This window comes from Salvia splendens, chromosome 9 (assembly GCF_004379255.2).
Source record: "Salvia splendens isolate huo1 chromosome 9, SspV2, whole genome shotgun sequence".
In the NCBI taxonomy this organism is placed as follows: Eukaryota; Viridiplantae; Streptophyta; class Magnoliopsida; order Lamiales; family Lamiaceae; genus Salvia; species Salvia splendens.
In genome coordinates, this window is record NC_056040.1 from 26,095,077 (window position 1) to 26,165,974 (window position 70,898).

The 70,898-nt window shown below is 41.9% G+C and overlaps 6 protein-coding genes and 2 long non-coding RNA genes across 8 annotated transcripts; 6 read left to right on the top strand and 2 right to left on the bottom strand.

Annotated features, from left to right (window-relative positions):
• Window positions 1–17,776: 17,776 nt before the first annotated feature.
• Window positions 17,777–21,152, top strand: LOC121749753 (alpha-1,3/1,6-mannosyltransferase ALG2-like). The gene is made up of 8 exons (XM_042144375.1): window positions 17,777–17,915; window positions 18,648–18,764; window positions 18,856–19,049; window positions 19,151–19,256; window positions 19,389–19,536; window positions 19,667–19,794; window positions 20,477–20,643; window positions 20,726–21,152. The coding sequence occupies exons 1-8, from the start codon at window positions 17,855–17,857 to the stop codon at window positions 21,020–21,022; spliced, it is 1,218 nt and encodes a 405-aa protein (XP_042000309.1). The 5' UTR covers window positions 17,777–17,854; the 3' UTR covers window positions 21,023–21,152.
• A 3,424-nt stretch (window positions 21,153–24,576) lies between these two features.
• LOC121746932 (putative F-box protein At1g46840) lies at window positions 24,577–26,493 on the top strand. Its single transcript, XM_042140890.1, has 2 exons — window positions 24,577–24,693; window positions 25,143–26,493. Exon 2 carries the CDS (start codon window positions 25,174–25,176, stop codon window positions 26,116–26,118), a length of 945 nt encoding a protein of 314 aa, XP_041996824.1. The 5' UTR covers window positions 24,577–24,693; window positions 25,143–25,173; the 3' UTR covers window positions 26,119–26,493.
• Window positions 26,494–29,769: 3,276 nt separating this feature from the next.
• LOC121748650 (transcription factor KUA1-like) lies at window positions 29,770–32,742 on the top strand. The gene is made up of 3 exons (XM_042143124.1): window positions 29,770–30,233; window positions 31,564–31,772; window positions 32,010–32,742. Exons 1-3 carry the CDS (start codon window positions 29,957–29,959, stop codon window positions 32,502–32,504), a joined length of 981 nt encoding a protein of 326 aa, XP_041999058.1. The 5' UTR covers window positions 29,770–29,956; the 3' UTR covers window positions 32,505–32,742.
• A 3,118-nt stretch (window positions 32,743–35,860) lies between these two features.
• On the bottom strand, window positions 35,861–40,004 carry LOC121748178 (ATPase 11, plasma membrane-type-like). The gene is made up of 15 exons (XM_042142404.1): window positions 39,872–40,004; window positions 39,669–39,803; window positions 39,390–39,569; window positions 38,879–39,322; window positions 38,673–38,795; window positions 38,499–38,603; window positions 38,283–38,427; window positions 38,037–38,201; window positions 37,709–37,947; window positions 37,584–37,616; window positions 37,423–37,504; window positions 37,163–37,323; window positions 36,664–37,056; window positions 36,246–36,424; window positions 35,861–36,154 (listed from the first exon to the last, which is right to left on the bottom strand). The coding sequence occupies exons 1-15, from the start codon at window positions 39,971–39,973 to the stop codon at window positions 36,061–36,063; spliced, it is 2,580 nt and encodes an 859-aa protein (XP_041998338.1). The 5' UTR covers window positions 39,974–40,004; the 3' UTR covers window positions 35,861–36,060.
• A 2,892-nt stretch (window positions 40,005–42,896) lies between these two features.
• On the top strand, window positions 42,897–45,230 carry LOC121747406. The gene is made up of 3 exons (XR_006039198.1): window positions 42,897–43,152; window positions 43,926–44,013; window positions 45,017–45,230. It is a non-coding gene; the product is annotated as an uncharacterized LOC121747406 (long non-coding RNA).
• Window positions 45,231–49,136: 3,906 nt separating this feature from the next.
• Window positions 49,137–51,402, bottom strand: LOC121747435. The gene is made up of 2 exons (XR_006039200.1): window positions 50,309–51,402; window positions 49,137–49,299 (listed from the first exon to the last, which is right to left on the bottom strand). It is a non-coding gene; the product is annotated as an uncharacterized LOC121747435 (long non-coding RNA).
• A 2,494-nt stretch (window positions 51,403–53,896) lies between these two features.
• LOC121749354 lies at window positions 53,897–55,009 on the top strand. The gene is made up of 2 exons (XM_042143929.1): window positions 53,897–54,292; window positions 54,515–55,009. The coding sequence occupies exons 1-2, from the start codon at window positions 53,897–53,899 to the stop codon at window positions 55,007–55,009; spliced, it is 891 nt and encodes a 296-aa protein (XP_041999863.1).
• A 149-nt stretch (window positions 55,010–55,158) lies between these two features.
• LOC121749355 (protein NYNRIN-like) lies at window positions 55,159–56,121 on the top strand. Its single transcript, XM_042143930.1, has one exon. The coding sequence runs from the start codon at window positions 55,159–55,161 to the stop codon at window positions 56,119–56,121; it is 963 nt and encodes a 320-aa protein (XP_041999864.1).
• The last annotated feature ends 14,777 nt before the right edge of the window (window positions 56,122–70,898 follow it).

The window sequence follows — 70,898 nt, forward strand, 5'->3', positions numbered from 1 at the left end:
AATTGATTTATACTCCCTCCGTCTCATAAAAATACGTATATTTTCCATTTTCATCTGTCCCACAAAAATATGTGCATTCCATTTTGGAAAGTTATATTAATTTAGTATTGTAGGTCCCACTATCCATTAACATCACTTTAACTATCATTCTCCTCCCCTCTCTTACTTTATCATACAATTACGAGGGAGTATGAGTAATGAGTTGGGAAAAACTTTTCACATATAGAAATGCCCATATTTTAATGGGACGGAAGAAAATGAAAATTGCATATATTTTTATGGAAAGAATGAAGTATAAGAGCATCCACTATAGGAGAGAATGGGGCGGACAAAAATTTGGGGCAAGGGTGGGGCGGTCTATAGTGCATCGGACGTCCGCCCCGGGGCGGACAAGAAAAATGGGGCGAGGGTGGGGCGGTAGAGGCATCGCCTCCTACGGGGCGATCGCGGGGCGATGGTGCTGGCGGCGGGGCGATCCGGGGCGATGGGTGGGGCGGTTTATAGTGGGGGCGACTGGCTATGGACGTCCGCCCCCTTTGATTTTTTTATTTTTTTAAAATTTTTTTTCAAAAATTACATCTATAAATACCACTCCTTCACTTCTCATTATTTTCACACCAAACATTCCACCTCTTCACACACATATTTTCTCTCACTAGAATTTGTAGTTTGAAATGGACGATTTATGGAAGGACGCGTGGAATTATCTGATCCAAGAGGTGGAGTACGAGACCGCGGAGGAAGAAGCGGCGCGAGCGGCGGAACGCGATGCGGAAGTGGCGGAAGGCGCGATCCCTCGTGCGATTAGTCGCCGGCGACCATACCGGGCGTGAACACTATTATGATGTTTAGTAGATTAATATTTCGTTGTATACTTTTACCCCCACTTTAATACAACGAAAATATGGTGTTTAATTTTAATTTCTTCACTTATACCCGTTTTTTTATAATTACGTATAGTCCGATAAATTTAATTACTTATTATAATTGAATTAAAATTAAAATTAAAATTGGTTATTAAAATTTCGGGGCTATTGGAAGTGTCCGCCTATAGTGGAGGAAAAAATTGGGGCTATGGACAAAAAAGTGGGGCTGTGGACAAAAAAAGGGGGCGGGGCTATTGGAAGTGTCCGCCTATGGTGGATGCTCTAATTTGGAATTGAAAAAAATTCGTGATTTTTTTAGCCAATTTACCTAATAAAGAAATATAGTCGTATAAATGTGCAACTGTTTCGAAGATATTACCTTTGCAAATGTAACAGTGCCTGAACGTGGTAATTGCCCATTGAAAGTTTGAAATATTATAAATAAGGAATCAATCCATATACATTTAAACACATGGTTTCATACTTTCAAATTACTCCTTCCGTCGCTATTTTCTATTTCGATCCATATACATTTAAACACATGGTTTCATACTTTCAAATTACTCCTTCCGTCGCTATTTTCTATTTCATTCCGTCCCACGATAATTATCACACTTCATTTTTATTATAAATAATTATAGGTCCTACTAATTCACTTCATTCAGATTTTATTATAAAATCAATATAAAAAATAGGTTTCATATTTTAATAACTTTTTCAATAAACTTTTCTTTATATTTTTTAAAATTTGTGCAAATAGGAATGATAATTAGCGTGAAAAGGAGGGAGTATTATCTAACTACTCCGTCCAAAGCGAGTAGGAGAAAAAGTACTAATATTATTTGCTGTACATTTTATGCATTTATCTTTTCGTACACTTACGCGCTTGTCGCTTTTACACCTTAAACCATAAAGAAACAAAAAACAGAATAATGTAATTTCTTCAAAAATCAACATCAACATTACTCTGTCCAACACGCTTTTTTACGTATTCCGATGACCATATCATTCATTCTCATGAAAATTTTGTAAGGGTCCATTTGGTTTCATGAAATTGGAATTATGTTAGAATTAAAATTTTATGAAATTTGATTCTAGTTCAATTGTTTGGTAGCATTAAGAGCATCCACAATGGTTTTGGACAAGCAATAGCTCAGCCATAGCCTAGCCACAAACTCCTCCTGATACATCAGCAACACTAAAAACTCCTCCTGCCACATCATCAGGACAAGCAATTGGACAAACAATAGTCCAGTCATAGCCTAGCCATAATAAACAAAATTATAAAATAAATAATTAACAATCACACAAAATACGGAATTAAATGTACGACACATATAGGGGAAAATCAATAATAATATTAAAATTTTAAAAATTACATTAATTAAAAAAAAACTCCTCTTCCACACACAAGCCCCCCGCCTCCGCCTCACTCCTCGCCGTCGTCGCCGCTATCCGGTGTTGGATATTTTTGTGTAATTGGATTAACTTGATTGATCATAATGAGACCTCAAATACGTTGGAAGTGTGGAGTGCACACTTGTTTGAATTCGTTATGATTGGAAGGGGGTTCGGGGGCAGCGCCCCCGAGAGCGGGGTCCAAGGGGCAGAGCCCCTAGCTGGGGTCGAGCTGCTTGGAAAATTTTTATTTCCATAAAAGTTGCTATACAGAAATTTTCATCCGGAAATGTAATTTCTGATAATTGAAGGACCAAATTACAATATTTAAAACCCGCCAAAACTAAATAAAAAAATTAAAAAATCGGCTGGCCGATCGCTCACCGATCGGGAGCCTGCAATGGCGGCCAGCCGATCGACGAGCGCATCGGCTATCGCCCGCAAATCGGCATGCGCTCGCCGTTTTTCTCGCCGATTTGCTGCTCGCTGGCTGCAATAGTTTGACGAGCGGACCGGCCAACGCCGAGAATCGGCTAGCCGGTCCGCTCGCCGCCATTGTGGATGCTCTAAGATTTTAGAGAATACTTATATTGTAGTTTTAAATCATTTGTTTGATGACTTAAAAAAGTGAATCAAAATTTGACATCAATTTGGAATTATAACTATTACTCCCTCCGTCCCAGTTTAAGAGTCCAGTTTTACCATATTAGTCTGCCCCGGTTTAAGAGTCTCATTTAAAATTTACCATATTTGGACATAAAATTTAACCTCATTGTTCATAAAATTTACACTCAAATGCAATTACTTTCATAAAAATAAAAAAAAATTCTAAACATACAAAAAGTCGAAAGGGTCCCACTTTTCACTACCTCACTTCAATTATTACACACTCCAACAACCACTACCTCACTTCAATTACTACACACTCCAACAATTTTTAAAACTCGTGTCATAACTAAATCTTACTCTTAAACTGGGACGGAGAGAGTATTATTTTTAAAAATAATTATCTTATAATTAGCGCTCTGAAAATTTTGTTGTATCATTTAAATTATGGGGATTTTTTTGGGCATTTATGAAATTTGGATATTTATATAATTAATTGTTAATGTGATTAATTGTTAATGTGCAATTATGTGATGTGATTTATCTTTTTAAACCAACATGTGTATTTAATTAAGTTGGTCCATGCATAACTATTTTAGCCTTTTTTTAATGAAGGATGAGAATCTTCAAATTTAGCCCAAGACTTATTCTTGTAAAAAAATAATAATTAAAATTAAAAACTAAAACATTACAACAATAACATAAAACAACATTACATCCAAGCCCCTTGGCCTAGCGGTAAATGGTGCTGGATACCGCGTCCATCCTGGAGGTCTCGAGTTCGAACCCTGGGTGGCGTAATTTGTCTTTCCTCCTTGTTATAGGAGTTAATTTGTAATTTCCTCCTTCATATATATGATTTAAATATATGAAGTTAATTTTTAAAAAAAAAAAAAAAACATAAAACAACGTTACACTAAAATGATAAGAGGAATACAACAAAATAGAATCGATAGAACAAAATAAAATGAATGGGTGAATCGAAATGGAAAAAATTGAGGAGTGAACAAATGACCTCTTGGAGACCTAAGAACCTCCACCATAAAGATGATAACAACCCTCGACAACTTTTATCCAAACAAACATTTATATCCACTTTTTCGCTAGCTAGACGATACTAAGGTATACTTTCGTTCAAGCTCCGCACTAGAGCTCCTCCCCTAGGATATACTGTCACTCAAGCTCCACTACTAGTCATATAGTGCTAGTTGTGAATTTACTAAGTGGCTAACCTCGAGCTAACCACAAAGTAACCATAGTCTGACCAATGACCATGGATTTTTCCAACATTCATCTCACCCAACACGGGTAGGGACTTTCTTAAATGAGACATTCAAAACTCAATTCTAATCTACTCTCTCCCTCCCTCCGTGAAGTGTTGTCTAGTTTTGCCATTTCGGTCCGTCAGTAAAATGTTGTTTACTTTGCTTTTTTTTTCTTCCTTAAATAGACCTCACATTTCACTAACTCATTACGCACAATCTACTTTAAAACTTATACTTCCCCGTGCTATATTAAGTGATTGGTTTCTTTTTTGGCCGTTGTTTTGCGAAGATGATAATAAATGGTTAAAATGGAGAGAAAGTAAAGTAAGAAAGATAATAATATAAAAGAGACTCGTATCTACATTATTCTCTTACTTACTTTACTTTCTCTCACTTTTACTATTTATTACTCCTTCCGTCCCTGAAAAGTATGAATTATCTTCTTTTTGGTCCGTCCCTGAAAAGTAAGAACTTTCTATTTTTGGAAACCTCTTTCTCTCTAATGAGGTGGGACCCATTCTCCACTAACAATACTCTAAAAACTTTTTCTTTCTATCTCTCTCTTACTTTTCCAATTATGCATTAAAACTCATGCCGAACCAAATGCTCATACTCTTTGGGGACGGAGGGAGTATCATTTTATCCAAACACGTGCCGAAAAGCTGTCAATCACTTGGGGCCTACATTCCATTAACTTTTTCCACTCACTTTTCTCCACATTTCTTATAGCTCATGCCGAGTCAAACACGGACAATATTTTGTGGACGGAGGGGGTATCTATTACAATGGAAGCAAAAACCCTATTCATAGATGAGAGAAGGATTGTGAAGAGTCTAAAAAATATTCAAAATCCCTCCTGCGTCTGTTCCCATTCCACGGGTCGCTAGGTTCGTCGGTGGGCGAAGCCGACGACTCGATGCACATATCACCATTAGCGTAAAAGTAAACAAAGTGAGACGTATCCTTTTTTGGGCCGTTTCATTATAAGTGTGATATTTCCTTTTAGAGCATTCACAGTGGGGCGGAGAATAGCCCACCCGATGCATCCTCCGTCCTATCTTCCACCACTGCAGGTGGGCGGAGGATGCTCCCTCCATCCTCCGCGGACGATGAACCATTTTTTGCAACATCTGGCCTATCCTCCACCCCATTGCGGGGGTCCGGAGGATAAGTCCAGACGATGCAACACATTTTCATATATATATATATATATATATATATATTTTAATTTCGTCTATATATATCATCACATTTTTACTTCATTTCACACCTTTCACTTTACTCTCTTCCTCATCTCAATTTCCACTCTTCCTATCTTCCTATCTTTGTAATTTTTTTTATTAAGTAAATGTAGGGTTTGCCTTTAATTTGTGGTGTTATACTCCCTCCGTCCATGAAAAATAGACAAGATTGTATAATTGGTAAAGTAAGAGAGAGATGGGAAAAAGTAAGAGAGATGAGAAAAAGTAAGAGAGGTGGAGGGAAAAGGTAGTGAAATGAGTGTTAGTGGATTGTGAGGTCCATATTTAAAATTATGTGTAGGGTTATTATTGGTTGAAAACTTTCCTTTTTGAACTTGGTCTATTTTTCATGGACGAACCCAAATGACAAAACTTGTCTATTTTTCATTGATGGAGGGAGTATTTATTTTGGTCACAATTGACATATTTGCAAACATAAAAAAAATACTAATCCCTCCGTTCCATAGTAGTGGATTCGTTTCTTTTCGGTACGAGATTTAAGAAAATTTGTGTTAAGTGAGTTAAGTAAATGAAGAATAAAATAGAAAATGAAAAAAAGAAGTAGGAGAGAGTAAAGTAAGTGAGAAGACATGGGTTGAATTTTACTAAAAAGGGAAATGACTCCACTACTATGGAACTTACTAAAATGGTAAAATGGCTCTTCTACTATGGAACGGAAGGAGTACAAAATAGTAGTTAAAACTATAGGGTGGGCTAGAGGGCGCCCCACTGCAGATGGCTGGAGCGGAGGATAAAATGCTGATGTGCCGGAATATAGGGCTCCCTATAGGGCGGGCTATAGGGTGCCCCATTGTGGATGCTCTTATGGCAAAAAAGCAACACTTTTTCTCTCTCTCGCTCTATCATCTCTCCAACTTTTTCTATCTACTTTTTTTCTCACTCTAACTTTATTTTCTCTTCATATAACCATTAAACACCACTACCTAATAACCTGTGACCAAAAGAAATGTGTCACATGTAATAGAATGGGGGGAGTACGCGACACAATTCATCATATTAGACATCTTCTAGGAATTCCGTTTTGTGTCATTCCTCTCATAATCTATGTGACAAGGTAGATATTATCCATGCTACTTCTTCTCGAGATAAAATTCGACTGAGCTTGGTTGACGAGCTTTAGAAAAAGGGATTCCATTCTCGTAGAAAGGATTTTGGTGACGACTTTGTAGAAAACTTGCAGCATGCAATAGGTCTGAAGTCCCCCACTTTAGGATTACTACTTGTCTTCGGGATAAGAGCGAAGACGGTAGTAGTGAAGCTTTTCAGCAACTTCTCAGAGTGGAAAAATTCTTTGACCACTTCAACAAAGTCACCCCCGATGACTACGTAATATTTCTTGAAAAAGGCCGCAGAATACCTGTCGGGACCCAACTCTTTACCATCATCAACATCGAACAAGACATCTGTGATCTCTTGGATTGTCAATTCCCAGATGAGATCCATACCCTCCATCCTCATTTAGTCGGTAGCCATTTTTGATCACCTCAGGTTTGCAACGAGATATTGACTTTGGGGGTGCTAAATAGTCATTGGTAAAACTGCACTGCTTTCTATGATCTCGCTTGATCGTTACTATTTACTAATTTATATTCTCTTCTACTTCTCATTCTTGTTATCTTTTTTGGTTATTAGACTAAGGGTATTCATATGCGGATCCAATTACTATTTTCGCTGCTGATTTGTAGGCATCTCTTCGGATGAGATAATTGGCCAAAGGATTTAAAGCAGCTCTATACCCAAAGCCAAACTGATATCGATCTTCTAAGCATTAAATTAAGGATGGACGAGTCTCATATCATCCCTTGAATTTCCTCTTTTTCAATATGTATTCTTTAATCTACTTGTCAAAAAGAAATACTAGAACTCTAAGTGAAACTAAGGGTTTAAAATATTTTGTATGTTCTGCTACTTCTACCATTTCGGCAAAAGACTCCTTATTCAGAGAGTGTCCACAGTGGCTCTGCCACGACGGCTGCCGGCGGCAGCAGACGCGCTGCGGCGTACCACTGCTGGACACGAGTTGCCGCGGCGGGGAATGGGCCGGGGTGGCGGATGGGGGCGACGCCGCAAATGCGGCGTGGAAGGGGCGGTGAGGGTGGTTCTCCGGTGGCAGGTGCAGCGGAACACTGCAGTGCGCCGACCACTGCGGCGGCACCGACGGAGGAATTTTTTTTTTATTTTCTGAATTTATCTATATATACACTCAATACTTTCATTTTTTCATTCTCTCCACAACCACACTACAATTCCACATCTATATTTTCATTTCTCTAGGTTTTCATTTGTAGGCAATATGTACGGTGGAGATAGTGATTCCGCCGGCACTGGAGAATCCGGATACTCGAGTAGCGGGTACCACAGTGGCGCTTCTACACGAGTGAGTACCGACACTAGCACCCCTGCCGTCAACGTCGGGCTTGGCAACTATTATCATCAACCTCCACCCCAGACATGGAGATCCAATCCCCTCCTCATCCGTCTCAGGGGTGCGGTGGCCATATGCAGCCTCCATACCAGCCGGGGACCAGACACCTACCCAGACATGGCAGCAGACACCCCATTTTCTGGGTCAGTCCTCGTATCAGAGGCTTGCGAGAATTCTGGGTTCGCCGTTTGAGGATTACCGGCCCAACATGGAAGCGGTCAACAATCCGCGGCCGGATTCTACTCCTTCCTACGTCTAATCCACCCAAACTCTGGGGGAGTTTGATACTTTCACAGTCGAGCAGATGGGCTTGAGTCCTGCACGGTGGGAGCCCACTGTACCGCCCCAATCATCGGCGCTGGTACTAGAATGTGTCGAGAGCCCGGTTAGGGGACGAAGGGGTCAGGGTCGCGATCGCGGCAGTGGGTGAGGCGGCGGCGGTAGTTCCAACAACGGCGGGATGTCCGGCAGTGGGGCGGCGTCGTACTACTCGCGAGGGGAGTCCATTGCTGTGGCTAAGGCCTGGAAGGCCATCACATCGGATGCGCGAGTTGGGACTGATCAGACGGAGTCTGGATTTTGGGGACGTATCCTCGAGGCATACAACGAGTTCAAGCCGGATGACACCCCGGAGCGGAATGAGGACCAGATCCGCAAAAAATTAGGGAGGATTGCTGCCGCCGTCAAGAGGTTCTCCGGCATCTATGAGAACAACCTCCGCACAACTGAGAGCGGCCGCAGCGAAGCCGACATAAAGACTTTGTCACTAGAGATGCATTGAGTCGGTGGGCACCCTAGATTCACCTGCTGGGACGAATATGTCCTTCTGCAGGATTCTCTGAAATTCAAGGCCCTCTGCGAGGAAGAGGGTGGGTCTGGGCCGAAGCAGACGAGACTCGGCCTAGCCGGGAACTACAGCAGCAGCGGCGGCTCACATTCCGTCGACCTCAGTCAAGAGCTCCGGGAGGAGCCCCCGCCACATTCACCTGCCGCCGACGTCCCCCTGGCCAGCAATCCACTATCCGAGACGCTAGCGGATCCGGTGCGGCCGCGTCTGGATCCCACCTGGGATTGGGGAAACGGTGTTGGACAAGAACTTGAACTTCCAGATGCTGAAGCATCTGGGCGATGTCGCTAACGCCTACGCCTCAGCTACCGACCCGATCACCAAGGCGGTGCATTGGGACATCATGCAGGGGATGAGGAGTGAGCTGTGGTTGACGGGGGACGCGGCCCTTGCGCCGGCGACAGGGGACGGAGATGGAGATGGGGATTCTGATGATGCCACTGAGTGAGCGGCGGCGGCGGTGTATATTTAAGTGTTTTTATTTAATCGTCGTTGTATAATTTTCTCCTATCTATAATACAACGATTATTTAGTTTTTATGTTTTTCTTAATATTTAATGATGTTTTTCTTCTAATTCGTTCGATAATTTTTATTCTGTTCCAATTAAAATATACCAACAATTGTTAAATAATGTGATTTATAGCTGTGGCGTGACTGTCTATTGGGCAGGACAAGCTTTTGTCGCGGTGGAAGTATTTTTATGGCTGTGGAAGTGTTTTTGTGGATGTGGCTGTGGCATGACTATTTCGTGGCTAGTGTCCACATGTGGACACTTTGATCCTCGCCGGCGCCGCTTATCGCAAACCATATCAAAGTACAAATAAAATCCACAATATTAGCCATCAAATATGCAAAACCTCACTACATTTCACATTTTATGTAAGAGCATCCACAATGGCGGCGAGCGGACCGGTTAGCCGATTCCCGACGCTGGCCGGTCTGCTCGCCGAACCATTGCATCCGGCCAGCGCCAAATCGGCGAGAAAATCGACGAGCCCACGCCGATTCCCGAGCGCTGGAAGATACGCTCGCCGATCGACTGGCCGCCATTGCAGGCTCCCGATAGGCGAGCGATCGGCCAGCCGATTTATTATTATTATTATTATTTAATTTTCGAAACACTATATATACGCGATTTGCACGTCATTTTCATTCGCACCACTTGTTTTATTCAATTATGTAATTTTTTTAATGTACCTTTTTTGTTTAAATAAAATTATTGCATTTTCTCGTATTTGTGTCGTAAGTTGAATTTCGTATTTTGTGTGATTGTTATTTTTATAATTTTGTTTATTGTGGCTAGCCTATGGCTAGGCTATTACTTGTCCAGTTGCTTGTCCTGATGATGTAGCATGAGTAGTTTTTAGTGCTGATGATGTGGCAGGAGGAGTTTGTGGCTAGGCTATGGCTGGGCTATTGGCATTGTGGATGCTCTTAGAGCATCTCCAATAACGGCGAGCGCACTAGCTAGACGATTCTTGGCGCTCGCCGGTCCGCTCGCTGGGTGTGATACTTTCTCCTTAGAGGAGTTGGGGATAGATCTCGGGGATGCGGACTCCCCCGTTCAAACGGGGGAAGTAGGGCGGGGTCGGGGCGCGCCAAAGAAGAAAAAGGGGAAGGGCAAGAGGGTGGTCGGCGAGTCGTCACAGCCGGCTGATGACGACAGCCCGACACGGAGGAAGTGGACGGACGCGGAAAATGTCGCGCTGTCCAAGGCGTGGGTGAGTGTTTGCGATGATCCCCTCGCCTCGAACAATCAGAGGATCGTCAACTTGTGGGCTAAAATAGCAACAGCCTACAAGGCATTTTGCCTGGAGGGGAGGCCACGCAGCGGGGAGTAGTGCCGGAAGGGGTGGGACTGAATCCGATAAGGGGTCTCCTGATTTTCGGGCTTATACACCAACGCCCTCCGAATGCAGTCCAGTGGCCAAACTGACGAGGACTGCAAGAGGATGGCGGAGAAAGAGTTCCCCGTGCCCGGGCTTTACAAGGAGTTCACCTACTGGAACTGCTACCTGGTGCTAATGGACTCCGAGAAGTTTCAGGCAGGAGTCGATGCTGGCTGGCCGAAGAAGCAGTGCCTGAACTATACCGGTGATTACGCCGGCGGCAGCAGCGACGGTTCCCACGACCTCCCCGAAGATGCTCAGGAGACCCCGTCCCCTCCCGCGTTTACTCACCGCACTCGCCCGGTTGGTCAAAGGCGGGCGCAACGGGCTCGCCAGAGGTCCGAGGAGGTCCAGTCACCATCTCCCACTGTTGGCAGCCCGATAACTGACCTCTTCTTCTTGGAGCGTCAAGAAACGCAGGATCAGATGTACAAGGTCATATCTGACTGGAATAATGCCATTGACCCCGAGGAGAAGAGTTTTTTTCACGCACTGCTCGTGAGTATGCGAGCCGATTTGACTCCTGCCACGGCACAGGTGGGGGGCTCAGAAGCGGGCTTAAATGCCGCAGATTTGGGGGTCCCGGATAGCGGCGACGATGGCGGCGACGGCGGGGGGGGGGGGCTCGTGCGTGGAGTATGAGTTTTTTTAAAAATCAATGTAATTTTTTTTAATTAATGTACTTTTTAAAATTTTAATATTATTATTGAATTTTTCCGTATATGTGTCGTAAATTTAATTTCGTATTTTGCGTGATTGTTAATTATTTGTTTTTAATAATTTTGTTTATTGTGGCTGGGCTATTGCTTGTCCTGATGATATGGCAGGAGGAGTTTTAGTGCTGATGATGTGGCATGAGGAGTTTGTGGCTGGACTATGACTGTGCTATTCTTATTGGAGATGCTCTTAGAGCATCCACTATAGGAGGAAAGGGGGCGGACGAAAATCTGGGGCGAGGGTGGGGCGGTCTATAGTGGATCGAACGTCCGCCCCGGGGCGGACAAGAAAAATGGGGCAAGGGTGGGGGCGATAGAGGCTTCGCCTCCTACGGGGCGAGGGTGGGGCGATGGTGGCGGCGGCGGGGCGATCCAGGGCGATTGGGGGGACGATCTGTAGTGGGGCGACGGGCTATGGACGTCCGCCCCGTTTGAGTTTTTTATTTTTATTTTTTAAATTTTTTAGAAAATTACATCTATAAATACTCCTCATCCACCATCCATTTTTACACACTTTCACACACTTCATTTTCACACACTTTCCCCGCATTCACTATCTACACTTTCACTCTAAAAAAATGCACGGTGGAGACGACGAATCCCCCGGCTCGCACGAATCGGGATATGGCGGCAATCCTTCCCAGCCATCGGGATATGGCGGCGTACCGTCGGGATATGTCGGCTTTCCGTCTCAGCCATGGAGTTGGAATCAACCTCCCCCGCCATGGGCATCAAGTCCAACTCCGCCACCATCTCAGCCTAGGAGGTCTTCTCCCACCCAACCTTTGGCGAGGAATTTGAGCCGCTCGGCGTTTGGAGATTACAGACCCAACCTCGACGCCCTTCACCATGCGCGTCCGGATACCCCTTTCCAATCCAGCAGCTCTCCTTCACCATGCACTGTATTTTTTTTACGTTCGTTGTATAATTTTACCTTTGCCAATACAAAGAATATTTGGTCTCAATTACCTCGTTTTATATTTATTTCAATTCAGCCGATTTAAAAACGAAACGAAAAAATTAAAATAAAAATTGGTTATAAAATTTTGGGGCTATTGGAAGTGTCCGCATATAGTGAGGCAGTGGAGGAAAAAATTGGGGCTATGGACAAAAAAAAGTGGGGCTGTGGACAAAAAAAAGGGGCGGGGCTATTGGGGAAGGCCGCCTATAGTGGATGCTCTTAGGGTATCCACTACGGGGAGCCCGCGGCTATAGCCGCGGGTTGGGGCGGGGGGCGGGCGAGCTATAGTGGAGGGCGCAGGCGGACATCGAAATGGGGGCGGTAGGGGGCGGACGGGCTTCAGCCGACTCCGGGGCAAGGACGCGGCGAAATGGGCGAGGACGCGGCTATAGCCGCGGCGCCTATAGTGGCGGCACCGACCGCCGCTGCTATAGCCGAAATAATTTATTTATTTATTTTTTTTTTTTACATTTTAATTCACCTATAAATACACCCCACTCAATTCATTATTTTAACACCATTCCAACTCTACATCTATAAAAATTTCTCTCACTACAATTTGGGGTCGGAAATGAACAATTTGTGGAGAGACAACTGGAATGCTTTGATTCAACAAGTGCAACACCAGGCCGCCCAGGAGGAAGCGACCCGTTTGGCGGAGGAGGCAGAGAATGCGGAGGATGCGATCCCTCGTGCCATTACTCATTGGCGGACAATCCCACGAGACCACGTCGGTGCGCACCATCGTCTAATGGATGATTACTTTGTGGATAACCCCCGTTATCCACCCGAGATATTCCGCCGAAGATTCAGGATGTCGCGACAGCTGTTCAACTATATAGCGACGAATTTGGCGGAGCGTTACCGGTGCTTCACCCTCCGGCGTGATGCGGCTGGCCGGATCGGGCTGTCTACGCAACAGAAGTGCACCGCTGCAATCCGGCAATACTCCACAAATTTCAACATGGAGTCGGGACCGGGAGTGGGACGGGTTCATCCCAAACATCAGGTACGTGTAGCAATACTCTTTTGAAATATGATCACAAAAATGCTCTTAATGTGATGTCTAGATTTGCCGTTATGAAACATTTTCCATTCAATGCTTTTGATAACGATGCTTTTGAGTCGAGTATGCGGCAAGTTTATAATGCCGCTGCAAGAAAATTGAGTCGAACTTCAATGACTCGAGCCGTTGTTCGACAATGCATGGAAAAGAAGGCGCAATTAGGTACGTTTATTATTAACTTAGGGCATACAGTTTCTATTTGTTCTGATGTGTGGACTGATTATTTTTGTAAAAATTCCTATATGGGCATCACTGTGCATTTCGTTGATCACAGTTGGACTTTAAACAAACGTTTGATTGCATTTCGGGAATTTCCCGCACCACACACTGCACAAGCAATTGCTCAATTGATCATTCAAGTTTTGAATGAATTTCAATTGATCAATAAAATTTTTTCAATTGGTTTTGACAATGCTAGCGCTAACACTGCTAGCATAGATGAACTAATCAGTGCATGTTCTCCTGTTATTGATGGCAAATATTTTCATGTGCGATGTATTGCCCATATTTTGAATTTGTGTGTTCAAGATGCGATCGATTTGTGGCAAAAGTATGTTGATCCTATTAGAACTACTGTGAAGTTGATACATAACAAAGCTCCTATTGGTAGAGCTTAGAAGAGATATTGTCATAGTAAGCAATGCAGGTACACCAACTTTCGTTTGGATGTTTCAACTCGTTGGAACTCGACATATGATATGTTGGAGTCGACTTTGAACCACATTGAGTATTTATGTGATTTTTTTAGAAGTTGTCCTCATGTTCCTTCTGATTTGATTTTATACCCGCTTGTTGGGACCACAGCATGGATTTATTTCGATTATTCCGCGCTTTCAAAAATGCCACTGTTGAGTTATCCGGTGTTTATTATCCTACTTCTATGCGCGTTTTGGAGCATTGCATGTATGTGGCAATTGGTTTTAAAACTTGTGTGAAAAATACTCAATTCATTGAGTTGAAGGCAATTTTATTTTTTATGGTTGAAAAGTGGTTAAAATATTTTTCACGTATTCCAAATGTGTTTTTGATTGCAAAATGCTTGGATCCAAAGTGGAAGTTGCATGGTGTTTATAAAATTTTAGACATGTACTATGGTTGTTTGCACGATTTGGATTTTTCTCAACTCCGCGAAATGGGCTTGACAAGAGGAGAATGCTTCGAACTAAGTATTCCGGATGTTGATGAAATCAAACTAAGGTTAGATAGTGCACTTCGTGCTCTCTATGCGGAATATGAAATGCGCTACAACACCGCTCACCAGGTACATGCTCCTCCTAGTCCTTCCACATTTGATTTTGGTGGCGGGGAGTTTAGCAATGTCATGATTGATCCAGACGTAGTATCACAATTGCAAGATCTATACGGTACTACAACCAATAGGACTAGAGCGACTAGTGAGTTAGATATATATTTGGAATCGCGCTCTATTTTTCAAGATGCAGGTCCTCCTACGCAACAAATTGACGTCCTTAATTGGTGGGGAACACATGACAAAGAGTTTCCGATACTATCCATCATGGCTAAGGAGATTTTCGCCGTTCCCGCTCCCACCGTCGCCGTTGAGCAAGCTTTTAGTGTCGGCGGTTGTGTCCTAGACGATAAAAGGAGCAATCTCTCCGCCAAGAACATGGAAGCCACTATGCTACTTGATGATTGGGCAAAGGCGGACATGAGAGCACAAGAGCCGGATTTCGACTTCCGTGTAGAGAGTGATGGTGAAGAATTTTCCTCCGATGGCGATGACGAGGTCAGAAGCGAGAGCACTCAACAATAGCAATGACGGGGGGCGGTGAACGGCGAGCACGGCCGACCAAATAGGTAAGCAAGGTAAGAGAACTACGTGGGCTTTGATTCCTCAATAAAATTGTGGATACGTAGGCACCTCAACTTAAATTTGAAAAGTTTAACTTCGAAAGTTTAAGTTGAGCTCAAGCCCTTTTCAATTATTTTTTTCCCCCCCATTTCATGTTTTTTTATTTACGTTCCGAGTCCGACGACACTTGTAAATTATATTACATTGTTGTATCGCTGAATGTATTGTAATTGTAATGTATCGTTGTTGCGGCTAAGTTGTACTTGAAGATCATTAAAATATATTCCCCATTTGATAAGTATCTTATTGGTGAAAAAGTGGGTATCTTTGGGGCAGATGGTACTGGAACACAAATTTATATATGAAATCTGGATGAATGGGGATCAGATTATAGTTTAAAATGGGAAGCTGGGTTAACTGGCCGCCAATGAACCCAGCTTCCCATTTTAAACTATAATCTGATCCTCATTCATCCAGATTCCATATATAAATTTGTGTTCCAGTACCATCTGCCCCAAAGATACCCACTTTTTCACCAATAAGATATTTATCAAATGGGGAATATATTTTAATGATCTTCAAGTACAACTTAGCCCGCATCCTGAATGATCTATGAAAATTCTTCTCGGAATCAACCCTTTTTTCTTGCAAAATGTTGCCCATTTTCTAAGCAAACACATATCAGCACGCCATATACACATTGCTGCATTTCTAATAGGGGCAATTTGATCTTCCAAAGCAATCAATGCATCTCGAACACACATAGTCAGAACATTATTCTAGCATCTAGCATGGAAAAAATCAGAACAAACTATCTATTAGTGCTAATTTTTTCCATGCTAGATGCTTGAATAGTATTCTGACTATGTGTGTTCGAGATGCATTGATTGCTTTGGAAGATCAAATTGCCCCTATTAGAAATGCAGCAATGTGTATATGGCGTGCTGATATGTGTTTACTTAGAAAATGGGCAACATTTTGCAAGAAAAAAGGGTTGATCCCAAGGTAAGAGAACTACGTGGGCTTTGATTCCTCAATAAAATTGTGGATACGTAGGCAACTCAACTTAAATTTGAAAAGTTTAATTTTGAAAGTTTAAGTTGATCCCAAGCCCTTTTCAATTTTTCCTTTTCCCCCCCATTTCATGTTTTTTTTATTTACCTTCCGAGTCCGACGAGGCGACGACACTTGTAAATTATATTACATTGTTGTATTGTATACTTATGTATTGTAAATTGTAATGTATCGTTGTCCGTTACAACTCAAAATCAATAAAATTTATTTCATTTTCTCCTTATTCGTCTTATTTGTGCTTGAATTATGCATTGTCTTGTTCCGATTTGTTGTATAAAGCCAAATTTCAAATTAAAAAAAAAATTAATTGAACCGCGAAACCGCCTGTTCGAAAACCGGAACCGCCAAAACTGCCGGAAAACCGGCGGTTCCGAACCGGAACCGGAACCGCCGGTTTTCAAACCGGAACCGGAACCGGAACCGTGAAATAGCCTCACGGTCCGGTTCCGCCTCCGCCTCCGCCTCCGCCAAAACCGGAACCGGCGGTTCCGAACCGGAACTGCCGGTTTGCGAACCGTGGGCAACACTACCTACGCCGGACCAGCGGACATGTTCGATGAATACCTACAGATGGGTGAGACGACTGGCCTCACGGTGCTCAGGCAGTTCTGTAAGGGGATCCGGGAAATTTTCGGTGGGGAGTTTCTACGGAAGCCCAACCCGGATGAGTGTGAGCGCCTACTGGATATGCACGGTTCGATGCACGGGTTCCCAGGAATGTGAGGAAGCATCGATTGCATGCATTGGGAGTGGAGGAATTGCCCCGTGGCATGGAAAGGCCAGTTCACTACTGGCTTCAAAAGCAAACATCCAAAGATGATTCTGGAAGCCGTTGCGGACTACCGTCTGTGGATCTGGCATACGTATTTCGGTGTGGCAGGTTCGAACAACGACATCAATGTTCTTCAGTCATCGCCGCTCTTCAACGAGGAGTGCCGGGGGAGGGTCCAGAAATCAGCTTCGTAGCCAACGGTATACAGTACAGTAGGGCCTACTATTTGGCAGATGGGATATATCCGCGCTGGCCCGTATTCGTGAAGACTGTCCGCCAACCGGTTGGACCGAAGAAACAATATTTTGCGCGCAAACAAGAGAGTGCTAGGAAGGATGTTGAGCGGGCTTTTGGTGTCCTCCAATCGTGGTGGGCTATTATACGGTGTCCGGCACGAGTTTGGCACGAAGATGATGTCGCGAATATTATGTTAGCATGTATCATATTGCATAATATGATAATAGAAGATGAAGGCTTTGCGGCAGAGCGGTGGGCACCAGAAGAAGGCGCAAGTACAAGTCACGGTGTTGTTTCCGCGCCGATCCAGATGGGCGTACCACAGAGCAATGAATATTTGATCCAACGCTTCGCTGATATGCGCAGGACCACATCACATAACACACTGCAGGCCGATTTGATTGAAGAAGTGTGAGCACGTAGGGGAGGTGGTGGCGCAGTGTAAACATGTTAGTGATTTGTACTAGCCTAATCCTAATCCTAATCCTAATCCTAATCCTAATCCTAATCCTAATCCTAATCCTATGGATAAAAACTAGGGCGGGGCTATTGGGCGCGGCTTATAGTGGACACTCTTACACTACTTGAGCTATTACAACACCACAGTAGCCTACTGAAGAAAGAACTCTATACTGAAGAAGAGCGTACTGACAGCCATGGATAATAAAGACGCCTCAAAATTAAACATAGCGATTATCCACCCTGATCTTGGAATAGGTAAGATCTCACTATATCTGATCTAACATTTTTCTATATTCGTTCTTTCGCATTGAATTTCGATTTTTAGGTTATCTCTCATGGAATTGGGATATTGTGAGATGAATAGTTAAATCCTGTTTGATTATTGTGATTGAATTGTAATTGAATTGTAATTTATCATGCGTTTAGGTTTTACTATCAAATTTAGGCATTTAACTGGAGACATGATTAAATGTTCAAAATCATAGCAAAAATTTTCCACGTTGATACAGTTGTTTGATGGTGCCTTTTCATTATCACATAATTTTGCTCTGATTAAGAGTTTGAAGTTGTCTCTTTACGGGTATTGAAGAGGATTTTATGTGGCGTTTTTCACTTTTCTGAGAATCTTACTTATGTGATAGATTTGTTTCCTGTATGTAGCAATCTAATTGTATATACATCTATTAATCCTCCACAATGATAGTATTTCATATTTTGTGCAAGAAAACCATTTGTGATTTATGTTAAGTGTGATGCTATGTGGTAAACTTTAATCTTCTTCAGTTTGTGTGATTGTTAATGAGTGTTTCCTTCTTTAAAATGGGATGTAATGTCATGAGAATTATCAAAAGCTTTATTCTACAGAGCCTGTCAATTTGTATCCAGTACTGGAGATGGATTTGGGAAAATATTGAGTATATTGCTTATCCTGGCTTTATTCCATTTAATTCTTTCATTTAACAATGCCTAAGCTTTCCACAATGTTAGGTGGAGCGGAGAGGTTAATTGTCGATGCTGCTGTAGAGCTCTCATCTAACGGTCACAATGTTCATATATTTACATCACATCACGACAAAATGCGTTGTTTTGAGGAGACAGTGTCTGGTTTGTACAGCTTTTCTTTTATTCTCTTGAATGCATATATGCGTGGTTTTGTATGGATTTTATGTTTTTAATAATAATTGAACACGGGCAGGTATCTTTCCAGTTACTGTGTACGGCGCTTTTCTTCCCCGACATATTTTTTATCGTCTCCATGCAGTCTGTGCTTATCTGCGGTGTATCTTTATTGCTCTTTGTGTATTATTTTTATATCCGTCTTTTGACATTTTACTGGTGGATCAAGTCTCCATTGTCATCCCGCTGATGAAGTTGAAAAAGCTATCCAAGGTTAAGGACCACTTAAAATGACTCATTACTCTACTTTTACTGTAATCTGTTCATAATAATGTACATGTTCTGAACTTTCTTTCTCTCTGTTTTTTGTCTAGGTAATATTTTATTGCCATTTTCCAGACCTATTACTGGCTCAACACACAACCATTCTTAGGAGAATCTATCGGATGCCCATAGATTTTCTAGAAGAAATGACAACTGGTATGGTCAAGCTTTTGTTTACTTTTATGCCCATCTTTTTTTTATCATCTTTGTATGCATCTTTGTTTTGTTTTAGATTGCACACATGCTATTTTTATTTTCTTGTGGACTCATCTGTTTGGTCTATTGTAGGTATGGCTGATTTAATTCTTGTAAACAGCAAATTTACTTCATCTACATTTGCAAAGACTTTCAAGCAATTAAACTCACGAGGGGTTAGACCTGCCGTGCTTTATCCAGCGGTTAACGTGGATCAGTGTGACAAACCTAGTGCTTCTAAGTAACATACATTACCTAATCTCTTGTTATCTTTAAGTTATACTATGATTGTTAAAAGGAGTCATATTACATTTTGAATTTACCTCACTTCCGGAAGCACAAAACATGACAGAAAACACATTTCTTTACAGGTTGACATTTCTTTCTATCAATCGGTTTGAAAGGAAAAAGAACATTGAACTAGCTATATCTGCTTTTGCTATGCTATACAATAGTCTACAGCATGATAACAGAGAGGAGCTTTCTTTGGTTATTGCAGGTAAGGTTCATCTCTTATCTTAAGTATGTGTATCAGAAAGATTTAACTTCTGACTTTTCTGTTATTTCACCTGTTCCTTTGTTAGTCAAGAATTGTATGGCATGCAAGTATCTTTCAACGTGCATGAATATGACAAATTATATGAAACCTGGTGGAATTTGCTTCACGCAAATTGAATCATTATACTGATTTTGTCGCAAAGGGGTCATCATATAACACCTCAAGTTATTTCATACATATATGTCCTGTACGTTCATGTGTAAGAAGCTCTTGCTTCTTTCCTATGTGTTCTAATTTTATTTGTGTTTCAACTTGTGAAGATTCATACTTCGCTGACTTCTGAAGCTGTTCACAGAGACATGTCTTTGATTAATGGATAACAAGATCATATGTTTTGAATCTCTTAAGTCTCATTTGATATTCCTTTGTTTATGTTTCTGGAAGTATCTTAGACAGCAAACTTAGAATCATTAAGCTTGTAGAAATTTACTTATTGATCCTTTAACAAATACTTTAGTCCTTTGAATAGAACACTTTGTTCATTTCCGGTTCTCACTAGTACCAGATTGCACACGGTTTCTCATTTCAGTTTCGACTGTCTTAAAACTCGATAGATTCTTAATGAGTTTCTGAATCTATGGCTGGTGCCGGATGCTTAGAATCTTCTGTACTTGTATGCCAGGTGGCTTTGATAAACGGCTGAGGGAGAACGTCGAGTATTTGGAGGAACTGAAAACCTTGGCAGAAAGGGAAGGGGTCTCGGACCGTGTCCAATTCATCACGTCTTGTTCTACACCTGAACGTAACACTCTTCTTTCACAGTGCCTCTGTGTGCTCTACACACCCAAGGTCTGCAATATTGAACGCTCTTCAGATTTGATCGATTGATTAGCTTTACTATAACCCTCCTAAGATGACATTAGCTGTGCAGGACGAGCATTTTGGCATCGTCCCGATAGAAGCCATGGCTGCCCACAAACCAGTAGTCGCGTGCAATAGTGGGGGTCCAGTCGAGTCAATAAAGAACGGAGTAACAGGATACCTCTGTGAGCCTACCCCTCAAGAATTCTCGGTTGCCATGTCTAAATTTGTTTGTGATCCTCAGTTGTCGACAACCATGGGGGTGGAGGCACGGCAGCATGTGGTGGAGACATTCTCTACGAAGTCATTCGGTCAGCGCCTAAATGCCTATGTTGTCGATACTGCTCTTCATAGAAAGAAAGAGTGAAGTGAATATAGCAGCAATCAAGATTGTGATTCTAACTCTAGATTCTTCTTCGCAACCATACTAAAGTTTTGCTCATTTTTACCTATTTTGAGATTATTTAACACAGAATTACTTCTCGTTGCCATATAAATCTCTCTCAACAAAAGCACAGACACATACAATATTAAGTGTCGTGGATCGATCCTAATGAAGCTTAATAAATTCTGATTGGATTTAATTAGGCGGATGTACATAAATTTTTTGCCCCAAGATAAAGTGTTTTGTGATTCACCTTTACTTTACCGCAGCAAATTCAATCTAGAAAGTAAAGTAAGAGAAATATTAATATAATCTATAAAGTAAAGTAAGAGAAATATTAATATAGAAGAGCCTTCTATATTATGCTTTCTTATTTTACTTTCTATCTACTTTTAATTATTTGAGATAGGACGGATGAGATAAGACGGAGAGAGTATTAGTTGGTTTCGACTACACTCTCGTGTGTCAATAGTTTGAGGATGCGATATAAAAATTGAAGGTTTTGAATGTAATCAATTGTACAAAAATAATGTCAAACTTTATGTTTTCGTCTTCTGTAATCACTTCCAATAATGCTTATGTATTAAAAAATGATTGAAAACCTACATGGGTTTCAATAGTAATAATCAATTTCATTCAACTCCCACTATAAGGAGTACTGCTATCTCCGTCCGCCATTAAATGTCCATTTATCTTTTTTCACCCGTCTGCTAATAAATGTCTCATTTCACTTTTACTATATATAGTAAGTGGACCATACATTCCACTCACATTTTATTATAAAACCAATATATAAAGTAAGTCTCACATTCCACTAACTTTTTCTATCCACTATACTACATAAAGTTAAACAATTTCTTAAAATCTGTGCCGGTCAAATATGAGACATTTATTCACGAACGAATGGAGTATTTTATACTAGTACTCATAATGCTTCAACAAACTTCATATTTTAATTCTTGTCATATTATTAACATATACGTTATATTTAGTAAATCATGTTCCTTCCGTTTCCCTAAAATAGATTTTTTTTCCTTTTTAGTTTGTTACCTAAAAATTGGAACTTTTTATTTTAATAATGAACTCCACACTCCATTAACACTAATACCACTAATTTTTCTCATCATCTCTCTTACTTTATCAACTTTGCATTAAAATCCGTGTAATTTCAAAAGTTCTTATTTTTAAAAACGGAGAGAATTATTATTATTATTATTATTATTATATTTTAAAAAAATTAAGTACATTTTCATGTTCTAATGGCGGGAAAATCGTCTTCTAAACTGGCGGGAAAATCGTCAGGTTTATTTAGGGTGTCCACTATAAGGTGGACACGCCCAATAGTCTCACCCCAGTTTTTGTCCATAGCCCCAATTTTGTTGTCCACAGCCCCAAAATTCTATTTTCGCCACTATAGTGGACACCTCCAATAGCCCTCAAATTTTATAATCAATTTTCATTTTAAAATATTTTTAGTTTCAATCAAATGTAATTTAAATAATCGCAGTGTAAATAACTAGAAAACGAGGTAATTAAGGCCGAATATTCGTTGTATTGCAAACCGGTAAAATTATACAACGAATAATTAAAATAAAATACAACTACAAAACTCCGCCACCGTCTACTCGGTGTCGGAGTCGGCTTCCTCGTCTTCCTCTTCTTCTTCTTCTTCTTCTTCTTCTTCTTCTTCTTCTTCTTCTTCTTCTTCTTCTTCTTCTTCTTCTTCTTCTTCTTCTTCTTCTTCTTCTTCTTCTTCTCCTCCTCCTCCTCCTCCTCCTCTCTCGCTGCTGCCGGCCGCGGTATCCCCAGGCGCATTATCAACCAACCCCAGTCGACTCTCAATCCGAGTGATGAGCCTCTTGTAGACGTTCTTGACGTACGAGTCAGTTTCCCCTGCGTATGACCTGCATACGTCTTGCAGTTGTTGCATCAACTGCACGTCTATGGTATTGGCCAATACCTCGTGGGGTTGCACCGTGGGCTGTGGGATTGGGGCGGGCTGGTGGATGCGCGATCCGGACGCGCAGGCCGATAGGCGGGAGGCACTTCTACCCCCTCTGGCGCTGCGGATAGAGGCATGTTGTCCCATGGGCCGTCGTCGCCTAGTGTGAGTATCGGCTGGCTCTTCGACTTGTTTGTCGGACTGCTCGAACTCTTGCGAGCCGCTTCCACTGCTGTAGTCGCCGGCAAGGTTGTGCCTTGTGCGCTTTGGCCCAAGAGCTGTTCCCACCTCGTGTGCCACGATCGACCTGAATTTCGGACAATCCGCGAGGACAAGATACTCTTCCCACAAGGTGAACTTCGGCCAGCCCTCCATGTGGTATTGGCCCTCAGACAGGTTCTTAACATCTGCTGCGATGTGGCCACTCTCAGCGTGGCGAAGGTTGTTCTCATATATGGACGCAAACCGCTTGGTCGCATGGAGAATCCTACCCCACTTTTTTCGGAGCTGTTCTGGGTCACGCATCTCGGCGCCTCCTCGTATGCAAACATGACGCGCCTCCAAAAGCTCCCCTCGGCCTGATCTGTGCCCACCACAGGGTCCGAAGTGATAGCATCCCAAGCCTTCGCCACGACAATGCTCTCGACTTTGGTGTATGGCTTGCCCCGGTTGGACCCAGAACCAGAGCCACCGCTACCGCCAGTGCCACTGCCCTCGCCACTCAGAATGCCGGCCCCGCTGCCCGTGCGCCCACCGACGTGGCCGGTGCCACGACTGCCGCCTCCGCCCCGACTGCCGCTACCTCCTCGGGTGGGAACGGGCGTTTCCACCCGTGCTGCCGGCGTATCTGGGATGCCAGAACTGAGCAGACCCATCATAGTATCAAATGTGTCTTGATCTGCTTCGGTGAACGGAGATTGGCTGGCTTGGAAAGGGGAACTCGGACTCGGCTGGTGAAGCGCGTCTAAGTTGGGTCTGTAATCTCCAAATGCGGAACAACTCAGATTCCGCTGTAAAGGTGGCGGAGTTGGAGAAGACCTCCACGACTGAGATGGAGGAAGGGGTGGACTCGATACCCACGGTGGGGGAGATTGATTCCAACTCCAATGCTGGGACGGAGGCGCATATCCGCCAAAGCCCGACGGCTAAGAAGCATATCCGCCTGGACCTGATGGATGCGAAGGATAGGCCGAGGGGTTTGATGGATTGCTGCCATATCCCGATTCCTGAGAGTCGGGTGATTCGTCGTCTTCTCGGTGCATTTTTTAGAGAGTGGTTGTGTAGATAGTGAGTGAATGGATTTTGTGAAAATGGTGAAAAATAGGTGGTGGGGAGTGATATTTATAGAGGAAAAAAAATAATTTAAAATCGCGACCGCATGCGCCGCGTCGGATGTCCGCACTATAGTCGCCGCGCCTATAGGTGCGGCTATGTCCCCCCGCCGCGTCCTCGCCCCGCACCCGGCGATCGCCCGTCCGCCCACCCTCACCACGTCCGCCGCGTCCGCCCCCGGGGCGGACAACCTCGCCACTATAGTCCGCCCGCCGACCGCCCACCGCCCACCCTCGCGGCTATAGCCGCGTCCACTTCATAGTGGACACTCTTTATCTCATTACCATTTTGACCCATTTTCACTCAAGCACACATACAGAGACGACTGAAGCGGCGCCGCTCTCAAGATACGCCGTCTCCACCGCATTTCCCGCAGAAGGTGAACGACGTTTCTTATTCAACGCTCGACACTTTCTATCACTCTGTTTTTAGCCCATTTCCTATCTGCTATGCCTTTGTTTTTTGGATTTCGCAGCAAATTGAAGATTGTTTTACTCTTTCTTAGGCGTTGTTGTAAAACTATAGCTTCCATGTATTTTTATTGTTGTGGATATCGTTTTAGCGGTAACAATTTGATGAATTAAGTATTGTGTAATGCGTTAGGGTTCTAGGCTTATATTCAATTTTTTCTGTAATCCTGCATTTTGATATTTTAATATTAAGATTAAGATTGTGTTGCTGCAGATTTTTGTTCATTTATAACCTAAATTATTTTTGTGGAATGGATTAGGGATTAGGCCTACATTCAGTTTTTGTAATATTAGGATTTGGAGACCTACATTTTGATTAGATGTTGTAAATTACACTTTTTTTTTGTTAATGATGAAGGTGAAAGATGAAAACTGGTGATAATTCATAAATGGGGGAAGATTTCTTCAAATATCTACCGTCAACAATCATAATAAATATCCTCTCAAGACTCTCCACTCGAGCAGTTATGGACTGCAAGTGTGTTTGTAAGCCATGGCTCGGTCTGCTCACTACTCCTGAGTTTGTGAATTCACATATGTCTAGATCAGTCCCGGGCATTGTTGTTGAATCATGCTCACCACACTCGTGCAAAACCATTGAATTTGTGGATGAGCTTGACCTCAACTTTGATAAGAAGCATAGTTCGGAAGCAATCTTCAACTTCGATGAGAAGCATCGTTGGGAAGTTACCTTCAACTTCAGATTCCCTTTTGATGGATATATTATTAGTTCAGCTAATGGTTTGATCTTTCTAAGAGACTTTGGATTTGATCATGATGATTTTATCCGGTGGAATCCAATCACACGTGACTCTATCAAGCTCCCTTGTCCTAGACAAACCTCACCAAAAGTTCGGAATGCCTTGGATAATTTCGGATTTGGAGTGAGCGGAACTACTGGACAATGTAAGGTGGTTAGGATTTTCGCTGAAACACCACGACGACGAGAGGGTTTCGAAAATGCTTGCCAAGTATACACAGTTGGAACTGGAACTTGGAGAAATGTTCCCTTTGGTAAGCCGCTCAGGTTTTGTGACGACACTAGAGGGGTACATTTAAATGGAAATCTTTATTGGATGGTAGCGAAAAGAACAAAAGGCTTTTGTAGATGGATTTCTTGCTTTGATCTTGAAACAGAACTTTTTAGCACCTTCGCTGCACCTCCTCCTCATGGTAGAGATATTCTCTTTGGTAGGTCACTCTGTGTTTTGAGGGATTGCCTTTGTGTAAACGACATTTCACACTATGGGTGCGACCTTTCAGACAAAGACGAAGGGTGTGACCTTTCAGACGAAGACGAAGGGTGCGACCTTCCAATGAAGGGTGCGTTATAGTCTGGTTGATGAAGGAAGATGACCACAGTTGGACAAAGATATTTATCATCCCCGAAGTTGAACGACTTGCTGGTATAGGTCATATTTGGCCGATTATATTTTTGAAAATGGTGACGCTTTGATGGAATGGGATGATGGCATGATATTCTACTACTCCAACATGATAGAAAATGTGTACTACGAGATCAAGTCTATAGAGGGTCATGATCCCTCTACGATCATGTATGCCTCAAGCTTTATCTCTCTCAAGAGTTTTGCGATGGAGAATGTAAGCTCACTAGCTCATTTTGAGTTGTGACTGTGTAGTTTCTTTCATGTCTGATGGTGAAATGCTTGAATGCTGAGGAACATTAGAGATTGAACCTCTTTTGCTAAGATAGTATTTGTAGTTTCTTGGTTTTATTTTGAGATCTGGAGTAGCTTTCTTGCTACTAATATATGAAAATGCTGGATCTTTAGGGCCAATTCAGATTGATGAATAAATTATTGTGTTAGATATCTAAGCTATTAATTTGATTAAAATTTAATTTTGCAATTCTAGAAAAAAAACCCAATGAATAGTCGTCATTGTTACATAATATTACTAGTCTACTACTAATTTCCAAACCTCTAGTATGATAACCTTGAAAAAAATACCCCTTCACAAATAGTGTGTGCCTAGTGGCTTGGTGATCCTCCAACTTGAAGAGACTACACTTGAGTGTGTGATGTGACACAAACGTTCGGGGGATCAAGCTTCGGATGTGGATGCTTCCAGTCTTATTTGACGACATGGATGCTCTCAATTGGATCCTGAGGGCCGATAAACTCTTCAATGGTCAATCATATGGATCTCGCACTCATTGCCTTATCTGGTCCAATCCTTATGTGGATTTGAATTCTCAGGCAACGATTTCCTTCACTCTTGTAGGATCAATTTCGCTACTGGATTCATACGATCACACATAACTAGTACTACGATCACTCATAACTAGTACAAGAAGCATTTGGTTGCAGGAACATGTTTCCGTTGCAATCTTCGATACAACCTTACTTGCCATTTTCCTCCAAAAACCATACAAGTCATCATAGATATCTGGAGGAATATTCCAAGAATGCTGGTCTCTCTAGTGACGTTGCCCCGACCAAGCTTGGGCCAAAAGACTATGGTGAGACGCACTACACTTCGTGGACTCGATCCCAACCCTGAGGACAAGGTTATTTAAAAAAAACAATTGATGGTATCAATCAATGAATGGATAAGGACATGCTTCTTAGCCATTTGTCATTCCATTAACATCTGTATTTCATTTAGGGTTGCCCCTAAACCCTATTCCATTTCGTCATGTCAAGTAGTATGATCTTAACATACTAACGTATAACTTTGTTTGCCCCAAATTAATTGAATCGTATTTCATATTGAAAATTTTCGAGTTAAATGAGCCATTTGAATTTTTTATGACACTATTAACATTTTTAATCTCTCCTATTTATTTTATTGCCACTAATTTATTATATATTCCATCCCCACTAAACTAATTACATCTCACTTAACATGATATAGGCACTTACTATAATGCAATATTTTTGTTATTATAAAATTATGACGATATAAGTTGTAGGTGAGAACTTAGTAGTTAGAAGCTCCTTAAAACAACCACACATCCTCTTAATGACATGTTCGCATGAGGTTTCTTCGATTGTTTTGGTTTGGGAGGCCACTATATCTTTGTTGTCTACTAATCTTACTTATTTTGTGGGGTTTTATAGTTATACCCCAGCTAAAATTAAAATAAAATAAAATAAAATAAAATAAAATAAAATAAAAATACAAGGGCCCCTTGTATTTTGAACGCATGTGCAATGAGTCAGTCAAATAATAAAGTTGAACGCTGAATGATGAAAATGTTCATCGAACAATTCATTTTGGGGAAAATATTGTTTTCTATAAATGTAGTAATGATACAATAATTCTACTGAAAAATTGGCATGGCACCAAAATATAATTAAAATAGAGGTGAAAATAAGGAATGTATTAAAGCGGGTGGAACATGGTGGGGCACATCTATACTTATCTTTATGGATCATCTAATTTTTTGGTGTAAAAAGTTTGGTAGGAAGCAGTCTTCTCTTCACCAACGCGCTCATAATCATCTCCTATGTTCACACACACCATACCACGTGTTACAAAACCTTAATCTTTCTACCGCTCGATCAACTAACACACACGAATCATATAATCATATATAATTTAATTGATAACATATTTTCTAATCACCATAAAAGTGATCAATTATTAATCATATTTAATTTACAACTAAAACACACACACGATATAAAACGGAAATTGTCAAATATTTTAGCTGTCATTTTAACTAAGAAAATGGAATGGTCAGAATTCAGAAACGCGCTATTTTAATGCAGAGCACTATATTTATATCTTTTAATTCTTATAATAGTATTTAATTAATAATTCAGGTTATATTTTTGGCTTTGAACTAGTAGATTCGGCTGTATAATTAAATAGTACTACCGCTAGTCATATGATTATAATTATGCATGGATTTAAAATACAAAATAAGATTACGAATTGTTGTAGTTTTATGATATATTAATTGATAGTATAACTCTAAGAATAATTTCAAATATTTTTTTCCACCTATATTTTGTTAGTTTTTTTTTGAAGTTCGATGCATCATAAATTTTAGTTAATACTCGAGTACTAGTGTAACATTATAAGAGTTCTGAAATTCATTGTTTGTTAAATTTAGGGTTCTTTCATACGAATTAAGGGTTTATATTTACGTTGTATTAATTTATTATTATACGATAAAAAAAAGAAAATAAAATAAAAAATATAAAAATACAAATAAATTGTCATTTAATGTCTATCTTTATTCCAACTCTACCTTTATTTAATTCCTATCATTAGAAGGAGATCTTCATTTCATTTAATATTTGCCTCATAGAATATTCTTAGTATTTATTGAGGGGACTCGCATCAAATATCAATTCACATTTGAACAAATGGAGAACACACTAGCATCAAGTTGCAAAAATTTTAAATTGAACCACTAAAAACTGTTAAATGTTACAAAAATGAAGCTTCAATTAATTTGCATAAGCAATTAAAAAATGAAGATTTGGTTTTAAGCAAAAAAAAAATGAAGATTTGGTTTTATCCGGTGGGCCGATGATATAATCTCGATGTCTCATTTTGACTCTTTTAAAAATATATTATGACTCTTTATGTGAAATATTAACAAGAATAATAAAGCTACATCTCATTTTAATTAAGCACGAATTTAAATGATACAAATAATAGTTAATAGAAAAAAATTAATGAAATGAGCATTATATTTTTATATACTACTACGTATTAAATATATAAACAAAATAAATTAGTGGCATATGAGATTTATTCTATAAAAATTTTTAAAAAAAGTTCCAAAATAGCTATACTACTAAGAGCAATTCCAAAGAAAAAAAAAAATTTCTCACTTATCTTATGAGTTCAAAAGGTAAGTAGTATATCTTAAAAAATAATAGATTCTAAATTAAAGAAGCTATAATATCTTTTCAAATCATTTCCATAAGAAAACAACTTTTTATAAAAGAAATGTAAACATGATAATATATTAATATTTTTAATTTCCATTTCACACTTCTCTCTGTCTCCATTGGATCAGACTTTCTCTCTCTCTCTATATCTATATCTGTAGTAACCACAAAGCGCAGAGACCAAACCAGACCAGACCTTCGGTTTAGCCACAAAACCAATATTAAACATAAAAAAAAACACACATGCCCGATGTTCTCTCGGATCTCGTAATTGTACCAAAAAATCCAACAAACGGAAATGACGAGGCGGTGCTCGCATTGCAGCCACAACGGCCACAACTCCCGCACCTGTCCCAATCGAGGCGTCAAGCTTTTCGGTGTCCGATTGACTGATGGTTCGATTCGGAAGAGCGCTAGTATGGGAAACTTGACCCATTACATGGGCGGCGGCGGCGGAAGTGGAAGCGCTGCTCATAACTCCCCCGCTGACACCCCTGACCACCCCTCTCCCGCCGATGGCTACGCTTCTGAAGACTTCGTCGCTGGCTCCTCTTCCAGCCGTGAGAGGAAAAAAGGTTATTTATTTATTCGCTTATTAGGTTTTGTGATTGTAATTTGGGGTATGTGTTTGGATCTGATTACTTTTGATTTAGTGTTGATTTTGGATAAATTGAATCAGAATTGAACGAGCTTTTACTGTTTTTGGGTTTAGTGTAGAGTGTTAGAGCTTTTTGATATATGTATCCATATTAATTTGCTACTCACCCCCTTAAAAGGCATGTTATTCAATTTGTGTGCTATTCTGATTTTATGTGTCTGCCCTGCTTGATTTTTAGGCTTATTTTGGTTTCTGAATTCAAGTGCTTGAATGATTTGGGAAGAATGTGAAACTAATGTGACTGTTTTTCATCATGATCATATGTGATTTTTGCCTCTTATGGAATTTAATTGTGCTCTCGCGCATGCATCTGTGGTTGGACTTCTTGGAAACTCCTTGAAAAAAACTGAAATTTGTGTTAATGATATGATCTAAAATCTTGGAATAAAGGGGAACAAGAGATAATGAAAACTGGTTTTTGTGGTGTTCTATTTCTTCTGTTTCTGTAGAGAATAGAATGATAGGACGAATATCCGACATATTTGTTTGTTAAATTTCAATGTCCTAACCATTCCTGAAAATCTGTCTCTACTTTGGGCATCCATGATGGCAGCTTTGAATGCCAATACACAGGGAAAAGGACATAAGAACGAAACATGGATCCTGAAAATGATTATATGCAGAACTAAGATAATCAAAATTTGAGCAAAATAACCGAGTTATGTGGAATAAATTTGTAATATTCAATGCTTATACTTTAAAAGGGAAAGTCGAAGATGTAAGCTGAAGTTTTTGGGGCGGGGTCAGGTTAAGGTTTCAACAGGCCCGGTCCTGAGTTTTTATTGGCCCGGGGCGGAACTAAAAGAGGGGCCCCATAATAATACTATAAACTAATAGTAACAATAACAACAGTAGTAATAAAACACTTCAATACATCCAAGACAATATTTATAGCATACAATTTATATTATTACCTTAAAAGTTTGGACCTGGCCCAGTAGCATGTATATACTCATGTATGTATTTGGATTTTGGAGGCCCCAACGTTTTGGGGGCCCGGGGCGGGGGCACTGCTCGACCCCCCCCAGGGCCGGGCCTGGGTTTCAATGATGTGCTGAAACTATGGGTGGGTCATACGGTATCTTTTGTTCATGATCAAATTTCAGTTTATATTACCCTTAACGCTTGTTATAGCTATTCAAGAAGTTGGTTCCATTCAATGATTCCACCGTTCTGTTTTTATTTTTTCTCGTTGTTTTTATATATGGTCTTTTCCTTTTCCTTTACTTTGTACTTTTATTTTCCAGGAGTGCCTTGGACAGAAGAGGAACATAGGTTATTTCTGATTGGCTTGCAAAAGCTTGGTAAAGGTGATTGGCGTGGCATTGCACGGAATTATGTGGTCTCTAGAACACCCACTCAGGTTGCTAGCCATGCCCAAAAGTACTTCATCAGACAAAGTAACGTGTCAAGGAGAAAGAGACGCTCAAGCCTATTTGATATTGTTGCTGACGAAGTAAGCCTCCTTATTTCTCAACACTACGTATATCTTTACACATTTAGTAGGCCCTTAATGACTCTTAGCTATATGCAAAACAAGATGTATGCTTATGGAACAGGGGGCTCCAGTTATCCACTTTTTTCTTGGAAAAAGTTTATCGATCTGATTATAGGCAGATGATAGATATAGACCATGTTAAGCTCTGTAAAATGCCATCCATATTATTCAAATGTTGAATTTCTTCTTCTGCAGTCCGCCGATACTACTGTTATGTCAAGAGATTTTTTCCCTGTGAATCCTTCTCAAGCCGAGACACAAAGCAGCGCTCCAGCAGCTCCTACTGCTGTAGATGAAGACTGTGAATCCATGGGATCTGCAAACTCCAACGACGGGGACACTGCTCCGACAAACCCGGAGGGCTCTCAATATCCTTACCCTGTCATGTATCCTGCTTATGTCGCTCCTCTCTTCCCGTTGCCTGTCCAATTTTGGCCAGGATACAATACGGAGCCTGCCATAGCAGAAGCCCATGAAGTGGTGAAGCCAACTGCTGTGCATTCGAAGAGCCCTATTAATGTGGACGAGCTCGTTGGCATGTCAAATCTAAGCTTAGGGGAATCCATCGGAGATGGCGGGCCATCAGCCCTCTCCCTTAAACTTGTCGAGGGCTCTGCGAGGCCATCTGCGTTTCAGGCTAACCCAGCTTCCGGCACTTCAGACATGAGTCATAATCCGATTCACGCCTAGAATGCAGGAAATGACATGTTGGTTGTCGTTGTTAATAGAAGATGATAGTGTTTAGAGTGGGTTTTGTTAAGTTATAATTTTATTTGTTAGGTTGTCATAATAAGTGTGTTTTAGGAAGGATTAACTCAACCTCAACTTAGCTTTGTATACACCAGAAAACTTGTTTTTCTAATTATTTGAATCTTTCACAACTAATGTGCATACTAATAACTTATATGATGTGTATATATTTCTTCAAGTTTCTTCAATGATTTAACACTTCTTGTATTGATCTCACGAGTGGTTGTCATTGTTTGACTGTTTGTAAATGTATCATCAACCATTTGATATGGAATATAGAAAAAAATATGCAAGTACATTATTAAAACTTGTTATTACATTATAAAATCTAGTCCATATTTTACTTCATCCGCTAAAAATTAAAACATTTGAGACAACCTGATTTTTAATGCATAATTGCTAAAATAAGAGATATAGAAAGAAAAAAAATAATTAGATTATTGTTAATGGAGAGTGGGGACAACCTCATTAGAGAAAAAGAAATTACCAAAAATAGGAAGAAGCTATTTTATGAAAAAAGTCTCTATTTAATGGGACAGATGGAGTATTACAAAACTAGAACTTGTTATAACGTGATTAAAACTTCATCACGATTCAAATGTAAAAGATAAAATTAAAGTGTAATACTGTTTTAAATATTAAAAATAATAGCTTCTTAACGAGTCATCCGAACATATCTCGAAATTTTCAAATCTTTATTGGATCAATCTGATAGGGATCCAAACCCAATAAAACTTGACCCAAACCTATTTATTTCGTGTATGCTGCCCTAAATGCAATGCTATTTCCATCTATTTATATCGCCAATGTTTGGAGTATTATCTACAAACAAAAGAGAAGAATAATAGTATAACTTTGAGTAGGCTAGGATGCTATCTACTTCTAGATTGGATATATCCCATAATATGACCTTATCAAAAGTTTCGATGCCTTTATTTTTTAACTTTTATTAAAAGTTATAATCTCATAGTGCATTAGTACATTGACCAATTTAAAAGATTAAGACTTTACTGGATTTTCGAATAACTAATTTTGTTTCATTTGATGATAATGTAATTTTTTGAATATATGAGATTCATGTATACTCCAGATTTGTCTTATTAGAGCATCCGCAATGCGTCTCGCAGGCGTCTCGGTCTCGGAGAGACGATACGGCCGCGAGACAGCGTTGCAGCCTTCCGGTCCCGTCTCGCCGAGCGTCTGCTCGCGCGACAGCTCGCCACATGGCGCGCGCTGGCGCTAGGCGTGACGCCCACTCGCCGACCCGCGAGTTGACATCGTCACGCTGACGCAATAAATCATTTTTTTTATTAAAAATTCGATTTTAATAAAAAAAATTTAAAAATTAAATAAATGGTAATATTACCGTTGAACGGTAATTTTTTTTTATGTTTTTCTTATTTTTTTTCTTTTTTTACTCTATAAATACTCCTATTTCATCCTTTTTATACACACAAACACACATCTATTATTCTCAAATCATCTCCATTTCCTCTCCAATTTTCATCTCACATCTCCAATTTTCATCACAAAATGTCCGGCGACGGAAACTCCGGCGGCTTTGACATAAACACGTTTGGCGACGGGGGGCATGTACAATGTCTTGGGTGGTTCTGGTTCCGGTTCCGGTTCCGGTTCGTCGACGCCGGGCACCCAAGGCTCGTCGAGGCCGGCGGCGTACCAACCACCCCATTTTGATGTCGATGCATACGCTCGTCCCTCCGCCCCGAGGTATTCGCAGGGATTATCCCAAATTAGGGAGGATTATCCGGATCAACCCAATCCGGAAGGAGGACGAGGCGGTGGAAGCTCCAGGGGTCGCGCATTCGACGCCGTGGAGGAAGAGGAGGAGGCGGCCGAGGAGGAGGATATAGGCCGTCATCTATACAGCCGGGCGGACATGATGACTCTGTTCAACGCTTGAGTCAGCGTCTAGTACGATCCCATTGTCAGGAATCAACAAACCGGCAAGTATTTTTGGGAAAAGGTCACCGCCGTCTACAACGAGAACAAGCCGGCTAGGTCCCGCCGCCGCACCCTGAAGATGCTCCGCAAACATTTTGACAGCGTCGACAGAGATGTCAAAAATTTTTGCGGCATCTACAAGAATGAAGCAGCTTAATACCAAAGCGGAGCCAGTGGAACCGACATTATGAGAGCGGCTTTGCGAGTCTTCTTTGACGACAAGGTCAAAGAATTCAAACATGTCGATGTTTGGGAGGCCGTCAAAGACATTGAAAGGTGGGCCGGCGGTGTCCAGTCCAGCCAGGGCTCGAGCTCGAAGTGCACGAAGTACACGGCGGGTGGCCAATACTCGTCTAGTGAGGGCGGTTCAGGCAGCGCCTCACAAGAGGTTGCCTCACAAGAGGTTGAGGGCACGGCCACCGATGCAGGGGGCTCCTCCCGTGGGCGCTGTCGGCCGCAAGGGACCAAGGCTGCGAAGGCGGCTAGAGGGAGGAGGGGCTGAAGCAAATCAAGCCAGGCGGGCTCGGGCTCGAACACCCTATTGTCTATGTTCTTGACCGCCACGATGACGGACACTTCCCGCATGACGCCTCCACAATATCAAGCCTATCTTGCCGGAATTGAGTATATGGCAAGACAAATTGGTATTCCGCCTCCAGGTAGCTTGAGTGCACCGCCACCGCCTTCGGGGGATGATTCGCCGGCGGAGTAGTTTTTATAATTTCTATAAAATTATATTTTAAATTATGTCTTTTTTTATTTATTTTGCCACGAATTTAATTATGTATTTTTTTTAGGATTTTAAGTTGTAATTTTATTTTATTTAATGAAGTGTGTTTTTATTAATTGAATTTGTTGGAAATAAAAATAAAAAATGAAATTGAATGAATAGTTAAGGGATGAAATGATTAAGAGACAGATAAGAGATGAAGGGTTGTAGGTGTTGTCTCTTAGTTAAGAGATGGAGTGAAAAGTACAGTGGGGTCTATGAATAGTTAAGAGATGAGACGGTTAACAGACGAATAAGAGACAGCGTTGCGGATGGCCTTAGGAGCGCACGATAATAATTATGTTTGCTTCGAAGAAAGAGCAAATTTCGGCAACAGTGTTATTACAAATTTTTTGATGGCCTATCTATTTTCATGTGACATATACATATGTCTAAGTTTTTTTATTTATGATTTTAGAGAAATTTGTGATTTATGATGGCCAATCATTATTGATTTTTTGAAAGTATATGAAAATGGCAATTTTGTTGGTATCAAACCTATAATGTTGCAATTAGCATAATATCGTCCACAGAATTATTTGCACAAACAATGAAGGGGAAATTGCAACAACATCATAACCATTGTCATTATCTCTTCTACTTTTGGTCAATCTGTTGTTACAATACTTAACTTGAAGCAAAATACAATGAAAAGTGTATAAATGGATAAAAAACAGATGCAAACTGTCTTATTAATTTGACTCTTTCTGTGGATGGATGAATGTATTACACTAACATAGCTTTAAGGAGAGATATATATGATCAGACAGTGTAGTGTGGATTGACATCAATGTCTAACCCCCTCAACTTTGCAAAGGATTCCACCTTCCCTTTCAATGTGTGCAGCTCCCTCAACCTATATATATATATATATAAAATGAAGAAGCCCATAACAACCAAGCAATCATGTAAGTATTTCATATTTGCAAAACATTTTGTGTACTGACCTTGCAACTTCAGCGCGTCTCTTAGCTTCCTCGGCCATGATGTTCATCTCCCTCGAGGCGCTTTTCTCGCTGAACATTTTGGTTTCTGGGGATTGCAGACCATGTATGGTTCTCTGTTCTGCTGCCCACGCTGCTTCTCGTGCTTCCTTTCCGAAATCCCTTTGGGAGTTGAAGGCAGTCTGAAACCAAAATATAAATATTTTTGGTTTTTGAATTCACTACCAGCTAGGATGTGTGATCAGCTGCTAACTATTTGCTAATTGTTAACTGCTAACTATGTCAACAGCCTATGCTATAGATGTCAACAAGAAGCCATTTGTATGTTGCTACAAATGGCTTCGTATTTACATAGTTAGCAGTTAGCAACCTATCAAGGACCTGTACTAGCTACTAGTATGTTGATATAAGTAGAACAAACCCTTTGGTTAAGCAGGAGATTCCATGCTCTCCCACTGAGAGCATATCTGACTCCAAATTTGATTGGATCAAGCAGCAAGTATGACAGGATGTTATACAACCAGATCACACCACACCATCCCCACCCTATTCTCTTTATCCTGAACATGCCACACGTCACTTCTGCGGATAATAAGGTTGCAACCAGTTGTGCAATGATGAACGCCGCCACAAGGAGGAGGCCGGGCCTCTCTGTGTAGGACCACCCTCTCGACCGAGTCACAAATATCAAAGCCTGGCTGATGGTGCTCACTTGAAGATACACAGCAGATGATAGCTTCTCCTTCACTTCTTTTGAGCTTTCGTCTATTAGTTCGCCAACGTGTTTGCTGAAATCTTCCACATGGAAATGTTTCTGATCAAAATTATTAGCACGGCATAGTTAGATCAATCATTTACGCATGCATGCTTTTATATTCAAAAAGGAATTGTTGCACGATGCAAGAGGCGTCTTTAATTACCGCAAAAAAGTCAGTTTCGTAGGCTAAGTAGAAGAATATAACAGTTATAAGAGCAAGGTAAGCTCCAAGAACAATCCCGGTCGCGAAAATTTCACTCAATTTCCAACAATCTGGCATTGGAGATGGCCTAACTCTGTCTTTTGATATTGTCATAATAGTACCTAAAATGAAGAAAAATGTAAACAAACATGAACACGAACACGAACACGAACACGAACATGAACATGTAGATTGAAAGCAATATGGGTACACATTGTTACCATCGTTAAGAATTGCAATGACAAGAACCATAAAGGGTGGGAAATCGAACTTCCAAAATGCCGTGAGCAACATGAATCCCATCTGTGTGAGTGAGTACTAATCAGCATCCACATTTATAACATACATTCATATTGTTAAATAGGAGTGTTTGTAAGCTTACCACTATACGAATTGTGATGGACACAGCATATATCTGCCAAACAAAAAAAAAATAGGGATCAAAAACATTGACCTTGCAAATTAGGAAGAATCAGTAAAGAAGTGTTAGTTAAGTTTAATGGTAACTGTGTAGTTCTTCATCCTCTGAGAGATTGCTCGGCTCGTTAAGACAGCGCTGATGATGACGCTCAGACCTGGCTCAGTGAGGACTATGTCAGAGGCGCTGCGAGCAGCGTCAGTGGAATCTGCAACTGCGATTCCTATGTCTGTGATCTTCAGCGCTGGCGCGTCATTCACTCCATCTCCTGTCATCCCACATATGTGCTTCCTGGTTTGCAAGATTTTCACAATCTCGTACTTGTGTTCTGCAGCCATGAATGTTTGCTAAAATCATACTGGCAAAGAGTAGTTCAGTTGGTAAAACGCTATCTGTCTCAAGTAATAGTATGATTACCTGGAAAGACGCCAGCGAATCCATCAGCTTTCTCGATAAGCTCCTCCACGGGCAGAGCAGCAGCCGATGAGTCCTTGTGGTCTCCAAGCAACGACGAGGAAGGATACATGTTGGTTCCCATTCCAAGCCTCCGTCCAGTCTCCTTCGCAATTGCTAGCTGATCACCTGATCAAGATCAACATTTAAACTTCTTATAATGTTTCATATTGAGAATGTTCAAACAATGTCGTATTCGCAATAACAAACCTGTTATCATTTTAACACTAACTCCAAGATCAAGAGCTTTTCTGATAGTCTCTGCACTGTCGTGACGAGGCGGATCAAATAGAGGAAGAAGACCAAGGAATTCCCACGGACCACCGGTGCTTTCTTTCGTTCCTTCTGGGACTTCCTGAAACGTATGATTTTACGTTCGTAAATAAGGTAGTACTTTTTTATACTCGTAATCTATAGAAAAGTAACCTGGCGAGCAACAGCAAGCGATCGGAGACCTCTCTCAGCAAATTTATCAATGATAGAGTGCACTTTGTTTGCAATTTCTGATCTGTTATACGCGAGGTTAAGAATCTGCACGCATGAACGTTTTCGGGTTAGTAATATTCGTACGTAAATAAATGGCTGAATTGGACTTATTACCTGCTCTGGAGCACCTTTGCTGACTCTCTGCATTTTGCCATCACTGTCTAAATAGGTGAGGGCAGTCCTCTTGTCGGTCGGGTTGAAGGGGAGGAAGTGAAGTTCCGTTATCCCAGCCCTTGCCTTCGGTTGTAGAAACAGGCATGAGTCGAAGCCACATTTATCGGATTGGGACAGATAAAGTATAGTACATTATATAAGGTTACCTCTTTGGGATCATCTAACATGGAAACAATGGCACAGTCAATCGCGTCTTGATTCTCCAGCCGGGAAGCTCTTGCAGCCATCAAGACGACGATATCTTTGTCAACGTCTTTGGCAAAAACCTCAACGATGCTTTTGTCGACGCTAAGTTTGTTGAGAGTTAGAGCGCCGGTTTTGTCACTGCAGAGAACATCCATCCCGCCCATTTCCTCAATCGCTGTCATTCTCTTGGTGATGGCGCCCTGCTGCGAAAGGCGGTGGGAGCCAATAGCCATGGTGACAGACAGAACTGTGGGCATCGCGATGGGGATTCCACCGATCAATAGCACAAGAAGGTTCTCTATCGCGTCCCGGAATTTCCTATGCTGGCATGCAAGCACGATCACCTCAAACACCATGCCGGTCGCGATAGAGCAGATGCAGAAGTTTCCGATTGATGTCAACACCTGATGGTCATTGGAAAACATTTATTGGCGAACGGACTAAAAAGAGACAGGATGAAAAGTAGAAAACCTGCTGAAAATGTCCAACATATGTGGTGTTTTCGACAAGATGAGCCGCCTTACCGAAGAAAGTATGGACTCCAGTGGCAATCACAACTGCTTCAATCTCACCTTGCTTGCAGGTCGAGCCCGAGTACACCCCATCACCGGGATGCTTCGTCACAGGCAGTGACTCTCCTGTTAAAGCCGACTGAAACATACACAACATTGCTTCCTTCACAACTCATCAAAGATTAAAACAAATAAGATTTTGAAAAATGTAACTAGCAAGAACATAAAAGAGACTAGCCTGATCAATCTTTAAAGGATCTCCTTGGAGTAATCTTGCATCCGCAGGAATTATATCCCCGAGTTTTATGCTAATAATATCTCCCGGAACTAAAACTGCTGCATCTTCCTCATTCCATTTCCCGTCGCGTAAAACCTTCACACACACACATGAAAATTGAAAACCAAATACTGAAAATTACCAAACACAAGCTTTTAAATCACCTTTGCTTTTGGAGCCAACCGCGCCATAAGAGCTGCAGCTGCATTTCCAGCATTATTCTCCTCGATAAAACTTATGGTTGAATTCACAATAAGAAGACCCATAATCCCAACGAAATCGCTATAATCAACGTTATTTTTCTGCAACACAAACGCTTTCATTAGGCATATATATACATATATATATATGAATAGGTGTAATTAATTTCATTTCCTTTTAAATTAAATATCATGTTCTTCACTTTACCTTTCCATGAGGAACAGCAATAGCAATAATAGCTGCTGCTTCCATCACCCAAGAAAGAGGATTCCACATGAACCCCAAAAACTTCAGTATTTTGCTCTCCTTCATTTATCACACCAAACACAAGAGATTAGCCAGCTAGTAAGCCAAAATATTGAATACTAATGCATCAAATAACATATATTAATACCCTTTTCTCTTCGAGTTTATTGTGACCGAACACCTGAAGCCGTCTCTCCACCTCATCCGAGCTCAGACCCTCTTCTGTGCATTTCAGTTTATCAAGAGCTTCTTCGATAGGGATATTCTCCTGAGAGACCACATATACTTACGAATCATATACATGTAACAATAATATGTAAACAATCCAGAAATATAAATTTATAACTACCAGATCAATAGTTTCATTGTTGATGGCCTCTAGAGCTGCAGTGGTTTTGTCCATCTCCATTGCAACAAGCTAGAGACGGCGGCGGTAGGCTTCTTTTGTAGTTGGAGAAGAGAAAGCAAGAAAGAATACATATATATATATATAGCATAGTTGGTGTAAACAAGAGAGTCCATGCGAAGACAGAAGAGTCGGGTTGGCAGCAAACAGTAAGAGCCAAAGGAGGAGTGGACAAGGAGAGGAGCGGCGCCTCCCCTCTCAACCTCCGCCAATAAAGCATGCATAAATGCTATTTTATTTTATTTTATTTTATCAACAAGAATCATACCAAGTTGTGATACTGTGAGTTTTATGTGTACAATGCTGCAGTATAAGATACTTATATTTTTTTGTTTTCTTCCAATATTTCAAGAACGGCTCCTCGAATATACTGAACACTATGTGCGACAACACTCAAGATTGGCACTACTCTCTAACGTATTTAATATACGACATACGACAAAACGTGAATTTTATCGATTATCTGTCCAATTTATGTGTGTTCATATCCAAATTTCAAAGATGCCGTTAATTGAGTAGTATTTTATAATTATAATATTCTCCCTACCTAAATTAATACTACTACTTTCTTCGTTTATGATTAGTTGACTCTATCTTGTCTCGTGAGTTAAAAAAGGAAGTAAGATATAGAGATTATGTATATCATATATTTATCTTCTCAAAAAAAAAAATATAACCTTCCAAAAAAAATAATTTTAAATGGAAAAGATATATAGAAAGGTAAATTTTATTTTCTAAAATAAAAAAATTGTACAAAGATGCATTTTAAAACAGAAATGGATAATACCTTCTCAAATACGAGAAAGATTTTTCAAAAAAAGAAGGCAAATGCAGTAGTTATAAGATTTTATCTCCCCATTAATGGAGAGGTAAAGATATCTCTTTAAAATGGGAAAATGTATAATACATTCTCAAATACCTTCCCCTCGAACAATGATCTTTCATGAAAAGAAGAAAAATACTACTCCTATTATAGTTATAAGACTTTATCTTCCATTTACATCTCTGATAAGGCATATTTCATGCATCGGTTTAGGGGTAAAATGTATGCTACTTGATCAGTTTATCGTGCAAAGCGAGTGTTAATTGTACAGGAATGTTGCTTGACCAAGGGCAACAAGGCCAAACTGATCAAGCTGGCACAGAAGGCGAAAAAGGCCAAAAAACTGGGTGGGTTGATCAAGAAGGTGATCAAGCAGTTAGCCGGAGGACCACTGCATTCTAGAAGGAAGACACGTGAGGCTGATGTGCTGGAAGCCGAATCCTCATTCTGTTATTGAAGAACCACGACATTCTAGAAGAAGGACACGTATCAATTGATGAGGCACGCGATCCCAACAAGGACGAATATTCGCTACCAAAGTTATTATCATAGCTGGAGGTTGTGTGAGGAACTTATAAATAGAGGATGCAACGCCATAATAATTATCTTTTTCTTCTTCGGCATCTTCTTCCTTCTCCTCGGTTTTAGTTTAGTTTTCCGCCTGTTTCCTGGTCTTCCTCAGTTCCAAAATAGCCTAGTTAAATAGTAGAAATGGTCAGTTAGAAAGAGAGCCACCGAAGGGAGCGCGACAGAGAAATCAATATTTGTTCGGCGCCGTCTCAAGTTTCCGATCGAGGACTTCTCAGCTTATTTCGCTCTCTTACTTTCTTGTTTTCTGAACTTGTTAGCTTAGTTAAATTTCATTTTGTTTCATAGTTAAAGACTCTTGCTTGTATTCCGCACTCTCCAGTTCTATGTTTGAAATCTTTTATAAAAATCGAAGTTATTATATTTCCGGCATACTGTTCCAGCTAGTTTCGCTTTGAAATCCCCGATCAAGTGTTTAAATCTTCATTATGTTGAATGACCGAATGGTTCGTAGTCTCGTAGCATGATTAGGTAATTAAGTCGTTGTTCCAGTCTGCCGTTTACTTGGTTCGTTATCTGTTGTTTGCATGATGAGTCCCTTGATCAAGTAGTTAGTTTATATTCTGCCTAGTGTAATCTAGTAGTTTAAAAACTCCCAACTTAAAGCGTGGCAGCAGCCGACCCCTGTCAACTATTCACACCCTCAACGCACCAGTTTCTCTGTGGGATCGACCTCGTACTTGCCGCTTTACTATTAAAGTAGTGCATGTAATATCCCAATATTTTAGAAGTTTAGAGTTAGAAATTAGATTTTTATTTAGTGGTTTGATACATGTTTTATTAATTAGACTAGTAATCAAATAACATAGAAAAATTGAAAATAGAAGAGAAAATAGGATAAAGAAAAAGGAAAAGAAAAAGAAAAAGAAAGAGTAAGGAGTGATACGTGTAATGTGTGTGTGAAAAAGGAATTAGGATAGATGAATTAGTCTTCTCTCTCTCCTCACCTCTTTTCTCTTTTCCTCTTTCTCTCCACGCTAAGTTCCTCCCTCTCTGTAAAGATTTTCAACAGCCCTCTACTCCCTCCGATCAGCCACCGCGACTCCTCCGGCCACTCCACCGTGAAACATGTAACACACTCCACCAATCCAAGCTCTGAATTCCCCCTTCTTCCTCTTAATTTTGGAGCTTAGGTTGCAAACCCACCTCCACTTATCTTTGGAAAATAGTTGAAATTAGAGGTTAGACTCTTCCATAACCTCTTTAACCTTGTTTCTAAGTGTAGTAGTGATGTTATATTGATGTGATTCTTGTTGGGTCAAAAATTAGAGTTCTTGATTTTGGGGGTTTTTGTAATTTTGATGCTTTAGTGTGAATTGACTTTGAAAATAGGCATTTGTGGTTGTGTTATGATATAGTTGTATGAAAATGATAGAGAAATTTGACTTTGAGGACAGTATGTGACCAAGAGCTCTTGATATTGATTTTTAAGTTATCTTTTGATGATTTTTGATATTGTATAATATTGAGACTGATTTTATTGTGAAGTTTGATGTTGGTTGTTGATGCTTAAACAAGCTGAAAATTCTTAAAAAGGTTATGGTGAAAGAGGTTTAGTTGTTGGTTGATATCAAAAGACTTTTGGTTATGAGTTTAGCTTCAAAATGTCAAATTGTTGAGTTTAATTTTAAAATAAAGTTGTTGTCCCATATTCTCAAAATTAATTAGGTTTGGTTTATGGAGGAAAAATTGAATTTTATGGCTTATATTTTTGGGACAGCCGGGTATAGCTCTCGGTTTCCAAAGCTATTGAATAGTATTATCGAATTACTTTGCTTCTTTTTGGTATAAATGAAGTTAGAAATGTTTTAACTTGTATATATGTTTTAGTTGATTTAATTTGTGATGAAGGGAATAGTATAGAAAGTGAAATAGATAAAGATGATGATTTGGTTTTACTTGTGTTTTTAAGTGTTTGTTTATAATTTGTATATGTGATTGTTGAAAAAATTAGGTGAACCGAGTGCAAGCACAAGCGATAAGGGAAATGGGCACCTCCATGGTTGACTAAGAAAGTAATAGCATTTTTTTGACGTGTACAGGTAGTGTACGCGTGTTCTAGAATTTAATTCCTTTAACTTCGATAAATATTACTACTTGTTTGTGTGATTCGTATGCTTATGCAAGAGAACTTAAAAAATTAATTGTGTGGATTGTATACTTCAAGGTAAAGTGACAGAAACGTAGATATTGAAAGATGAGATATTGAAATTGTTGTTTGGTATTTCTTATGAGATGCAAAATGATTTAAATAGTTATTTGTGTTGAATAATGTGAAAGTTGATATGAAATAGTTGCGTTATGCCCCTTTGCTTGAGTGAATCACATGGTATAGTTGGCATGCCATAGGACCGCAGTACTGCACACATGTTTGATCATTCGTCTTCTGGATAACCGAAGCGATGGTCTATATGATATGTTGATAGTTGACATGTACCCTATATGAGTAATATATGACAGTTGCCTTGTAATAGGCCATATGAGAGATTACAGTGTCCGATATGGACTTACATGATAGATGCCTCCATCGGGATAGTGTTCGTGTACCCGTGTCCATCACTAAGCATAACTTGGGGGCTGAATGTGATTTTTGATTTAGAAATAATAATTTTGATGCTTTGAATTCTTTAAATAGTTATGTTTCTTATAGTATAATTATGTTGATGAAAGAAAGTGACCGCTGACAGGATCATTTATTTATATCATGTTATTGATTTGATTGATAGATGGTAGATAGTTATTTTTGAAAGTATTACGTGATAAATATGATAGTGTGGTTGTACAGGATGAAGGTGTTGATTATTTGCAAGCGATATATGTGATCATAAATGAATCAAACTTTTATGAATGCTAATATTTGGTAATATTATTTTGAACTGGTATATTGATGCCGATATAAATTAAATATATGTTGTATGACATTCCAGGTAATAAAGTGTTTACTTGTGATAGTGATATAGATTGAAGTTTTAGAGATTTTATTATGGAATGCGATTACACTACGAGCTTTTCGAAGCTCACCTCCCTTTCTTCTCCCTCTTGCAGAGTATAGAAGTGAGTGAACTCACTAGTTGGCAGCAGCACGTGTCAAGTCACTACCTCCCCTTTTGCTGGTAAAGTCGGAGTTTACACGTGGCATGCGTAGGTTATCTTTTGTTTGTAAATAGTTGGGTTACAAATGTAAGGTTATAACCTTCCTTTTGCTAGTGGAGTTGTATATATCTATCGAAACAGGTTAATGTTATTTTGTTATGTATAGTAGTAAATAGTTGTGTTATCAGGTTAAGTTACTTATATGATAGTGTTGTATGTTGAGTGTTTGCAAAATGGAAAAAAATATAGTAAGGTTTTGTTTATCGATCGTACCGAAAGGTGACGTCGCTTATTCGATTAAAACTAACCGAGTAAGGGGTGTTACAGTGCATGTTTGAGAGTTATAAATATTTTTCGTGAACGAGAGAGAATGCTTTGATCAAGTGGCAACGGCATTTGCTAACTGATCCACCTAATCGGTTATTCTTCCATATAACTTTATCCATCTGCGCGTATTCTCTCTTCCCTTCACCACTCTCTCATTAGATACTCTTAGCGAAATGTTGGTCCATTACCAAAAGTAATAGTAAAAAGTAAGAACGTTAATAAATTGTGAGCAAGTGAAAAAAAAAATTAGTGCCAATTAATCGTGGACAATGGAGTAATAAAAGGCATAATTAATTAGTAGTAATTAAATAGCCACTGAGCATAAGTTATACTAAGCACTAGCGTGAAACCTATCAAAACTAACAAAGAAATCATTTTAGGCCGTGATTGTTAATTAAGTGTAATTTACATTGTTTTATTCTTTAGAAATGTAATCATATTCATACCCTAAGGGTTCGTTTGATACCCCTGTATAACCCAGAAAACGGCTTGTTTCTGGTCAAACTCAAATGTCTGATACTTATGAGTATTTACTGTCGGGCGCGTGAAATGTGCGAGGCCCATGTATCTATTCCCACTTACAGCAGTTACCTTTTCGGAGCCTACCCCTCCGACATTTTTCTGATGTGTCAAGAAAAAAAATCCTTTCCAACATTTGCCCATCGAATATTCTCTTCGGCATTCCATATTTCTTATCACCACAGCTTTCTCCAATGAATCCATTGTTTTTGTGTAGGGAGATTTCCCTGGTTATTTGGCTATGAAGTTACATTGAAATATTTCGAATTTGTTTGACAAAAAAACATGGTGCTGAGTTTGCACGTGACAGATCTGAACACCCAAAATGTCGTCGGCGTTGTAGTCCGTTGAATTGTGATTATTTTCCGGCAGATTCGTGAATGAGAAAATCGATAAAGAAAAGGAAATAACTTAATATCTAAGGCGAATTCTTGAAGATGAAGCTGCAATTGGTGAAAATCCATAGCGATTTGCAGAAGGGAGAACATACCACACCTCCTAAACCACCACTACTCGAGGAAGCAGAAAAGCAGATGGCCGTCGTAGACAACAATTGGGGAATTGGCTCCCTACACACTCATGACGAGAAGGAGCCCACTCATGCCATCACAGTTACCCCAGGGATATGGGCAATCGCAATCAAATCGGGGGTGCTCGCGGTGTTATCAAATTTCTATGGACTCTCGAAGGAATGCCCTTATTACTTTTTGGAGGAATTTTGCAGATATTGTGACATTCAACCAGTACTAGCTGGATCCACGTCAGAAGATTACAGGCTCAAGGCGATACCTTTTTTTGATAGGTGATGCAAGAATCTGGTTGAGAAGGCTGCCAAAAGATTTGATTTGAACCTGGGCCCAGTTCCGCATGATCTTTCTGGACCGCTTCTTCCCAACATCAAAGACAAGTGCCTTGAAGAGAGAAATTACAGAGGCGAGGCAGGAGTATGATGAGCCTTTGGGCCAGTATTGTCACGCCCGTATTGTCACACCCGCATTTTCTAAGGATAGAAAACACGGTTGATCGCGACTAGGGGAGGATTAAAGAAGCGGGGAAGAAAGGGGAAAACAACACAACTCGACCATAGCTCGAAACAAATGGGAATAGCTCGAATAAAATCAGAGTATCTCAACAATCAACAACTCAAAAATGAATACTATCTCAACGATACAAGAACTCAAAAGAAAGACAACTACTTAGCGGAAGCATTTGAGAGAAGGAATATGCCATGTGTGAAGACATGACACATTCTACACACTTAAATTTCTTCAACGGTCTTGCTCAACACCCACCGCACCCGTCACGCTCAACCTGCAATTTTTAAAAGAAAAGCAGGGCTGAGTACTTGATGCACTCAGTGGACTCATGCCGAAAACATTTTATAAAAGTATTTATCATGCCACCATTGAGTGACCTTGGGGTTTTAACTTTAGAAATCGCCCAAGACACTAAAATCATTTCCATCGTAAAACTCGGTTGATCAACCATTTTCCCATAGCTATCTACCATATCTGATCCATTGATGACAAGGAATGTGGCCACATTCCAAGTCACTAGACCGGCCGACCCAAGAGACGGCTCACGATCTCCATAGGTGTACACTAGCCTGAATATGGACTCACTCCCTAGACAGACCCGAATTCGATTATCCATTGATGGCAAAAGCCACATCAGATAGGTTCCATAGAATAAAACAAAACACAGCATGACAAATATTCATATCATTTTCACATAAAAATATACTTAGGGCATAACCCTTATTTAAAAAGAAAGCCCACCTCGTTCGTTTAATTCATTAACTTGGATTTCCTTTTCGATCTTACTTCGCCCACGGAGATCACCCATTAAATCTTTTTCCGGAGATTTTGAAATTCTCATGTGCTACTCATGATTCAGCCCACGTCACTTAATCCAGCTGGTCCAAAGAAAACTCCATCCTAACTTTCCATGTCCCTGGCCCAGGCTCATTAATTAGAACCAAACCAACCCAAACTTAAATTAAACACTTTGTTCCATCCATTAGTCAAAATAGGCCCACTAACAAATGAAGCCCAACTGCCTCTCTTCTCGATCAACACCCCCAAATTAACTTCTATCACAATGGAATTCACAGCGCCTACAACTCTTTCTCTATGTCTAATTCTCTCTTCTCCTTCGCTGGTTGTGCCCGCAAAACCCATCACCATCGCCGCCAACGTCGCGAGTTGAAGCCTCCGGCCTCCTCTGTCTCCCCTTCTCTTTTCTCGGCAACACAGAGCTGTCGCCAAATTCACGACGACTCGTGCACAGTCGCCTCTGCGGTTTGCTGCTGCTGCTCGCCCTCCAAGTCCGACGCCGCCTTCGCTGAATCGCTGCACGGTCGGAGTTTCATCCGCCCGCTGCTGCTGTTCGTCATGAGCAGCCGCTGCTACTGCTTCTGTACGTCTCCCGAGCTGCCGTTGCTTGGCTTCTCCAGCCTCAGCTGTTCACGGCAAGCGCCGCTGCTGCTCGGATCGCGATGCAAAATTGCAGCCGCCGCTCCAGTGCCGTTCCTCTTCGTGTTTTCGCTCATTTTTGCAGTGTGACTTCACTCCCCTTTCCTCAATTGAAGATGAAAAATTCACTCTTTAATTTCAATCGTGAGAGAGAAAGTGTGGATTTCTCAATCGGGGTGACGGCGGTTTTCTTGAAACTGAAAGAATGTGGAGAGAGATCATGTGATTGGCCGTTATGATATTTGTGGTGGTGGAGATAGTGGAATAGAGTATATAATCTCTTGTTGTTGAGATTTTGCAGGTTGGTGGATAAAATATTGCAGTTTATTCCCATATTTTGTGGAACAAAAAGTCTGGGTGTTGGCCGAGTAATTCTCATAGATTAATTGGGCTTCTCCAAAAGTGGGTTTTAAAAGAGAGAATAAATCTATGTTTTGGGCTCATTTTCAAATTGAGCTACGAAAGAATAATTGTTTGGTCCGAAGAGTAAATTCTTTTTCTCGACAAAAGAACAACGGCAAAATATTTTTAGACGCAAAAACGACGGTCCTTTCAAGAACACAATAAAAATGATAGAAAAAGTCGGGGTGTTACACGTATTTTCTCAGGATAGAAAACACGGTTGATCGCGAATAGGAGAGGATTAAAGAAGCGGGGAAGAAAGGGAAAACAACACAATTCGACCATAGCTCGAAATAAATGGGAATAGCTCGAATAAAATAAGAGTATCTCAACAATCAACAACTCAAAAATGAATAATATTTCAGCGATACAAGAACTCAAAAGAAACAACACTCACCGGAAGCATTTCGAAAGTAGAATAATGCTATGTATGAAGACACAACATATTCTTGACATTTGACAGACATTCTTCACTTTTATGCTCAACACCCACCGCGCTAGTCACCGCTCAACCTGCACGTAGGGAAAACACATGCAGGGCTGAGTACTTGATGTACTCAGTAAACAAATGCCAAAACAAATTTATAAAAATAGTTATGTCATGCCACCCTTACGTGAATCTCAGGTTTTACTTAAAAATGCCGAGAGACACTAAAAATATCTCAACACAAACTTTCAACTCATCCTCAAATCCTTTTTCCTCATCGTTTCAAAATACAACCATTTCTCCTTGATTTATTTATGAAACTGCCATATTTGTTCTTTAGGGTGCCGTGTAAGGGGCCACATTCCACGAGCACGAAAACCGGCCAACCCGTTCGATGACTCACGGTCCTCATCGTGTACACTAGTCCGAGTAGGGACGTACCCTTGCTAGGATCCGAATTCGATTAAACTCATAGTAGGGACTCACTCCCCACTAAGCAATCATCAACATCAACATCAACATCAATCTCATCAACATCAACATCAACATCAATCTCATCAACATCAACATCAACATCCTGTGAACGAGAATGTGGCCGCAAACTCGATCACTAGACCGGCCGACCCAAAAGACGGCTCACGATCCCCATTGGTGTACACTAGCCTGAGTAGGGACTCACTCCCTAGTCAGACCCGAATTCGATTTCAATAGGTCTAGTAGGGACAATTCCCTTGCTAAACAAACAGATAGGCATTTCTCAAGACAAAAGCGTGGCATGACATACCCTTCTCAACTTTATTTTTCTCATAAAACGTATTTGAAACATAAATCATTTTCCTCTGTCAAGATCGAGTATCATCTCATATCACATCAACAAGTCGAGCAAATCACAAATCACTCGATAAATCAACACATATATCACATAACATCACTTTCACTTTAATTATTTCACTTTAAGCACATAAATCACATCATCATCGAATAAAATTAATAAAACTTGCAATCTCAGTTAAAAGGAATTTCGTCACATAAAATGATGCTCGAATCAATATATTAAAACTAAAGCTCTTGAAAGTATTTAGATCGAAAGCCCACCTCGTTAATTAAATTTTTCTGAACTTGAATTCCTTACTTCAACTTCAAATTAATACGCGGAGAAATCCTTTCCTTGCGTCTTTGCTTCTCTTCTCTTCCCTTCCATTTATTTTCGAGGCCGACCGTCACGTTCCCAATCACTAATTTTGTACAGTAGCAAAAATGAGACTCATTTGTGAAAAGTAAACCACACCCTCTTATCTCCAAAATTCATGTATGTATCTCTCCCAATTGCTTCTTCAATCTTCAAAATATGGAACAACAATGTATCTCTCCCATCTCAGAATCGAGAGAATATCCAAATTGAAACTCTAAATTCCTTCTTCTCTCAATCCCTCCATCTTTCCCCCAAAATCAGCATGTACTTCTGCCTCTCCGTTGCTGCTCCGATTCGCTCAAAACCACGCCATCACTATAGAAATTACAGCGGTGAGCTTTCCGCCTCCATCACCTTTCACTCTAGCTTCTCTCCGTTGCGCCGCCGTCGCCGTCGCCGTCACCACCCTATCTTTCCCTCATCTCTGCCACAGCACCGCTGCTGTCCAAGATCTGTCGGCGTCGTCGCTGTCGGGTCAGCCGCCGCTGCTCCAGATCGAGACAGCCGCTGAGATCCCCGCTGCAGCACGAACGTTGCTGCTCCGCCATTCGCTACTGCTGTCACCGCCCTTCAGCCGAGCAGCCGCTATCCGCCGCCTCACATCCTCTCTCTTTTCCCTCAGTCAGAACGCAGCGGTTGCTGTTCGCACCCGACGCCGGCACCGCTGCTGCTGTTGGTCGAGACAGCCGCTGTCCTTGGCGCCGGTTACCACCACTGCTGCGCTGCTGTTCCTTGGTTGTGAGGCTGTTGCGATGGCCAGGAGTCGTCGCCATCCACGCAGCTGCTGTCCGCTTCTGTCGTCTCTCTCTCTGAATTTTAGTTCCCGATTTCTCTTGGAATTGATTGAATATGATGAATCATGGAGTCGTGGGCAGATTTGTATGCGTAGAAAAATCTCGTGGATCATTGCAGTATATTCCCAGATTTTGTGGAACTGGTTGAACTGACGAAAAACGTGGAATCATGGGGAGATTTGAGCTGAAGCATATCGTGTATGGTTTTATGCTGGGCTTTTCTAAAATTTGGGCTTCAAAATGTAGTTTCAAATAAAATGAATTGAGCTTGGAAAATTAAATAAATTGGGGGTAGAAAAGAATAATTGGTATAAGCCCAAAATGATATATCCTTCTATCGACTAACGAAACAAAGGGAAAAAAATGTTCAGGTGCACAAACGATGTCACTACGAGAACAAATAAAAACGGTAGAAAAAGTCGGGGTGTTACAAGTATTGGGATAGATTTCAGGGGCTACTTCAAGCATGCCCTAACCACAAGATGGGAGATCGGGAGGTCTATTCAACTTTCTATGGCAGACTCACGGTGGACAGCAAAAACGATCTCAACTTAGCAGCCCAAGGGGATTTCTCAAAAACCCCATTCAGTCAAGCGAAGAGTATTCTGGAGAGGCTAATCGAAGCCAAGAGATCATACAAAACTTCCCGCGGCCAGTACAGACGGGGAGCGGTGCACGCAGCAGAGGCACGTAGTGACGAAAAGCTGGAGGTTCGATTTGAGCAGATGGAGAAGAAGCTGCTAGAGGCAGTAGAGAAGTCCAGAGCGCCTTCACCGCTTGCACCCAAGGAGAAGCCATATGTGCAACCACCGCTGGAGCACCATTATTATTATTGCAAGTTTCCTCCTGAAGCGGAACCGAAAACTCAGGTGAATGCCGTCGGCCATTGGAACCCAAATGGCAACTGGATCCAGGGAAAGTAGAGGGATGCTCCGTGGAGAGATCATCCCAATTTCAGGTGGAGTGATCAGAACCAAAGCCAACCGCCTTAACCGTCCACGCAACAAATACAACCCTCCAAGGGGCAGTCCAATTGGCCCGCTCGAAATCAAGAGAGACCACACAATGGAGGAAACAAGATGCAAGGAGGTCAAGCGAACTGATCCAGTGGAGGACAGCCTAACTGGTCAGGCAGACAGTAGGAAGGTAACTGGGGATACTGACACCAAGGCCCCCAGTCGAGCAACCAGGGGAGACAACCGAACAACCAGGTGATGAGCTATGTCCCGCCACATCAAATAGGCAACCAACAGTACTCCCAAGGGAATCAACAGCACAATCAGCCACCGTACCAGCCAGAGCACTATAGGCCGTCCGACTACCCTCAGCCCAACCACGGTGGGGGACCATCAAATCAAAGATATAACCGGCACCCCAATGAAGGTCAGGGAGAAATGATGGTTCCGCACCATCCTAATGATGCGATGCGTGAGATTCAGGAGGCTCAGAAGGAGCAGAGGGCAGCGCTGGACATGCTTATAAAGCAGTTATCTCAAGTTGCCATGTCGCTGGGAGAGTTGAGAGGCAACGAGGGGAAAATCCCTGCCACGGTGCAGCAGCCTGGGCGCGAGAACATTAGTGAAGTCTCCCTGAGGTCAGGGAAGGTATACCAGAGCCCTAGCCCACCTGCGGTACCACCAGTATCTAAGCCTGGATCGAGCCAAGAAGAAGAAGGAGAGTCCAGTTCCCCTGATCGACCCAAAGGAAGAGACAAAGGGAAAGATAAAATGGGCGGCGAGACCTCAGGAGAAGGTCAAAGAGAAGAAGCTGAGAAGGTCAAGCCATACCCATACCGCGGAATGGTTACCAGAAAGAGAGACGCCACGATCGATGTGGCTAGTCTGTTCAAAGATGTGGAAGTCAAGGTGCCACTCTTGACGGTGTTAAAGATGCCCCCAGTCAGCAAATTTATAAAGGACTACCTGGCGGGGAAGGTCAATGAAGAAGGGGGAATGATTACAGATGAAAATGTCTCTGCAGTGATCCAGCGAAGCGACCTCCCATCAAAGAAGACCGACCCAGGGATGTTCACACTCCCAATTTCTATCGGAGATATTCAAGTATAGCATGCAATGTGCGATTTAGGGGCATCCATCAATGTTTTGTCGTATGCTATCTACAAAAACCTGGGAGAGGCCAAGCTCGTTGATACTGATATCCTGATACAGTTGGCCGGCAGATCTTGCATTCACCAGGAGGGAATTCTGGAAGATGTAATTGTGAAGGTAAACAATTTTCTGTACCCAGCCGACTTCTTCGTCATCAAGATGACAGAGCCAGCAGCGAAGGAGTCTAGTGGAGTTCTGTTGGGAAGACCATTCCTGTCGACGGCCAGCACTATAATCGACGTCCGTAATGGGACGATCAGTCTGGATTTCAACGAAGAACAATTCACGTTCAGCATTTACGAAGCAATGAAGAGGCCGGCAGACAGTGAGAATGTGTACTCAGTGGACGTGACCGAACCGCAAGTGCAGGAGTATCTGGAGGAGGAGTTTCTACAAAGGCAGTTCACTGACTCCGCTGCGGATGAAGAGGTTGAGAGAGAATTCGCCGAATGGTATGAAGCCATGAATGTCGGTGAAATGGATGATCAAGCCAGCGAAAGTAGTGATGGATTTTTGCGAGCGACCGTGACCAGTTGGGTCAAGCGGAATTGCTCAAGTGTCTAGCCTCGAGAAGCTGCTTGATCAAGGCATGCCACTGAGAAGAGAAACGGAAGAAAATCCTCTGCCTACTGAAGTGCCGAAACCCGTAAAGGAATTGAAGCCACTTCCAGCAGATTTGAAGTACGCCTATCTGGGGGAGGATGAAACAAAGCCCGTTATCATCAACAGACAGTTGACCCAGGGGCAGGAGGATAAATTGCTGGAAGTGCTGAGGCAAAACCAAAAGGCAATAGGGTGGAAGCTAACAGATTTGGTGGGCATCAGCTCAGATTTATGCATGCACCATATCAGGCTGGAAGAAGGAGCTAAGCCACACCGTGACCAGCATCGCAAACTCAACCCAAACATGAGGGAAGAGGTGCTCAAGGAGATAGTCAAGCTGGTCTCCATAGGAATTATCTACTCCATTCCTGGTAGCAACTGGGTCAGTCCAGTTCATATGGTGCCGAAGATGGGCGGAATCCAGGTGGTGAACAAGGAGAAGAATGAGTTGATTCTAACCCGACCAGCCACTGGGTAGAGGATGTGTATTGATTACAGGAAGCTGAATGCGGCCACAAAGAAAGATCACTACCCGTTGCTGTTCATTGACCAGATGCTTGAGAAATTAGTCGAGAAGCAATACTTTAGTTTCCTCGATGGGTAGAGTGGCTACTTCCAGATCGCGGTGAATCCAGAGGATCAAGAAAAGACCACCTTCACATGCCCTTTTGGCACCTACGCCTACAGAAGAATGCCATTTGGCCTCTGCAATGCCCCAGGCACCTTCCAAAGATGCATGATGAGCATCTTCTCTGATTTGTTGGAAGATTGCATAGAGATCTTCATGGACGATTTTACCGTCTATGGAGACACATTTGATCAAGGGCTACATAGCCTAAACAGAGTGTTGGAGAGGTGCCGGCGGAAGGACTTGGTGTTAAACTTTGAGAACTGCCATTTCATGGTTACCGAAGGCATTGTCCTGGGCCACATCGTGTCGAGCAGAGGGATTGAAGATGGGGGCAAAAACTCAAAAGCGACTCACATTACTTCTATTGGGATGATCCTTATTTGTGGAAGATGGGGGCTGATCAAGTCATCTGACACTGCTTACCCGAGTGGGAACAAGAGGACGTATTGGTCCACTGCCATACACTAGCTTGTGGCGGTCATTTCGGTCCGAAGAAGACAACGAGGAAGGTGCTTGACAGTGGGTTTTACTGGCCCTCCATCCATAAAGACGCCTACGAGTTTTGCAAGAGATGCCCCCGATGCCAGCTAACTGGAGGGATTTCTGCTAGAGATGATATGCCACAGATCCCCGTAATAGTGTGTGAAATCTTCGATGTGTGGGGGATGGATTTCATGGGACCCTTCCCATCGTCGGAAGGGAATCTTTATATTCTAGTGGCAGTGGACTACGTGTCCAAGTGGATAGAGGCTAAGACGACAAGGACGTGTGAGTCCAAGGAGGTGGCAAAGTTTTTAAAATCAAATATCTTTACTCGGTACGGGGTACCAAGAGCCATCATCTCTGATCAAGGAACTCATTTCGTCAACCGGACCATTGAAGCTTTAATGAGAAGATACGGCGTCCACCACCGACTGTCCACACCTTACCACCCCCAATCAAATGGCCAAGCTGAGGTGTCTAACCAGGAGATCAAGGCGGTCTTGGAGAAGACGGTGAACCCTACAAGGAAGGATTGGAGCCGTCGACTGGAGGACGCGCTCTGGGCATATAGGACCGCTTTCAACAAACCAATCAGAATGTCCCCTTACCGTTTGGTTTTCGGGAAAATGTGCCATTTACTTGTGGGAATCGAGCATCGGGCCTTCTGGGCGATCAAAGAGATGAATCTGAATGCCGAGTCCTGTGCTGAAGAAAGGAGATTGCAGCTGCAAGAGCTTGAGGAGCTCCGCCTTGACGCTTACGACTCTGCCATGTGGTATAAAGAAAGGACAAAAATGTGGCATGACAAGAACCTCCGAAAGAATGAGCTCAAGGTGGTACAGAAGGTCTTGCTTTTCCAATCAAGACTCAAGTTGATGCCTGGAAAATTAAGGTCAAGGTGGATAGGCCCCTATACCATCATCGCCATACGAGCAAATGGAGCAATCGAACTCCAAGGAAGTAACCCTGATTCGTCTTCCTTTTTGGTGAATAGGCATAGAGTGAGCCTTACAGAGATGGAACTGAGCTGTGCATGGTGGACGACATTCCACTGCTCATGCCTAACCCTCTTCAGTGAACGCATGTATAAGGAGTGACTGAGTATTCTTGGGTAGTCTGCTTGATCAAGCAACTGATTTCTAAACCTACAAACTGATCAAGTGATGTCCTAAGGGCACTCAGTCAATTCCTTGGTAGTTTAGCGTAAATATTTTTCGTAGTATTAACTTTAAACACTTAGGAAATTAAAAATAAAATATAAAAAAAGAAGAAGTTGATCGAGTGGTTATTAATTGAGTATTCATCTGGAATTACTTGTCCACTTGATTAGTTGGAGTCTGGATTTAATTGGTGGGTTACAGTGGTTTGATTGATCAAGGCAGGGTGATGAAAGGACGTGCTCACTCATTGAAAAAGCGCTGAAAGATGGAACATCGGAGAAAGCCAACTGTTGCATTGAAAAGTCGTACTAGAGGAAGAAGCGTATCAGGGAAGCCAAGCCAGCTGTCGTTCTGAAAAAGCACGCCAGTACTCGAAGAGTCGCACGGACACCAACAGTCTACATTGGCTATAACAGGGAGTTTTCTGAATTGTACTTCACTTTTTCTCCTAACCGCCTACAGTACACTTGTTTGCTCTCATCCATTTCTCTCAAAGTTTCAGAACCCTAGCCCAGAGCACCACTACTTCCATAGAAAGAGAAAAAAAAACCCACAGACATCAAAGAATGAAGATCACTGAAATCACCACATCATCCGGCGAGGATGTTCCCGGCGCCAGCAGTAGCGGCCGTGGACCTTCCACACCAGCCATGGCGGTCCCACCGTCACAACCCAGTGCCACCGTTCCACCCCCTATAGTGGAACCGACGCTCATGAGGCAGTTAGAGAACTTTCTTGGCAGCGTACCCGCAGGCACAGATGCCGCGGCGGTCTACGCCGCCCTCAAAGAACAACTAGGAATCCCAAAATCCAAGAATCCCTCTCCGACTCCCACATCCCAAAATCCCCCACCTTCTCTTCCCAAAACAATATTCCTTCCCAAAACACAATCTCCGCCTTACTCTCCTCAACTTCCCCCTATCATCCCGTTGGTACAGTACAGTGGGGACGACACAGACGATGAGAAAAGGGGGGAGGTTTTTGAGCAGCCCATCGCCGGTCACTCCCAGGACGTATCTACCCCACGGCGGGGGGAAGCAGAGTTAGAGCCGCTCATCGGAGATCCTCCTAGGGCTAGCCCTAGGCCAGAAGAGGGCACCCCTGCCCTAAACGTCCCGTCACCAGTGAGTGGCGGAGGTTCTAACTCCCTCCCTTTTCAAGGGCCACCACAGATAGAAATGGTAGAGATTGATGACGACGACCTGGAGGACTTTCCGCCTCTCCCCAGTGATATCCTACTACAGCAAAGGGAGGCCGACTGGAATTTTCTACCAAATGTCGAGAATGAACCTGCACCAGAAAGGGAGGAGCCGCTACGTTGCCAGACGTGCCGTATGAGGCGGCTTATAGATGAAGCAGAGGCCATGGCGGCCACTCAGCAGAGGAGGGAGGAGGAACCAACGGACCAGAGGCCCCGCGTCGTGCGGCGCCTAGTAGACGAAGAAGAGGCTGCCGATGACAGCCATGCACATAGAGAAAGAAAGACAAAAGGGGAAGGAGCTTGCTCACCATCCTCTTAAGAAAATACGCCCTGCCAGCCAGGGAATAGTGAACAGGGATGCCGCCCAGCCAGCCTCCCCACTGCCGCGAGAAGAGGAAGAAGACAGTGGGACTTAGGGGCGTGAGCTGCGCTGGACCTGGATGTCCAGGAGGCAACAAGGAAAGCCTACAACAGCCCCTGCCGCCGACTACTCTAAACAAACTGTGGCCTTGACCGCAGACCTCCTCCAACAGATACTTGAGTTTGACAATCCCAAATGGCAGGAGAAGGTCAACCAGCGGGTGACCATGGAGAAGCGGCTGAAGGCAGAAAGAAGCTCTACCAACCGTCCCTGGAGAAAATACAAGTCGAAGAGAGGTTCGCCAAGTACATAACCGACATTGGGTTCGAGAGGCTCCTGGAGGTGGATGAGACCCCTGTGCCTGAGGTCTTGGCCAAAGAATTCTTTACTTCTTTCCGATTTACCGGCGACACAGACCTGGAGGCCATGAGCGTCACTTTCAAGGTATTTGGCCGTGGCCAAAAGATAAGTTTAAATGAGTTTTCCATCCGCATGGGACTCTATACAGAAGCCCAAGTGGCCAATGGGGAATGGTTTGGGCGAGATATCGGGCTCCCGCACAAGAAGCCCGACTTCGACCAACAAGCTGTCTGGAAGGCCCTTAGCCATGAGAGAGCTCCAGCTTTCAAAGCCTCTGAGTCCAGGGGAAATCACATCGCTGATCCAGCCCTTTGCCTCGCCTAGGTCTACCTTGGTTGCAATCTTCTGGGTCAAGCTAACACCATGGCTATCATCACCCTAGTTGAGCTATACTTCATGTGGAGCTTGAGAGAACAGAGGAAATTCCACCTGAGCTTTTGGCTGGCCTATTCTATAAATCAGATTGCTACCCGACCTGCCCGCCACTTGAACATCTGCCATCTCCTGGGAGCGTACTTGAGGAGAAACTGGATCCTGGAGATCCAGGAGAGTGTGGAGCGCCCCCGCCGATGCCCTAGACCCGAACTATTTGACCTGGATTTCTTTTTGAGAATACAGGTACTAGAAAAGGTGCGAGACGGGAAGCTTCGCTTCTACACTACCGGCAAGAGGGAGCAATCAAAGGGCCAACAAGAGGAGAGGCCCAGGCTGGCATTGGTGCCCACCCAGAGGACAGGGCGAGAGGAGGCTGCTCAAGGCGACAATGAATGGAAGCTTCGAATGGAGCAAATGATGACACAGCTCGTGGAGAACTCCTACGCCAACCTGGTCCTGATGACTAGGATTGGGACGGTGATGGAGAGGATGCTGGAAGCACTCCGCGATCCAGCTAGCCCCTTGGTGCAACAGCAGCGCAAGGCGCCCACCACCTCCCTCTGCAAGCTCTCCCCAAGGAAGGCGTACCTCCACTCCGACCAGGCCATCCTCTGCTCCTCCTGCTTAGCAATCCAAGAAGAACTAGTATATCACCCTTACCCCACTCGTTCGAATTCAAACAATTTCTATTTTTATTTTGTTTTTCGGCATCCTTTGATTATTGGCACTATCTCCCACTTAGCCTAGTGTCTGGTCTAAGTGTGAGAAGTTTTCCCTGATTTGTTATCTCTGTGCCGTTGCCTAACCTTTTTTCCACTGCATCAAGCTACTCAAGGGCGAGCTAATATGCAGTAGGAGGGGGGAGGGTTAGCCTAATTGAAATCATACATGTCAAACTATGAAAATGTAAACTATTAGATATAATTAAATAGGGCAGTATGCATGGAATTGGATAAATGAAAGATATGAATGCCTGGGGAAGAGTAAGAAAAAGGTCACAGTATGTTTACATGTGAAACTTGATTTCCTAATGTCACGCCCGCATTTTCTAAGGATAGAAAACACGGTTGATCGCGACTAGGGGAGGGTTAAAGAAGCGGGGAAGAAAGGGGGAAATCAACACAACTCAACCATAGCTCGAAACAAATGGGAATAGCTCAAATAAAATCAGAGTATCTCAACAATCAACAATTCACAATGAAAATATCTCAATAATACACTAACTCAAAAGAAACAATATTTAGCGGAAGCATCTCGAGAGTAGAATAATGCTATGTATGAAGACACAACATATTCTAGACATTTGACAGACATTCTTCAACTTTTATGCTCAACACCCACCGCGCTCGTCACCGCTCAACCTCCACATAGGGAAAACACATGCAGGGCTGAGTACTTGATGTACTCAGTGAACAAATGCCAAAACAATTTTATAAAAATAGTTATATCATGCCACCATTGAGTGACCTCGGGGTTTTAACTTGAAAAGGCCTGAGACACTAAAATATCTCAAACATAAACTTTCAACTCATCCTCAAATCCTTTTTCCTCATCATTTCGAAACACAACCATTTCTCCTTTATTTATTTAAGAAACTGCCATATCTGTTCTTTAGGGTGCCATGTAAGGGGGCCACTTTTCACGAGCACGAAAACCGGCCAACCCGTTCGATGACTCACGGTCCCCATCGTGTACACTAGTCCGAGTAGGGACGTACCCTTGCTAGAACCCAAATTCGATTAAACTCATAGTAGGGACTCACTCCCCACTAAACAATCATCAACATCAACATCAACATCAATCTCATCAACATCAACATCAATCTCAGCAACATCAACATCAACATCAACATCATGTGAACGAGAATGTGGCCGCAAACTCGATCACTAGACCGGCCGACCCAAAAGACGGCTCACGATCCCCATTGGTGTACACTAGCCTGAGTAGGGACTCACTCCCTAGTCAGACCCGAATTTGATTTCAATAGGTCTAGTAGGGACAACTCCCTTGCTAAACAAACAGGTAGGCATTTCTCAAAACAAAAACATGACATGATATTCCCTTTTGGAAACTTTATTTTCATCAAAAACGTATTTGAAGCATAAATCATTTTTTCTGCATAGGTCGAGCATCATCTCACATCACATCAACAAAGCCAGGCAGTTTATAATATCACTCAATAAATCAACACATAACACCACATAACAGGCGCAACAATACTTTCACTTTGATCACATAAATCACACAATCATGTAATAATTGCAATCACAGTCATTTCGTCACATAAAATGATGCTCAAATCAATATATTAAATCGAAAGCTCTTGAAAATATTTAGTTCGAAAGCCCACCTCGTTCGTTTAATTTTCTGAATTTGAATTCCTTACTTCAACTTTAATTTTGTCCGCTGAAAAATCCCTTCCTTGTCCATGCTTGTCTTCTCTTTTATTTGTTTTTGAAGTCGGCTGACCATTTGCGATCCCAAATGGTCTGACATCAAAATTAATCATGGTAGTCAATCTCCCCGATTTCTCCTTAATTAATCCGCCAAGGTAACTAAATTAGAGTAGCCCAATCTTTCATGTCCATCAACCCAAAATTTAGATAAAACAAGGACTAAAACTTCTTCAACTTTTTTTCTCAAACTTACGTGAACAGTAAACTCGAGTTGAAGTCCCCTTCTTCTTCTCGATCCCTCCTTCCGTCTCCCATCTCTCTCAAATTGCGTACAACCTCATCTCTCCGTCTCTCTTCTATCTCCATCGCTCCAGCTCGGCTTTCGTCACCTCCCGAGCTGCCTGCCCGGTTTATCCAGCCTCGGCTGTTCACGGAGAGCGCCACTGCTGTCCCTTATTTGCCTCCTCTTTCTCTCTTTCACTGTCGAAGTCCAGCCGCCGCTGCTCCAGATCGAGACAGCCGCTGTCCGCCTAGCAACCGTCGTCACGACCGTGAACTCTCCATCTTTTCTCGTTTCAATTGCACAGCGTCGTCATGCTTTCTCCACCGCCGTCGTGGGCTGTGAAGTCCGCTCGCCGCTGTTGTTGTTGGTTGTGAGGCTGCTGATCGGAGTAGCAGTCGTCGTCGTCCGAATCCATCCGCGTCTCCGTCTCTGTCATCTCCTCTCCTGGCGCTGCACCGCGCCATCCAGCCGTTGTCGTCTCCGGCGTGAGACCGCCGCCGTCGTCTCCACTTCATCACTTCGCAGCTCCTCCGTCTGTCCAATCACGCCGCTGCTGCTCCACCTGAAATCATACCGCCGCGAGACTCCATTGCTGATCCGAAAAGGAACGCAGAGCAACTCCCTTTCTTCCCCTTTTTTCGAAACTGAAAGCAAGGCGTGGGGTGTGGAGTTGTGGGATATACAGTATATATATATATATCTATATTGTGAGTAATAAAAATCTTGTTGATATTGGCCGAGATTTGCTCCTAAATAAAAACTGATTTATTTCTCCTTCTCAAAATGTGATAACCGAAAAGGGAGTGGAGAAGGGCTCAAAATTGGTGAGATAAAAACTGACTTGGTCTTCTTCAAAATTGGGCTTAAAAAAGAAATAGTTTAAAAAAGAATTGGGCTTGGAGATAATTAAATTGGGATAGAGAAAGAATAATTGTTATAGGCACCAAAATGATATTTCTTCTCTCGACAAACAAAACAAAGACGAAAAATTTTCCGGTGTACAAACGACTTCCTTTAAAGAATAAATAAGAAGATAGAAAAAGTCGGGGTATTACACCTAAATTGATCAATTTGAATGAATGCTGCTTGACCAAGGGCAACATGCATCAGTTTAGGGGTAAAATGTATGCTACTTGATCAGTTTATCGCGCAAAGCGAGTGTTAATTGTGCAGGAATGCTGCTTGACCAAGGGCAACAAGGCCAAACAGATCAAGCTGGCACAGAAGGCGAAAAAGGCCAAAAAACTGGGTGGGTTGATCAAGGAGGTGATCAAGCAATTAGGCGGGGGACCACTGCATTCTAGAAGGAAGACATGTGAGGTTGATGCGCTGGAAGGCGAATCCTCATTCTGTTATTGAAGAACTACGACATTCTAGAATATTGACACGTATCAATTGATGAGGCGCGCGATCCCAACAAGGACGAATATTCGCTGCCAAAGTTGTTATCATAGCTGGAGGTTGTGTGAGGAACTTATAAATAGAGGATGCAGCGCCATAATAATTATCTTTTTCTTCTTCGGCATCTTCTTCCTTCTCCTAGGTTTTAGTTTAGTTTTCCGCCTGTTTCCTGGTTCCAAATTCTTCCCCAGTTCCAAAATAGCCTAGTTAAATAGTAGAAATGGTCAGTTAGAAAGAGAGCGGCCGAAGGGAGCGCGACAGAGAAATCAATATCTATTCAGTGCCATCTCAAGTTTCCGACCGGGGACTTCTCGGTTTTTTTCGCTCTCTTACTTTCTTGTTTTCTGAAATTGTTAGCTTAGTTAAATTTCATTTTGTTTCGTAGTTAAAGACTCTTGCTTGTATTCCGCACTCTCCAGTTCTATGTTTGAAATCTTTTATAAAAATCAAAGTTATTTCCGGCATCTTGTTTCCGGCATCTTGTTTACTGTTGCAGCTAGTTGCGCTTTGAAATCCCAGATCAAGTGTTTGAATCTTCATTATGTTGAATGACAGAATGGTTCGTAGTCTCGTAGCATGATTAGGTAGTTAAGTCGTTGTTCCAGTCTGCCGTTTAATTGGTCCGTTATCTGTTGTTTGCATGATGAGTCCCTTGATCAAGTAGTTAGTTTATATTATGTCTAGCGTAATCCAGTAGTTTAAAAACTCCCAACTTAAAGCGTGGCAGCAGCCGACCCCTGTTCACTATTCACACACTTAACGCACTAGTTTCACTGTGGGATCGACCTCGTATTTGCCGCTTTACTGTTAAAGTAGTGCATGTTTGGGAGTTCTAAATGTTTTTCGTGAACGAGAGAGAACGCCTTGTTCAAGTGGCAATGACATTTGCTAACTGATCCACCTGGTCGGTTATTCTTCCGTATAACTTGATCCATCTGCGTGTATTCTCTCTTCCCTTCGCCACTCTCTCATTGGATACTCTTAGCGAAATGTTGTTCCATTACCAAAAGTAACAGTAAAAAGTAAGAACGTTAATTAATTGTGAACAAGTGAAAAAAATTAGTGCCAATTAATCGTGGACGAAGGAAGTAATAAAAGGCATAATTAATTAGTAGTAATTAAATAGCCACTGAGCATAAGTTATACTAAGCACTAGTGTGAAACCTATCAAAACTAACAAAGAAATCATTTTAGGTCGTGATTGTTAAGTAATAGTAATTTACATTGTTTTATGCTTTAGAAATGTAATCATATTCATACCCTAAGGGTTCGTTTGATACCCCTGTATAACCTAGAAAACGGCTTATTTCTGGTCAAACTCAAATGTTTGATACTTATGAGTATTTACTGTCGGGCCCGTGAAATGTGCGAGGCCCATGTATCTATTCCCACTTACAGCAGTTACCTTTTCGGAGCCTACCCCTCCGATATTTTTTTGATGTGTCAAGAAAAAAATTCTTTCCAACATTTGCCCCTCTAATATTCTCTTTTGCATTCCATTTGTCTTATCACCACAACTTTCTCCAATGAATCCATTGTTTTTGTGTAGGGAGATTTCACTGGTTATTTGGCTATGAAGTTACATTGAAATATTTCAAATTTGTTTGACAAAAAAACATGGTGCCGAGTCTGCACGTGACAGATTTGAACATCCAAAACATCGTCGGCGTTGTAGTCCGTTGAATTGTGATTATTTTCCGGCAGATTCGTGAATGAGAAAATCGACAAAGAAAAGGAAATAACTTAATATCTAAGGCGGATTCTTGAAGATGAAGCTGCAATTAGTGAAAATCCATAGCGATTTGAAGAATGAAATACGGCCAACTATTTCAGGCGAAAAACTCATCAGCTTCTTGTGGAATAGCAAAGCCCGGCTGTGAAGATTTGAAGAGGGTGAAGCAGCTAAAAATTTCTTTTTTAATCACATGGATTTTGATTATGATTCTTTAGGGGCTATTGATGGGAGTGCGAAGAACTTTTGGTTGTAATAGTATATGTTGATAAGTTTTTTTTTGCGGCCATTGATTCAGTTGAGGATGATTTCTGAATAAAAGTTTTTTTGCTGCCATTGATGACAGTGGGAAGATCGTTCCAAAGAAATTAACCTTTTTTTTGGCATTACACGTAATAAGATTAAAATTTTTAAAAGGGTAAAAATGTAATTCTTATTGACACATCATGTTCATGGGTTAATATCACTAGCATAACAAACATACAACCAAGAAAATAATTTCAACGTATTTCTAGTCAATTATCTTGATTATTTTATGTAGAAATCATGGAATAAATATGCCCGGTCAATGGATTTTGACCAAATAATACATATGACGAGACATCTAATTTTGTGAAATAAAATGATATAGCGTCGATCTACATTTTACTCAGATAAATGTAGTATATTCACTTTCTCAAAACCGATTTCCGTGAGTGAGAAATAGTAGGATTAAAGTTGGGCATAATTAGCTTTTAATTAAAGCTTGGAGTTGGAGCTTAGGGAATAATTAACTAGTGTTAATTATCCCGCATTGAAGAAGTGACACATCTTTTAATGTGTTTAAATTAAGTGACTTTATGTTACTTAATAATTATAGTAGACCAAGATGGGTGAAAGAGCCCACACGCGCGCGCCGCCGTCCGCCCGCCTGAGCCCGATCCCGTGCTCGTGCTCGCGGGCCGCGAGCCAGGTCCTGATCTCGATCTTGGCAATTGGTCTTTGGGTGGTCTTTGAGCTTGGGTCTGGACCCGTAGTAATCTTTTTAGACCACCGCTGAGTCAGCAATCTCAGTGGCTTGACACATCGTCAAGCGTGGCACAGTCAAAGCCTACAAGGCTTCCACGTGAGAAATCCACACACTCCACACGCGAAAGGCACACTCCTGCCACACGCTTGTGACCGCCGACGGTTACGACTCTGCCATGATGAGCCTTCATGGCTTGGTTGACCCTGCATTGTGGCTTGGCCTATAAATAGGCTAGTCATTCCACTGCATTAGACACAATATTCACAAGCATTTGCATCATAAGCTCTCTCCCTCTCTCTGCATGTTTTTTTTATGTCGAAAGCTCTGCCCTTTCCTCCATCCAGTTCGACGGAGCTCTGTTGATTGCGATGCTGCTTCACCAGAGACGTAGCCGTTTTATCTTTGGGGACGAAACGCCAATCCGAAGAGCACTACCGGGGCGTATCTCGTCTTGCGGAAAGAGGCAACCTCGACTCGGCTAAACAACTGTTCACGGTTACTGTTTCAATTTCTCAATTGTAATTTCATTCTAGTTCAGTTTCCTCTTTTGTATTCCTTCTTTGGGTTGTATTACGCCTGGCTTTTATCTCTTGTAATCTCAGAATCCAACAATCACAATACGAGATAAAACTTGCCTTTGAAGGAATTTGGACCATAAACTGAACTAAAACTTTCGAAACTTTAAACACCTTTTGCTGGAGATGTCGGCTGAAGCCAACACTGTCGCTGCTACCACCACCGCTGTAACTCCATCCACCATGGCGAACACTGGACCTGTCAACACTTCATCGATCCCGACGATGATGCCCACTCCCGGGCGCTATCCATCTTCGTCAACAACCCCTTGGGAGTTTGTTAACCCCCTTGGGCACACTGGTGGATCCACCTCGAGTGGATCGGTTGGTTCCACTCTTAGTGGTTCCTTCGGATCCTGTAATGGATCGAGTGATGGGGCCTTCGGGTCTCACACGAATGTTGGGGCCTTCGGGTCTCACGCGGGTGCTAGTTCCTTCGGGGATAGTACGATCATGGCGGGCTCTATGCCCAACATGAATGGTGGGGGCTCTATGCCCAACCATGTTGTTGGCTCCTTCGGGGGCAACGAAATTGGTTCCTTCCATGGACCAAGTTCGGCACCGTTGGCACCAAGAATGATGCCACATGCCGAGAAGCCACCAAAGTTGGGAGGATCTGACTTCAAAAGGTAGTACCAAAATATGTTGTTCTACTTGACAACATTGGGCGTCGTCAACTTCCTCACGGAAAACGAATCGCCCGCGCCAAGTGATCAAGAGACTAGGCTCGAAGTCATGGCGGACTATGATGCTTGGAGGAAAGGGGATTATCTATGTAAAATTTTTATTTTAAGTGCATTAGATGATAGCCTCTACAATGTATACTCCAATGTAACCACATCTAAACAAATGTGGGAAAGCATAGAAAAGAAATATAGCATACATAATGCTGCAGGTACTGAACAAGTTGTAGCATCCAAGTTTATAGACTACAAGATAGTCGACTCTCGACCCATCATGGAGCAAGTCCAAGAGCTCCAAATGATCATCCACGCATTAGTGGCTGAAGGGATGACCTTGCCCGACAAATTCCTAAGGTGCACGATCATCGACAAGCTTCCTCCTAGTTGGAAGGATTTCAAGAGCTATCTCAAGCACAAGCGAAAGCAGATGACCCTTGAAGACTTGATCGTGAAATTGCGCATTGAGGCTGATGTGCGCAAAAGAGACCAAAAGGCTAAAGGCTTCACCCCACTTGAAGCCAAAGCTAATCTATTGGAGCGGGGCGGTCCCTCCAACAAACGCCCTCGCCCAAATCGTCCAAGTGACCAAGGGAAGGGAAAGCAGCCTACAAAGAAGTTTGAAGGCGATTGCTACAAATGTGGCAAACCGGGCCACTTTGCAAAGGACTTCCGCAGCAAGAAGAAGAGGTCGGCTGCCCATGTCGTTGAGAAGGAGTTCAGGGACTGGGATGAAAACGACCTCATTGTTGTGGTCACTGAAGAAGTTAACCTTGTTGACGACAAGGGTGGCTGGTACATCGACACCGGCGCTACTGCTCATGTCTGCTAAGATAGGAGTAAGTTTGCCTCCTACACTGCTGTTGAAGGGAGGAAGATCAACATGGGGAATCAAGCATCGTCCGAAGTCCTCGGCGTTGGCAACGTGATTCTCATGATGACGTCTGGCGTCACAATCACTTTGAAGGATGCGCTGCATGTCCCGGACATCCGCAAGAACATAGTGTCAGGATCAATACTAGTTAATAAGGGGTTTAAACTTGTATTTGAGTCTGATAGGTTTGCATTGTAAAAGTTTAGAAAATCCCTCGGAAAAGGTTATGTAACCGATGGGCTTTTCAAGCTTAGTGTAGCAACTCGCAGTGTTGCAAAGCCGTTGGCTAATAATAATAAAGCATCTACTTCCTCTTACTTGACTGAGTGTTCAAATTTGTGGCATTGTAGATTGGGACATGTAAATTCAAAAGCCTTTACAAGACTAGTGAATTTAGATTTACTAAAGGCTAATGAAGTGGATACCCAAGATAAATGTGAAATTTGTCTTGAAGCAAAAATGACTAAGTTGTCGTTTCACTCGGTTGAACGAAGCACAAAACCCCTTGAATTAATTCACACGGACGTATGCGATTTAAAGATGGTGCAAACTAGAGGTGGTAAAAAGTACTTTATCACCTTCATAGATGATTGCACAAGGTATTGCTACATTTATCTTTTAAAAAGTAAAGATGAAGCAATAGAAGCGTTCAAAAATTATAAGAACGAAGTTGAGAATCAACTTGGTTGTAAAATCAAAACGATTCGAAGCGATAGAGGAGGCGAATATGTAGCCCCGTTTGAGGAGTTATGCAACGAAAGTGGTATAATTCATCAAACAACTGCTCCATATTCACCACAATCTAATGGTGTCGCAGAACGCAAGAATCGAACTCTAAAAGAGATGATGAATGCACTGCTTCTGATTTCAGGATTACCACATAACATGTGGGGGGAAGCTGTATTGACAGCCAACTATATCTTGAATAAAATCCCTCTCAAAGGAAAAGATATTACTCCTTATGAGTTGTGGAAGGGAAGAAAGTCATCCTACAAATACCTCAAAGTGTGGGGGTGTTTGGCAAAGGTGATGGTTCCTCCGCCCAAAGAAGTTACAATCGGACCTAAGACGGTTGATTGCATCTTCATTGGATATGCACTTAATAGTAGTGCATATTGATTTGTTGTTCACAAGTCTGAAATATCAACTATTACAGTAGGAACAACGATTGAGTCAAGGAATGTTGTATTTCTTGAAAATACATTTCCTTGCAAAGACAAGGAAAAAGTCTTAACCAATTCTGAGACAAGAATTGAAGAGGAAGCCACTAGTTTTAAACCAGTGGAGATTGAAGCCACTAGTTCTAAATCAGCGGATGAGGAACTTGAATCGCGCAAGCGTACAAGGCCCGATCCAAAGGACACAGTACTAAGACGTGGTACTAGAGTCAGAATACCAAAAACATTTGGTCCTGACTACATTGTTTTTATGTTAGATGAAGAACCAACATCTATAAAAGTAGCCTTCAATGGCCCAGACGGGCTACATTGGAGAGAAGCTGTTCAAAGCGAAATTGACTCAATTTTGCTAAAACACACTTGGGTGTTGGTAGATTTACCTGAAGGTGCGAAACCTCTAGGTTGCAAATGGGTACTTAAAAGGAAATTTAAGGCCGATGGAACAGTGGATAAGTATAAAGCCCAACTAGTAGTAAAGGGTTTTAAACAAAAGGAATGACATGACTTCTTCGATACATATTCACCTGTAACAAGGATTACATCTATCTGAGTGCTTCTCGCTATTGCTGCATTGCACAATCTTGAGATTCATCAAATGGATGTAAAGACCGCGTTTCTAAATGGTGAATTAGAAGATGAAATTTATATGGAGCAACCCGAAGGGTTTGTAGTACCTGGACAAGAGAAAAAGTTATGCAAGCTCGTAAAGTCTCTATATGGATTGAAACAAGCGCCATTGCAATGGCACTTGAAGTTTGATAATGTGATGTTATCAAATGGGTTCAAAATCAACGAGTGCGACAAATGTGTCTACATCAAGAGCACCAATAACGGCCATGTTATAGTGTGTCTATACGTTAATGATATGTTAATCTTGGGTAGCAACACTCAAGTAATCAACGATACAAAGGTCATGTTAAAGAGAAACTTTGACATGAAAGACATGGGTCTAGCCGATGTAATTCTTGGAATGAAGATTCTAAGAACGTCTGATGGAATCATCTTAACACAATCTCATTATGTTGAGAAGATATTGAATAAATTCAAAGCCTATGATGGCGCGCTGGTTAAGACTCTAATTGAACTTGACGTTCACTTGAGCAAGAACAAAGGCGAGCCCGTTACACAAGAAGAGTATGCACGGGTCATCGGATGTATCATGTACTTGACTAATTGCACTCGACCTGACATTGCTTGTGCCGTGAACAAGTTGAGTCGTTACACGAGCAATCCAAGCAAGGAGCATTGGAGAGCTCTTGTGAGGGTTTGAGATATTTAAAACATACTAAAAATCATGGGCTACACTTCTCGAGATACCCCCGGTACTTGAAGGGTACTGTGATGCAAATTGGATATCCGATAATAGAGTCTCACTTTCAACAAGTGGATACGTCTTTACTATTGGGGGTGGTGCTGTATCGTGGAAATCCACAAAACAGACATGTATAGCCCGATCAACAATGGAATCGGAGTTCATTGCCTTAGATAAGGCTGGTGAGGAAGCCGAGTGGCTTAAGAACTTCCTTGAAGATATTCCATGTTGATCTAAGCCAGTGCCGCCAGTGCTGATCCACTGCGATAGCCAAGCGGCTATTGGAAGGGAAAACAATGGTTTCTATAATGGTAAGTCTCGACATATACGTCGACGACATAACACCGTGAGACATTTGATCACAACAGGAGTGATTATAATTGACTATGTGAAGTCAATAGATAATCTAGCGGATCAGCTAACCAAAGGGTTAAACCGTGATCAAATGAATAAGTTGCTAGAGGGAATGGGTTTGAAACCCACAAATTAGAGAATTGTCATAGTGGTAACCCAACCATGATGACTGGAGATCCCAAGAACTTGGTTCAATGGGAAAACTAAGCTATGAGAGTTCATGAAAAACACTCAACTATATCTATCCCTAAAGAGCAATAAAGTGTTGGAGAACTTTCCTAGTGGTAAAGGATAAGTCTATGACCTTTAATGGTTCTTAAGGATCTCAAAGAGATGGAGTTCTCAAAGAGACCAAGTATGACAAGGTACTTGACTAAGAATCACCTATGTAAGTGCGAAGTGTGGTCGCTTCATAAAACGCACTTATGAATCCAAAGTGGTGTCCAAGACCGCAATGGACACAAAACGTGAGAACGGATGAGGTTGAGGTGTTTAAGCATTAACACCATTGTCTCGGTGCACGCCGTGGGGGATTAGTTCAAAGCATTGCGCTACTAAGCCGCTTGTGTATCCGATGGTGTCGACTATGGAGGGTTCAAAGCCAACAACTACCTATCCTTATG

What these genes read in the sequence shown, in the direction of transcription:
- LOC121746932 (XM_042140890.1), top strand. Translation starts at nt 25,174, where the DNA reads ATGGGGGAAGATTTCTTCAAATATCTACCGTCAACAATCATAATAAAT.
- LOC121748178 (XM_042142404.1), bottom strand. Translation starts at nt 39,973, where the DNA reads ATGGGTCTTCTTATTGTGAATTCAACCATAAGTTTTATCGAGGAGAAT. An exon ending in CGCTTGCTGTTGCTCGCCAG is followed by an intron (nt 38,428 to 38,498) that starts GTTACTTTTCTA and finishes CATACGTTTCAG; the next exon opens with GAAGTCCCAGAAGGAACGAA. An exon ending in AGACGCGCTGAAGTTGCAAG is followed by an intron (nt 36,155 to 36,245) that starts GTCAGTACACAA and finishes ATATATATATAG; the next exon opens with GTTGAGGGAGCTGCACACAT.
- LOC121748650 (XM_042143124.1), top strand. Translation starts at nt 29,957, where the DNA reads ATGACGAGGCGGTGCTCGCATTGCAGCCACAACGGCCACAACTCCCGC. An exon ending in CAGCCGTGAGAGGAAAAAAG is followed by an intron (nt 30,234 to 31,563) that starts GTTATTTATTTA and finishes TTTATTTTCCAG; the next exon opens with GAGTGCCTTGGACAGAAGAG. An exon ending in TTGATATTGTTGCTGACGAA is followed by an intron (nt 31,773 to 32,009) that starts GTAAGCCTCCTT and finishes CTTCTTCTGCAG; the next exon opens with TCCGCCGATACTACTGTTAT.
- LOC121749354 (XM_042143929.1), top strand. Translation starts at nt 53,897, where the DNA reads ATGCCACTGAGAAGAGAAACGGAAGAAAATCCTCTGCCTACTGAAGTG. An exon ending in CCATTCCTGGTAGCAACTGG is followed by an intron (nt 54,293 to 54,514) that starts GTCAGTCCAGTT and finishes CTCGATGGGTAG; the next exon opens with AGTGGCTACTTCCAGATCGC.
- LOC121749355 (XM_042143930.1), top strand. Translation starts at nt 55,159, where the DNA reads ATGCCACAGATCCCCGTAATAGTGTGTGAAATCTTCGATGTGTGGGGG.
- LOC121749753 (XM_042144375.1), top strand. Translation starts at nt 17,855, where the DNA reads ATGGATAATAAAGACGCCTCAAAATTAAACATAGCGATTATCCACCCT. An exon ending in AGTTGAAAAAGCTATCCAAG is followed by an intron (nt 19,050 to 19,150) that starts GTTAAGGACCAC and finishes TTTTTTGTCTAG; the next exon opens with GTAATATTTTATTGCCATTT. An exon ending in TCTAGAAGAAATGACAACTG is followed by an intron (nt 19,257 to 19,388) that starts GTATGGTCAAGC and finishes GGTCTATTGTAG; the next exon opens with GTATGGCTGATTTAATTCTT.